This window comes from Macaca fascicularis, chromosome 3 (assembly GCF_037993035.2).
Source record: "Macaca fascicularis isolate 582-1 chromosome 3, T2T-MFA8v1.1".
Taxonomy (NCBI): Eukaryota; Metazoa; Chordata; class Mammalia; order Primates; family Cercopithecidae; genus Macaca; species Macaca fascicularis.
This window is the reverse complement of record NC_088377.1, coordinates 52,825,418-52,896,761: the sequence shown is the minus strand read 5'-3', so window position 1 is coordinate 52,896,761 and position 71,344 is coordinate 52,825,418. Positions and strand designations below refer to the sequence as shown.

The 71,344-nt window shown below is 50.0% G+C and overlaps 1 long non-coding RNA gene across 1 annotated transcript; it reads right to left on the bottom strand.

Annotated features, from left to right (window-relative positions):
• Window positions 1-23,173: 23,173 nt before the first annotated feature.
• On the bottom strand, window positions 23,174-25,395 carry LOC135969875 (uncharacterized). Its single transcript, XR_010585237.1, has 3 exons — window positions 25,182-25,395; window positions 23,857-24,015; window positions 23,174-23,540 (listed from the first exon to the last, which is right to left on the bottom strand). It is a non-coding gene; the product is annotated as an uncharacterized lncRNA (long non-coding RNA).
• Between the last annotated feature and the right edge of the window lie 45,949 nt (window positions 25,396-71,344).

The window sequence follows — 71,344 nt, the reverse complement described above, 5'->3', positions numbered from 1 at the left end:
CCTCCCACCTCAGCCTCCCGGGTAGCTGGGACCGAAGGTGTGTGCCACCATGCCTGACTAGTTTTGTATTTTTTTTTTTTGTAGAGGGGGAGTTTCACCATGTTAGCCAGGCTGGTCTCGAACTCCTGACCTCAAGCAATCTGTCTGACTCGGGCCCCAGGCGGGAAATGTTCAAGGAAACATGCAAATCCTTAAGCTTGGCCCACCGGAGTGGGCTGGAGTGTGCAGTTAATCCCTGAAGAGCAGGTCGTTGGCCAGGGCTGGGGGATAGGGGGCGGGTCGTTGGCCAGGGCTGGGGGATAGGGGGCGGGTCGTTGGCCAGGGCTGGGGGATAGGGGGCGGGTCGTTGGTCAGGGCTGGGGGATAGGGGGCGGGTCGTTGGTCAGGGCTGGGGGATAGGGGGCGGGTCGTTGGTCAGGGCTGGGGGATAGGGGGCGGGTCGTTGGTCAGGGCTGGGGGATAGGGGACGGGTCGTTGGTCAGGGCTGGGGGATAGGGGGCAGGTACCACCTGCCACCCCCTCTGCAGGCTCTGTTGCTGGCAAATCTAGGACTGGCTGGTTGGTGGGTGCACGATGTCAGCCACCTCGTGCATTGGGCTCAGTGATACCCAGACTTGCTGCCTAGGTGGGAGGCATTTCTGAGGGACAGTGGGGCAGTGGGGGGAAAGGCTGGCAGCTGCTCGGTCCTTAACACTCTCTCCGTTGCCACCACTGGGTCCACAAGGAAGCCCACCACTGCTGAGACTCAGAGCCTTGAGAGAGCCCATTGTATGGAGAGGAAGCCTGAGGCTCAGAGGACTGTGCTTGTGGCACCTCATCTGTCTCCCAGGGTGTCTCCCTGTCAAAGACAGTGCTTGGTCAACAGGGCTGGGGGCTGGGTGGCGGGTGACCTCTCTTCCTTGCAAATTCTTTCCCTCTAGATCCCAGCCCCAGCGATGTTCCCCTAGGTTTCCCAGGCAGGTGGCACAGGGAGTGGCTTTGCAGAGGCCAGGCCCCACTGGAATGAGGACATGACTGGCATGGGTGGCCCTCGGCCCGGCAGCCGCCCAAGTATGCAAACGGCCGTGTGGACGGCTGTTCTCACCGCGTTCCCAGAGCACGCACCAAGGAAAACATAGAATGTTTCTTGGATGACACAGTCTCCATCCAAAGTCGTGCATTCCAGTGGGAAGGCAGCGAGGAGGGGGTCACAGCTGTCTGCGGCGGTGGGGGCTTGCCGCGGCACGCACAGTCCTGCCTTGTGGCTGCTGGGCCTTGGTGGCAGAGGCGATTGACGTCAGAAGGCTGTGTGCGTCTGCCCAGCCCCTGGGCAGAGGGTCTCCAGCTCGGCTCTGGTGGGGGTCCCTGAACTCCTTGGGCTCTCTCTCCTCCCCTCCCCCTGTAGAGGGGCGTCTGCTCCCTGACTCCCCCTGGGTAGAATGTGGTTCCCACATCCCTGTCCAGTCAAAATCCAACCCGTGCTCAGGACTTGCTTGCTTCTAGGGACCCCAGACTGGGTCACGTGCTCCCACCTGCTCCCAGTCCCCTATTCTCCCTCCAGGGTGACACTGGCCACATTCTGCCACCATCTGCAGTGGAGTCTGGGTCACACACACAATCACAGGGGTCTGCATTGGGTACAGCGCCGCGTGGCTGTGCTATGGGCCTGCAGCTGTGTTCCCGTCCACACAGGCAGTCTGCGGCCACCCGGCTTATGACACAGCCCATGCCCTGGTTCTGTCTCCTGCCGGGGTGCTCAGCTTGTACGTCTATCTCCCTGCTGCCCGGGGACAACTGGTATGACCCTGCCCATGTGTGTCCTTAGTCCTGGGCAGGCAGCGGTGCATTCTGGCTCCTTGCACGCAACTGCCAGTCCACTGACTGAGAGCGTGCCTTGCCAGTTGTCCTGCCTGGGCACCAGCTGGTATGACCCCGGAGTGGGTATGTCCTCAACCTACTCTGGACAAAAGGCCGCTTTAGGAAGTCAAACAGCTTGCTCTCCCACTGTTTGCTGTAGGGCGTGGGTAGATATGTCTCCCCACCTCCAGCCTCAGTTTCCTCCTCTGTCAGTGGGCCCGGTCACTCCCTTCACACGGCCGCTGTGACCAGGAGGAAGCGTCATTGCCGGCTGGCCCAGGGCTGAGTTAGCGGGGACGGCAGACAGTGTGTGTGTGGAGGGGAGGATTAGGTTGGATGTTGGATCTTTTTCCTCTTGGCGTAGGGCCTCTTCACAAAAGGTGGGAGACTCTAGCTTTGAACTTGGAGATTCTTTTTTTTTTTCAGACAGGGTCCTGCTCTGTCGCCCAGGCTGGAGTGCAGTGGTGCAATCATAGCTCATTGTAGCCTTGACTTCTGGGGCTCAACTGATCCTCCCACCTCAGCCTCTCATGTAGCTGGGACCACAGACACACACCACCACACCTGGCTAATGTTTTAAACTTTTTTTTGTAGACATGGGGTCTTACTTTGTTGCCCAGGATGGTCTTGAACTCCTGGACTCAAGTGATCCTCCTGTCTCTGCCTTCTGAAGTGCTGGGATTACAGGCATGAGCCACCACGCCCAGCCATGAACTTGGAGATTCTGAGTCCTCAACAGACCAAGGTGGAGGTCAGGGACCTGCAGAGGGCATTCCTGAGGCCTTCGCCCTGGAGACCCCCCATCAAGAGAGTAGTAGGCTTGCAAGAATGCTGAGTACTGACTGAGAGGACTGGATTGGGGTGGGGGTGCTGCAGGAGCTGAGGGCAGTTCCTACCTTAGTTTAGAGAGGCAGGAATGACTGGAGGAGGGCACCTGTGAGATGGGTTTTGAAGGTTGCATAGGAGTTCACCAGCAGACCAGAGCAGAGAAGGATATTAGAGCCAAGGCATCATGTCTGCAAAGGCCCAGATGTGGCAAGAAGTGTGGGCACACTCAGGAAAGTACAGGAGGTCAGGATGGCTGAGCCTAAGGAGGGCCATGATGAACTGCAAAGAAGGAGAGGCTGGCAGGGTCTGATCATGAGGGGCTCACATCCAGGCTAAGGGACTTGGGTGTCATCCTGAAGGCAGCAGGGACCCAGCAGCAAAGTGACACAATCAGGTCTGGAAGATGGAAGCGGTGGTCTAGGTGAGAGGTGGGGTGGCGTGGTCTGGTGTAGTGACGATGGCCCCTGAAGGACCCAGGGAAAATTCTGAGACTAGGTTTGCCTTGAGTGAGGATGCAGAGTTGGGCACGGTTGAAATGATTACGTGAAACAACGGGTCCAGGCTGGCTGGAGGGGGAGCGAGGCCTGGTCTTGGGAGGCCATGGGGCTTCCTTCCATCTGAGATGTGTGCTTCGCCCTTCCCCGGTCTGGGTGTCTCTGGCTGGTACGGGAGAGCTGGGGTGCCCGCTCCCAGCTGTTTACATCGCTTGCATACCTCTGGGCTCTTATCTCTGAGGGTCTGTCGTGCATGCCCACCTTGCCAAGTGGTCCCATCCCTGCTTGCCTCATAAATCAGGCTGGCCTCTCCCCAGCTCCTCTGGCTCCTACCCCACCCTCCTGGCACTGCCCACCTTTGCCCCGCCTGGAGGCATAGAGGGGCCCTGAGGTTAGCCTGGGGCCTGCCCAGAAGCTCCTGGCTCTGCAGAACAGGTGCCCTGGGTGATCCAGGCCCTAGAAGTGTTCTCAAAGGTCCCCAAAGGTGGCTCCAGGGGTCACCTTCCACCTGGTCCTAGAGGGGTGGTTGAGTCCGCTGTTCCCTACTGGAGCCTGACCCGGAGTGAGGTGGGAGTGGGCAGATCATGGTCCCACATCTCAGGGGGCCCAGAAACCAGTTCACATCCTCTGAGGATCTCTCGTAGAAGCCCTGTGCCTGCACTCCACTGTGGCCCAGAGCCACTGTCGCTGCTCTATTGGGACTCATGTGTGTCTGTAAAATAGGTGCGTTCACTTATTCATTCAACAAACATTTACTGTGTGCCAGGCCCAGGCATGGAGATGAGCCAAGTAGACCCTTGGCCCTGAGTCCACAGTCTGGAGTGGGTGATAGACAAACGAAAAGCAGTGGCCCAAAGTGTCTCATGGCCCAGGACAGGTGGCAAAAGGTACTGCAGGGGGACTGAGGTGGGGCAGTCAGAGAGAACAGGAATGGTTTATAGAGTGCTGGTGGCTAGTGGCTGGGTAGGATGAGTTCTCCAGGTGGAGGCAGTGTGGGGGACAAGGGCTCAAGGGGGTGACAGTTTGGGGACCTGCCCCTATTTTCTCTGATAGAGTGAGGGCTGGGGATGGGACAGCAGACCCTGGGAACCAGACCAAGACTTCATCCTGAGGCACTGGGGAGCCATGGAGGGTTGGAGGCAGGGAGCATCGCAGATCTGCATGTGAGCAGGTGCTCTCTGCTTGCCGAATGGAGAATGAGCTGAGGCAGGTGGGGAGTTCTATTAGGGGGCTGTGGGATCCTGGTAGGGGGGCAACAGAGGGCTCAGAGGAAGCTCAAATCAGAGGAGATATCCAAGGTTGGCTTTGGCCCTAAAGCCTCACCACTGCCTTGACACCTGCTGGCCCAGTGTGGAGGAGAGGCTGGCACGTCCCTGGGAGACATTCGTCATTTGGGCCATCTGGCCACGGCTCCCTGACATCTCCCCACGGAAGGACACATCCAGGGCCCTGTGCCAGCCCAGACCCTGTGGGCCCATGTGTGGGGGTATGAGAGGTCAAATGAGGCACCAGCCCTGCCTGGGCAATCAAGGAAGGTTTCCTGGAGGAAAAGCATTTTCAGCCGAGTCTTTGAAGACAAAGAGAACTGTGCTAGTTTAAAGGGGGGCAGGGAGCACTGCAGTCAGCTGGCCCCAATCCCAAAAGTACAAAGACGAGAAACAGCAGGCGAGGCTTGGGGTGGGAGCTCGGGAGGGGAGAGTGGAAAGAACCGAGGCCAGGGGGGCCCAGACCCTGCTGAATGGAGGAGTAGGGGTGTCTTTGTGGAGGTCTTTGGGAGCCATGGGAGGTTTAAAGCAGAGAGTGACATGGACAGATTTGCATCCTGGAATGACCCTGGGGGCATCACCTCTTACATAAGAAACAGAACCTGGCACAGGCACCAGCAGTCCTAGAGAAGGAGCTGCCGGGGTCTAGGAGGGATGGTGACAGAGGGCGGGTGTCACTCAATCTGGGCCTTAGAGAAGAAGAAGGTTGTCTGGACAGTGGAATGTGGCCCACATCTGTGTCCCTGGGCCTGGTACAGACCCAGGGCTTGTGAAGGGAGCACGTGGGTTGATTGTCCCACGGACGCCATCCTGTCTTAGAGAGAGGTGCCGACGGTTTCGGGGTCTGAAGCTGCATGTCCATCCACAGGAGCTCTCCCGCATCAAGCCTTTCCAATAGGGCTGCAGACTGAAGAGGCTCCTTGTCCTGCCTGCAAGGCAGCTGTTTGCTCCCAGCACCTGCTCTTAGCTTGCTTTTCCATGGCACGTTCCTGGAAGGACGAGGGAGGGTCCAGGGAAACTTGGACCCGTCCCTGTGGTCTCTCATTCCCCATTGCCCAAGGCATAGATCTGGGAGCTCAACAGAAGTCCCAGAGGCCATCTCCACCATCTCCTTGGTGGATCACAGCTGCACAGAGCTAGAGATGCTTGTTTCCTTGCAAAGCCTTCCCCTAGAATTTTCCCCTTCCTTTCTTCCTTCCTCCTTCCTGCCTGCCTGCCTGCCTGCCTGCCTTCTTCCTTCCTTCCTTCCCGCCTGCCTGCCTGCCTGCCTTCCTTCTTCCTCCTTCCTTCCTTCCTGCCTGCCTGCCTGCCTGCCTTCTTCCTTCCTTCCTTTCTTCCTTCCTCCTTCCTTCTTTCCTTCCTGCCTGCCTTCTTCCTTCCTTCCTTCCTTTCTTCCTTCCTTCTTCCTTCCTCCTTCCTTCCTTCCTGCCTGCCTGACTGCCTTCTTCCTTCCTTCCTTCCTTCCTTCTTCCTTCCTTCCTTCCTTCTTCCTTCCTTCCTTCCTTCCTTCCTGCCTGCCTTCCTGCCTTCCTTCCTCCCTCCCTCCCTTCCTTCTTTCCTTCCTTCCTCCTTTCCTTCCTCCCTTCCTTCCTTCTTCTCTTTCTTTCTCTCTATCTCTCTCTGTCTCCTCTCCTCTCCCCTTCCCTTCTCTCTCTCTCTCTCTTTTTTTTTTTTTTTTTTTGACGGGGTCTCACTCTGTTGCCAGGCTGGAGTGCAGTGGTGCGATCACAGCTCACTGCAGCCTCAACCTCCTGGACTCAAGCAATCCTCCCACCTCAGCCTCCCAAGTAGCTGGGAATACAGGCACGTGACATCAAGCTTGGTTATTTTTTTCTGTGGTTTTTGGAGAGACAGGGTCTTGCTATGTTGCCCAGGGTGGTGTCGATCTCCTGGCCTCAAGCAATCCTCCTACCTCAGCCTCCCAAAGTGCTAGGATTACAGGCATGAGCCACCATGCCTGGCCTCCCCTAGGATTTTCTTCCCGGTGGTGGACTCCTGAGAACTCGGCGGGAGAGGGGCAGAGTTGTGGGAATGCACAGGCTGTAGCCTGCATAAAATAAAATAATATAAAATAAAATAAATCATGCAACAGCTTTGATGGATCTGAAACATAAGGGTAGATAATCTAGGATTCTATTTACATCAAATCAAAAAATGGCAAAAAGGAATCTATGGTGAAGTCAGAGCTGTGGTTGTTCTCAGGGGGAGATTGGGGACTGGGAGGGGAATAAGGGAAATGGGGGTCAGAGGCGCTGGTATGTTGATCTGAGTGCTGTCAACAGCAATGTGTGCAGTTTGTGAAGATTTCCATTTGATTTGATGCAAATTCACATATGGTGTGTGCATGTCTCTACATAAATAATATCTTAGGTCAGGTGTGGTGGCTCACGCCTGTAACCTCCAATACTTTGGGAGGCTTAGGCAGGCAAATCACTTGAGGTCAGGAGTTCGAGACCATCCTGGCCAACATGGTGAAACCCCGTCTCTACTAAAAGTACAAAAATTAGCTGGGCATGGTGGCGGGCTTCTGTAATCCCAGCTACTTGGGAGACTGAGGCAGGAGAATCACTTGAACCCAGGAGGTGGAAGTTGCAGAGAGCTGAGATTGTGCCATTGCACTCTAGCCTGGGCAACAGAGTGAGACTCCACCTCAACAATCAAATAAAATAATAAAATAATTGTAAATAAATAAAATCTTGATTTAAAAGTTCAGGCCAGGCACTGTGGGTCACACGTGTAATCCTAGCACTTTGGGAGGCCGAGGCAGATAGATTGCTTGAGCCCAGGAGTTTGAGGAAATGAGACCCTGTCTCTACAAAAAATACAAAAATTAGCCACACATGCTGGAACGCACTTGTAGTCCCAGCTACTTGGGAGGCTGAGGTGGGAGGATGGCTTGAACCTGGGAAGCAGAGGCTGCAGTGAGCTGAGATCGCACCACTGCACTCCAGCCCGGGAGACAGAGCAAGGGCCTGTCTCAAAAAATAATAATACTAATACTAAAAAAAAAATTAAAGTTAATTAAAAGTTCAGACGTCAGTTGGAGTATTTTATTCTATGTGATATCATATCTGTGTATGTACATGTATGGATGTGTGTGTATGTATGTAGATGGATGGATGTGTGTGTATACACACATATACACATGTATGTATGAATCTATTAATCATCTGTCTCTATACTTTGGCGACAGTTGGGCCAGTACTCTTTCTCCATGAACATTTGGGTTTTCTGTTGGGAAGTGAGGTGGAGGGAGATATTGACCATGGAGTAGGTCCCCCTGTCCCCTGCTAACCCAGGACAGAAACCCCACAGACCAGGCACCCAGGGAAGGGGAAGGGCTCCAGGGTATACCTTTAACTACAGAGACACACAGCAACACTAGCCAGAGGGGTCAACTATGTCCTCATTCCCAGTCCCTGCAGACTGGTGGATGGAGGCGGACCAGACAGCAAGCCCCCAGGACTGCCTATATACACCCCCAAACAAACATTTGTTGACCGACTGACTGCCCACGCACAAGCTGCTGCCTAGCACTGCCCAGGGACCCCCGACGACAGGCTGGAGGACACACAGACTTGTCCCAGTTACCAGGAACCTTCTGGAAAAAGTGCCATCAGCACAGTCAGCCCAGACTCAGAGACTAAGTACAGGGGATAGACGGCTGGACACTTACACGCACATGTCACATGCAGAGACATCTGCAGGCACACATGTGGGCCCACGCACAGGCTTGCACCCAGGTGGCAGACATCGGCAGAACCAGCAAGCCCTAGGACCCAGACCCAAAGGACTCAGCCCTCCTGGGATGAAGGCGTGGGACTGGCGCTGGTGTTGAGTCACCCTCTGTCGGATGACCAAAGTGGTAAGACACAGATGCCCAAAGAGCTCTGGGGACACCCCAGTGGGCACAGACACCCCCTTGCTTGTTCTCTCAGTGGCTTTCCTGTCTGGCCGTGTGTTTTGGCCTGAAGGGGATTGGCCTCAAAGGGCCATTGGAGAAATAAAAGAAGATTCTAGAAGGGGTAGAGGGTGCGTACCGTCTCAGATCAGAGATCCTAATCTGGGCCCTCTCTCCCCTAGAAATAAGATTCTGGAAGGGGTTGGGAGTGAGGACAGCCTCAGATCGGAGATTCTAATCTGGGGCCCTCTCTCCCCTGGAAAGAAGATTCTGGAAGGGGTTGGGGATTGGGGGCCCTCTCTCCCCTGGCCTGGTGCTCCTGTCCCTGTTCCCCCGAACTGGTCACACCGTGATGACACGAACCCCTCACCACCCCCAGCCCTGGGGCCTGGCCCGGATCCCTTAAGGGTCTGCTTTGCCACCCACCCTCACCTCCAAAGTGCAGTGACAGCTTTGCCAGCGACCTCTGACCTCTCCCTGACCCTCCGCTGCCTCCTACCTCCCACCCTCATCCCATCCCTGGCCCTGACCTCATGTCTGCGGGGCCATGGGCGAGGGTGAGATAAGGCAGCCATTGCAGGCTGTGCTCCCTCCTGGGTACCGACGGGAAGGGCGGGCCAGGCCGCCAGCCTCGGAAGAGAGTGGCCCATGACTCACCAGGTGGGCAGCGCCCAGGCCGGCGTCCGGGAGGAAACGCCACTTCCTCTGGGTGAGGCAGGAGGCTGGCGGGGGAAGCTTTCTGGTTTGTGCATTTTCTGAGGTTTTGTTTCAGGAGTCCTTAACTTCTATGTCAAAAGATCTACCACAATTTATTCTAGCAACTTCAGAGTCTTACTTTTTTGTTTGTTTTTGTTTTTAGAGACAGGTTCTCCATCTGTGGCCCAGACTGGAGTGCAGTGGTGTGACCTAGCTCACTGCAGCCTTGAACTCCTGGGCTCAAGCAATCCTCCCACCTCAGTCTCCCGAGTAGCTAGGACTATAGGCACGAGCCACCACAGCCAGCTAATTGTTTATTTTTGTAGAGACGAGGTCTTGCTATGTATTTCCAGTACCTTGGGAGGTTGAGGTGGGAAGATCGCTTGAGACCAGGAATTCAGGACCAGCCTGGGCAACATATTGAGACCCTATCTCTACAAAAACATTTTTAAATAGATGAGCCGGGTGTGGTGGCAGGCACCTGTAGTCCCAGCTACTCAGGAGGCTGACGCAGGAGGATTGCTTGAGCCCGGGAGTTCAAGGATGCAGTGAGCTAGGATCACACCACTGCACTCCAACCTGGGAGACAGAGCAAGACCTTGTCTCAAAAGAACAAAACAAGTAAGAAAACCAGACTCAGAGAGGAAAGAGTAAGAAAGAAATACAATCCATGGCCCATTTCCACTTGGGTAAATCAACACCTCTCCAAAACAGTGATACACATATTATGAAATGGAGGTAAAATTTGCCTAACAGAAAATTAACCATGAACCACTTGTAAAGGGTACAATTCAGTGGCATTTAGCACACTCACCTCTATCTAGTTCTGAGGCATGTGTGTCACCCCAAAAGGAAGCCCTGTCCCCATTACTAGTTATGAGTGATCCTCGTTTTACAAGAACACACATGAATGAATGGACATACCTTGAATGCATTGGAAAGGTTGCCTGTGGGTGTGGGTGGTGGGTTAGGACTGATGGGAATAAAAGGGACTGGATAAATAAAACCTCTGTACTCCAGGGCCAAAAAGAGATTTAAAAACTAAAAGAGGCTGGGTGCAGTGGCTCACGCCTATAATCCCAGCACTTTGGGAGGCCAGGCGAGTTTGAGACCAGCCTGGCCAACATGGTGAAACCCCATCTCTTCTAAAAATACAAAAATTAGCCAGATGTAGTGGCGGGCGACTGTCATCCCGGCTTCTAGGGAGGTGGAGGCAGGAGAATCGCTTGAACCAGGGAAGCGGAGGTTGCAGTGAGCCATTGCACTCCAGCCTGGACAACAGAGTAAGACCCTGTCTTGGGGAAAACAAGCAAAACAAAATAAACAAAACAACAACAACAAAACAGAAGCTGGAGGTTCTGATTCCCTTGACCCCATGCATTTAGGGAGTAGAGACCCTGGAAGGACCCTGGAGCCCAGGAGGCTGCCCCTCGTCTACTACCCAGCCTCCTGGTACAGGGCAGAGAACAGACTGGAGTTGGTGCTTGGACTGGGGCCTGGGGAGGCGCCCAGCAGAGGGAGCGAGGCGATGATCGGGAGGCTGTTGGTGTGAGGCAGTGAGGAGGGGGCAGACAGAACAGGGCTTGAGGACTCTCTTGGGGGGTGTATGGCGTGGTGCTGTCTGGGTGGCTGCCAGGGAAGGGGGCAAGGACCTGAGAGGTGTCAGGCCCCACTTTCTCGTGGTCCCCAGGCTTGGGGCAGGGCAGGGCTTCCTTTTCCAAGCAAGAAACCCAGACATGTGGCTTGCCAGAGGCCGTTTTGTTTTTTGGATTTGAGAATTTATTTATATGAAAAGTCTTACCAAGGTATAAACATTCTGGGCCTTTGCACATGCTTTGGCCTCAGCTGGAATGTTCCTTCCAAGCAAGCCCCCTCTCCCACTGAGTGTCCGCCTGATGAACTCCGGCCCCTCTCAGGGTGCAACTCCCTTCAGAAAGCTTTCTCAAACCAGCGTCCTCCCCTGCAGCCCCAGGGCGGCCGCTCTCTCCTCGGGGACCCACAGCCCTTCCAGCCCCCTGGTCTCACGTGACAGTCACCTCCATTTTGCCATCAGTCTTTCCTCCGTGCCCCACTTAGCAGTGAAGCCTCCTCTGCCTTGGTTTCCCCTTTCTGCAGGGGCCCGGGACACAGCGGAACTCAGCATGGGTCGGACAGATCGGTGACACGTGAATGTTCAGTTACACCTGCGGGGCTGGGGGCTGCGGCCAAGGCTATCTTCCCAGCATCGGGTCATCTGGTTTGAGTCTGGGTGGTCGTCTCCAGGCCCCCTCCTCACCTTCCCTCTGCTACCGCAGGCAGCATCCCCAGTCTCTCTGCTGCCAGAGACCTAGGTGCCCAGGTCTGCGAGGGGCTTGCTCTCTGGACAGCCAAGACCCCAGAACCAAGACGGCAGAGGGGAGATGAGACGAAGCAGGCTCAGGGGGCTTGGTGACAGGGCCCAGGCTGATATGTGTTGTGTTCATGTCAACTGCCCTGGGTTGGCCAGAGAGGTGGAGTCACCATGGAGATCCTGCCCCCCACCCCCTGAGGCCGAGCTGCTGAGCTTGGGTCTGAGAGAAGGAGCAACTTCCAAACCCTCCAGGAACCCCAGGGACGCCCCCCTGATAGCATCGCAGGCCCTGTCTCCAAGGGGAACTCTGTTCCCAGACCAGAGGCCTGCCCGGGCCACGCTGCGAGACCTTGTTTAAGCCCCAGTTTGGGAACTTGAGGGAGAGAAGGGATTTCTTTTTCTTTCTTTCTTTTTTTTTTCTTTTTTAATGCATGTACTTTGGTTTTCCGTGCAACCAACTCCTAAAGCCACGACTCCACTCCCCCCTTGGCAGGGATGCCCGCCTCGTGCTGTTGACCTTGGCAGTGGGTCTGCGGGGACTGGAGCTCTCACACCATAAATTCCTGTCTTCTAGGAATTCAGCCTGGGAAAGAAAAGAAACACGGAGGAGAATATTTGATTAACATTTTTCCAACGTGACCACATCACAGGGGCGTGTGGCCGGAATTCTCACCCTGGACTGGGTGGGGCGGGACTCGGCTCGTGGCCCGGCTGCTGGGGAGGGTGGGCCTGGGTTTTGGGGGGCCCTGCTGGCCTGAAGGAAGAGTGGGGTCTGAGCTGGCATTTCCCGTTGGGATCAGGGTTGGGGAGGTTCCTGGGCAGAAGCCGGGCCGAGTCGGCCACCCAAAGGGTGAGCAGCTCAAGGAGCTTATCTTCAACCTCAGGGCCGCCAGGGATTGGACCCTGAGCTCAGGATGAACCTCAGAGGTGGGGGGCTCTGGCCTTGCCTTCTGGCTCCTGACTCTGGGCAGAACCCTCTCTGATCCCAGACTGAGTCTTTTATTTATTTAGTTTTTTGCGATGGAGTCTTGCTCTGTCACCCAGGCTGGAGTGCAGTGGCGCCATCTCAGCTCACTGCAACCTCCACCTCCCAGTTTCAAGCAATTCTCCTGCCTCAGCCTCTCGAGCAGCTGGGATTACAGGTGCCAGCCACCTTGCCTGGCTAATTTTTGTATTTTTAGTAGAGACAGAGTTTCACCATGTTTGTCAGGCTGGTCTCAAACTCCTGACCTCAAGTGATCCTCCTGCCTCAGCTTCCCAAAGTGCTTGGGAAAACCCTGTAAAGGCGTGAGCCACCATGCCTGGCCTACGTCTTAGCTCCAACTCCAGACTGAGACCTGGCTCCAGGTCTACCGTGTCCTCTGAGCCCGGCCCACGATGACTTGTGGCCCAGACCCCAGCTGGTTTTGGGCTTCCCTTTGTTTGAGCTCTTGCACAGCAATCCTGCATTCCCCCTTCACTGTCTGAGAACTTTTTTTTTTTGAGACAGAGTCTCGTGCTATCACCCAGGCTGGAGTGCAATGGTGTGAACTCGGCTTACTGCAACCTCCGCCTCCCGAGTTCAAGAGACGATTCTCCCACCTCAGCCTCCCGAGTAGCAGGGATTACAAGCGTGCACCACCACACCCGCCTAATTTTTGTTGCATTTTTAGTAGAGATAGGGTTTCACCATGTTGGCCAGGCTGGTCTCGAGCTTCTGACCTCAAGTGATCCACCCTCCTGAGGCTCCCAAAGTGCTGGGATTACAGGCGTGAGCCACCGTACCCGGCGCTGTCCCAGAACTTCTGACCCTTCGTCCTCAGCCTCAGGCTAGCTCTAGGGGACTGTCCTTGCCCTTGTGTCTCCAAATGTCCAAGCCTGTGGCCATCTCCCTGTGGACCAAAGGGTGATCCCACCCACATCGATTCCCCTTCCTTCCCCTCCACCTGCTCAGACGTCTCAGCCCACGCACCGCCTTTAGGGTTCCAGTCACACCTCCGTTTATTGGCCCCTTCTCGTTGGCATTTAAGCATTCCTTGAACAAAATAAAAGAAACCCCACCTTGAACCCCACTCCCACCTCTGGCTGCCCCCATCTCTCACCTCTCTGTCACAGCCAAACTCTTCAAAGAGCTGTCTGCACATATGTTTCTACTTCTCACCTGCTGCTCACTCCTTGGCTGGCTCCTGCCTGGCTCTGTCCCCCACCCGCCACCCAAACACTCTCACCCAGGTCAGCACTGACTTCCCTGCAGCCCAACCTGATAGCACTGTTGTGTTTGGTATTTATTTATTTCGAGACAGGGTCTTGCTCTGTTGCCCAGACTGGAGTGCAGTGGCGTGATCCTAGCTCACTGCAGCCTCCAACTCCTGGGCTCAAGTGATCCTCCTGCCTCAGCCTCCTGAGTAGCTGGGGCCGCAGGTGTATGCCACTATGACTGGCTAATTTTTTTTTTTTTTTTTTTACTTTTTGTAGGGATGGGAGTCTTGCTGTGTTGCCCAGGCTGGTCTTGAACTCCTGGGGTCAAGCAATCCTTTTGCCTTCGCCTCCCAAAATGCTTGAATGACAGGCATGAGCCACCACGTCTAGCCCAGCTTGATGTATAGAAATGCAAATCTTTGCTGGGAGCAGTGGCTCATGTCTGTAATCCCAACAGTTTGGGAGGCTGAGGCAGGAGGATTGCTTGAGCCCAGGAGTTCAAACCTGGGCAAGATAGTGAGACCCTGTCCCTAAGAAAAGTTAAAAAAAAAAAATTAGCCAGACATGGTGATGCACACCTGTAGTCCCACCTACTTGGGAAGCTGAGGTGGGAGGATCACTTGAGCCTGGGAGGCGGAGGTTGCAGAGCCCAGAAGTTTGAGGCTGCAGTGAGCTGTGATGGCACCACTGCACTCCAGCCTGGGTGACAGAGTGAGACCCTGTCTCAAAAAAAGAAAAAAGAAACCAAATCTTATCATGCCACTTGCCTAAAACCAGTAACTTCCCGCCAGCTGTAGGATAACAGAAAACCCCTTTCATGCCCCAAGGGCCCTGTGATATCTGGCTCCAGACTACTGCGCCCATCTCACCCCAACTCTCTTTCTCCAGCTCTGCTCCAGCTATCTTCACCCCCCACCCCTGGCCTGAAGCCACTTTGTTCCCCTCTGAGCCAAGACTTGGCGTCCCTCTCCCTGAAGCCCTCTCTTCCTCATCTCTCTTCTCTTGCGACTGGCTGGCTGATGTCCGCATAGCTACTGTCTTCACTCAGACATCACTCCCACCAGGAAGCTTCTGTTATCTCCAAGTCTGGCCTGGGCTCTCCCACATCTCATACGTTGTGATTTCCTGGCTCTCTGACTTCTAGTTTGGAAGCCCCCCAGGGGCAGAGGCTGGGTTCGTGTGCCCACCGGTGGTTTTCCTGTTCCAGGGATAGGGTGGCCACTCAAAAAACATTTCTGGAATGAATAAAGAATGGGCTTGTCTATGAAAGGTCCTCCAGTGGACCATGAGCTCCAGGTGGCTGGGTCCCCGGCTTATGTTTCTTTGTTTTCCTAAGGACTGGGGAAGCCCAGGTACACAGAAGGACACTGGGGATTGGCTAAACCAATGAATGAATGAAAACAGGGGCTGGGGGGCGGTGAAGAGGGGAGGAGAGGGGCTGCGGGTGTTCCCCTCTCCTAGAAGTTCTTGGACCATGGAGCTGTGAGCAGGGAGGCATGGGAACCAAGGAGACCCAAGTGTTTCTCCTTTTCTGAGATGGGGGAGTTACTGAGGTCAGGAGTTAGAGACCAGCCTGGCCAACATGACAAAACCCCATCTCTACTAAAAATACAAAAATTAGCCAGGTGTGGTAGTGCACATCTGAAATCCCAGATACTCGGGAGGCTGAGGCAGGAGAATCCCTTGAACCTGGGAGGCGGAGGCTGCAGTGAGCCAAGATCGTGCCACTGCACTCCAGCCTGGGCAACAGAGCGAGACTCCATCTCAAAAAAAGAAAAAAGAAAAAAGAAAAAAAGATGGCGAGGATATTGGGTCACTGATGGGAAAACAGGGCAGACAAACTAGCCTGGGGCTGTCTGGGAAGAGGAAGAGTGGGTTGCGGGTGTGGGGATACCCTATGGGCAGGGAAAAGGTTCACAGCAATCATGGCACAGAGAGGTGCCTCTCCTTTGACAAAGAGAATCTGAGGCCCAGAGAGGGTTGGCAGCTTGCCCAGGCACACACAGTGGCCGGGGTTAGAGCTGGGCACTGGAACCAGGACCCCGACTTTGAGACATGGGCTCAGCATACCCAGGAGACTGTACCACTCTTGGCTTTAACCTTCATTTCCTGTGCCCACATTGTGGTACCTGGTGAGACCACCTGGCTGTCTACACCTCCTGACTTTTTCAGAGCCTCTTTTCTCCTCCGCAACCTGCTTATAATACCCACCCATCAGCCCTCCTGAGCCAGCTTAGTCATGGGCCTCAAATTCCCTGGAACCCACTGACTTCTCCCCGCTCACCTCAACCAGGCCCTGCCACTCTCATTATGCACTTGACCCTTGACCCCTCTGTAGTGCAAGCTTTGTACTAAAGTGCAAGCTTCCCTTTCTCTGAGTTTTGCAGGCTATCCTTCTAGTTCCTCCTGTTTGGGATTCATTCCCACCCTATCTGCCAAAATCATTTACACGCTGATGCAGGGTGGGGAATAGGGGGCAGCCAAGGGTTGGAGGAAAGTTGAGACAGGGTCTCACTCTGTTGCCCAGGCTGGAGTGCAGTGGGGCGATCATGGCTCACTGCAACTTCAACTTTCTGGGCTCAAGTGATCCTCCTCCCTCAGCTTCCTGAGTAGCTGAGACTACAGGTGCACGCAACCAAGCCCAGATAATTTTAATTTTTTTTGTAGAGACGGGGTCTTGCTATGTTTCCCAGGCTAATCTTGAACTCCTGGCCTCCAGCCATCCTCCTGCCTCAGCCTCAAAGCCCTGGGATTATAGGCATGAGTCACTGTGCCCAGCTGGAAATATTTTTTCTTAGGACATCACCAAATGATCCTACATTTCATTTAAAAGAAAACACCAATGACAACTGTTTTAGAATTCCAGGACAAGAGGAGAAATGAAATGAAGTAAGACCTTGCAAATATTGATATTAAGAACAGTGTTTATTGTACACCTACAAGTGTGGCAGGCACCAAGCCAAGTGCTTCACAGAGATTATCAACCTGTGCTCACTATAGCCCTAGATGAGGTTGTTGCTGGGGGAGTCTCCACCACTACCTCTACCTCATATGTCAAAGGACTTTTGCTAAAGGAACATTCCTGTCTTTGCTTTCCATCCTTGTTTCTCCTCTCTCAGTATTTTCTGCTGTGCTCCATAGTAATTTTCTGGGCATGGGGTTTATCTGAGAAAGTGTGTGTGTAGTGAAGACCTAGGGGATCTGGTACTACCTATGACTAGGGTGCTTGAGTCTATCTAAAGCAGGGGTGAATGTCAGAATGCCCACTGAGGCTTTGTCTTTTATCTTGTTTTTTCCATCATTATCTCTTTCATTTCCTTTTCCTGTCTTATTGCATTGGCTAGGAACTCTAGTGCAATGCTAAATACAAGTTGTGACAGTGGATAGCAATCACCTCTACTCAATAATAAGGCTGATGTTTTATCAGCCATCTGATGTCTATATCTAATTCTCAGTTTGCTCTGAATGTGTGAGGGAGATAATACAGGCCTGTGTATTAGTTTGTTCTTGCTATAAAGAAATGCCTGAAACTGGGTGATTATAAAGAAAAGAGGTTTAACTGGCTCACGGTTCCACAGGCTGTACAGGAAGCATGGCTGGGGAGGCCTCAGGAAACTTACAATCATGGCAGAAGGGTGAAGGGAAAGCAGGCATGTCTTCACATGGCTATAGCAAGGGGAAGAGAGAGAGAGGGAGGTGCTACACATTTTAAACCACCAGACATCACAATAACTCACTATCACGAGAACAGCACCAAAGGGGAAATTCCCCCATAATGATCCAATCACCTCCCACCCAGCCTCACCTCCAACTTTAGGGATTATAATTTGACATGAGATTTGGGTGGGGGCAGAGAACTAAACCATTTCAATCTCCCAGAAGTCCATTTTACAGATAAGGAACTGTGAAGTAACTCGCCCAAGGTCACACATTTATTAAGTGGCAAAGCTTTTATGTGGATCTCTGCCAGTTTGACTTCAAAGCCCATAATCTTAACTACTGTGCTATAAAGTCTTCCATAAAACGTAGTCTAAGGGAACAATCATTTAATAGCATGATGCTGGAGTAAGATCAGGGATACGCACCGTTCGAATAGGTTACAAAGCAGCAATTATGTGTAAGAACCAATGCTACATAAAAATGCAATCCATGATAACACAAGCATTACACAATGATGGGAAATGGAGCAGGCATTTGACTGGGAGCAAATAAGCTAACACTTTATATCTAACACTAAAATGACCTCCAGACAGATTATAAAGTTAAAACTTATATAAATAAGTAATAAAATTCTAGACTAGCTAGTAGGAAATAAATCGAATTCTTTTTTAGCCTCTGGAAAAGCGTTCATAACTTTTCCTTAACTTCCTTAACGTTCCTTAAATTTTCTAAGGAGTTTTATAAATGTTCTAGCAAAAGAAGAAATCATACGGAAAAAGATGAACCTGTTTGACCATGTGTTGAGTGGTGTTGTGGGATGGCGAGGGGGGTCCCCAGGAGTGCCCCTACTGAGGATGTGGCAGGAGTGACCGACCGTGTAGGAGGAAGCCACGGCAACCAGCAGTGTCCATCATTTTTGAAGGCCGAGAAATGACACCAACATACTTTCGTGATTGCCACGTTGCACTCTCTGGAATTCCCCCACCCCGGCAGCCTTTGGATGCTCACACAAGTCACACCCTTAGGAACACTTACACCCTTGATCGTGCACAAGACCATACACCCTTGGAGTTCCACAAATGCACTTTCCCTCGGCTTCATGCACCCATCGGTCTCCCACAGAAGTGCTCCTTTGGGGCCAGGCATGGTGACTCACGCCTGTAATCCCAGCACTTTGGGAGGCCAAGGTGGGCAAATCACTTGAGGTCAGAAGTTCGAGACCAGCCTGGCCAACATAGTGAAACCCCATTTTTACTAAAAAATATACAAAAATTATCTGGGCATGGTGGCTCACGCCTGTAATCTCAGCACTTTGGGAGGCCAAGGTGGGCAGATCATTTGAGGTCAGGCGTTCAAGACCAGCCTGGCCAACATGGTGAAACCCCGTCTCTACTAAAAGATACAAAAATCAGCCAGGCATAGTGCCTGTAATCCCAGCTACTCAGGAGACGGAGGCAGGAGAATAGCTTGAACCCAGGAGGCGGAGGTTGCAGTGAGCTGGGATCGTGTCACTGCACTCCAGTCTGGGCAACAGAGCAAGACTCCATCTCAAAGAAAAAAAAAAAAGTCATCGCTTATAAGGTGCATCAGTTGTAAGGTTTCCTATGCCCTCTGCAGAGGAGGTACCACTCCCGCAGGGGTGAGTGCACCCACACGGCAGCCACGCCAAGTGCCTGCCCTTCTCCCTCGGCCCTCGCTTCTCTCTTCCTGTCCGGTAACCTACACACAACGCCCTGTCCAGCTGCACACCCACAACAGGGCAGAGACTTCTGAAGGGCGGCCAGTGTTGGGAGACGATTCTACCCGCCGCTGGTGCCCCTGATACCCGGCGGGCTGCATGTCCCCAAACCAGATGACTGGGCTGCTCCCTCACCCAGGGTCCCCTGTGACCAGGGACAAAGCTTCAAGCCAGGTTCAGGCCTTCTCTGGGCTTCAAATGCACTGGCCCTTCCAGGGACTTCCCCTGCAAGACTGTGATCTCATGGGCCCTTTCCCCAGCTGGGACTGGACAAGGAGCCAGCCCTCGGGCACCGGCCTCGTTGCCGCCCACCTCGAAGTCTTCGTGGAGGGCAGAACATGTTTTTAAAACACAAAAAACTCATCCTGTCTGAACCGAACATTTTTCTCTGCTTGTTGAACAACACCATTTACATTCCTGGGCCAGTCGGCGGCCAAGATATTTATAGCCCTGCCCTGGCACTCCATCTTGCCTAATTGGCGTGGCCTGACGGGGGCCCTATCCGTCCTGGTAAGTGGGCCTCTCACCAGCCTCCAGCGGGCCCTCTGCCAGCCCAGACGTTCCCAGGCCTGGGTTGGGGAGGTGGCCCTCACCCCGTCTGCTGCCCAGGCCCCTCTCCAGGGGGCTTGGTCATGCCAGGGAAGCCCCCAAGAGCAAACAACTGGCCCAGGCCACCTGGACCGTCCAGCCCAAGGGTGGCTGGGGATCACTGACAGCATCTGCCCAGACATTCCCAGGCATCCACGCTGCCCTCAGCCTCCCTGTCACCCACACTCCATCCCCCGAGCTTACAGAGGAAGCCCTGTCACTCCGCTGCCTGATGACCTCATGGTCCCCTGTCCCACAGGATGGAGCCTCAGCTCCTTTGTGGGCTCTGGAAGGACCATCACTGTTTGTGCAGTGACAGCCCTGCCACTTCTCACTCTCTGTCCCAGTCATGAGGAGGGACATGATGCTTCCTAACAAGGGAAGCCGGGCTCCAGGCCTTTTTTTTTTTTTTTTTTTTGAGTCTGAGTCTCTCTCTGTGGCCCAGACTGGAGCACAGTGGTATGATCTCGACTCACTGCAATCTCTGCCTCCTGGGTTTAAGTGATTCTCCTGTCTTAGTCTCCCAAGTAGCTGGGACTACAGGCATGCACCACTAATGCCCAGCTAATTTTTGTACTTTTAGTGGAGATGGGGTTTCACCATGTTGGCCATGCTAGTCTTGAACTCCTGACCTCAAGCGATCCCCCCCGCCTTAGCCTCCCAAAGTGCTGGGATTACAGGTGTGAGCCACCATGTCCGGCCAGCCAACCCATCTTCTGAGGCTCAGTTTCCACATCTGAAAAATGGGAAGCTATAATACTCCCTGCCTCATAGGGTGGTCGAGTTAGATCTAGTAGGAGAAGCACTACATAAGTGCTAGCTGCTTGAAAAATTTTTTTCATTTAGAGACAGGGTTTAATGCTGTTATTATTATATTACGTCATTACGCTCTCAAGCTGTCCTATCAGTTGCAAATTCATTCAACAGATGTGAGTGGCTCTCAGGGGCGCAGCAGTGAGTGAGACTCATAAGGCTCCTGCCCTCATGGGTCTTACAGTTTTTGGTGGCAGAGACAAAAGGTGAACATGCCTTTATAAATTAAGGTAAATTCCCATGAAGGAGACACACAAGGGGCTCTGAGGGAAAAGACTTGGGGAAACCTAGTTTGGGTTGCTGAAGAAAGTAAGCTCTGGCCAGGTGTGGTGGCTCACACCTGTAATCCCAGCACTTTGGGAGGCCAAGGCGAGTGGACCACTTGAGCTCAGGAATTCGAGGCCAGCCTGGCCAACCTGGTGAAACCCCGTCTCTACCAAAAATACAAAAATTACCTGGGTGTGGTGGTGGGCGCCTGTAATCCCAGCTACTCGGGAGGCTGAGGCAGGAGAATCGCTGGAACCCGGGAGGCAGAGGTTGCGGTGAGCCAAGGTCGTGCCACCGCACTCTATCTAGCCTGGGCGACAGAGCGAGACTCTGTCTCAAAAAAAAAAAAGAAAAAAGAAAGTAAGTAAGCTCCAAGCTGAGACCTAAAGTATGAGAAGGGACCAGTGGGGAAAGAATCACAGAAAAGAGCATCCAGGCAGAGGGAACAGCGTATGCAAACACACAGATTCCAGGGGAAAAGAATTGGGGGAGAGTGAAACTGGGGGAGGTGAGGCCACACCAGGTCATGGTGAACCTCCGAGCCATTTGGATATTGTTGATTTTGGTGCAAATGCAATAGGAAGCCCTTGGGGAAAGGGGTGGTTTAAGCAAGAGAATGTCGATGGGGCCTGATTTACATTGTCTGCAGATTATTCTGGCTGGAGGGGGTGGAGAGGAGGCAGGGAGGCAGAGAGGAGGCTGTGCTGGCCTCCAGGGCCGAGTTCGTGGTGGCTTGACACAGGGGTGGCAGCGAGAACAGAGGGAAGTAGATTTGGGATTTATTTTGGAGGTAGAATTGATGAGTCTTGGCGGTGGCCGGGGTGTGGGTGGTGAGGGCGGGACCATCCGAAGATGCCTCCCAGTTTTCTGGCTGGAGCCATCAGGCAGACGATGGTGCCACTTCCCGAGATGGGGAAGTCACAGGGAGGGGCAGGCTGGGGAAGAAACCAAGAGTTGACTTTTGGACGCATTATGTTTGAGCTGCTATTTGTCCTGCCTGGCTAGTGACTGACAGAGCTCCGTGGGCCTCAGAGTTACAGAAGTCGCCCCTGTTCCCCTGTGGTCCCTGCTCACATGTGGCCCCATGAGGTGTTTCAAAGCAATGAAATTGTTCGAGCATCCTCTAGCCCCCTTTCTTGGGGCCAGCACCATCTTCCCAGGAGTAGAACTGACTCACTCCAACCACTTCATTCTTTTTTCTTTTTTTTTTGTTTTGAGACAGAATTTGGCTCTTGTTGCCCAGGCTGGAGTGCAGTGGCACAATCTCGGCTCACCACAACCTCTGCCTCCTGGGTTTAAGCGATTTTCCTGCCTCAGCCTCCCGAGTAGCTGGGATTACAGGCATACACCACCACCACGCCTGGCTAATTTTGTATTTTTAGTAGAGACGGGGTTTCTCCATGTTGGTCAGGCTGGTCTCGAACGCCCAACCTCAGGTGATCCGCCCGCCTTGGCCTCCCAAAGTGCTGGGATTACAGGCGTGAGCCTGGCCCCAACCACTTCATCGTGAAACAATGAAGGACCTCAGCCTTGTTCACAGGCTCAGTGGGAAGGTGTCTCTGTTGGGATCCCCTGACTGCTGTGAACTCCAGGCCTTGGGCCTGTCCCCCTTTCCTGTCCCCCTACTTCAGCCCCCACCTCCTGGATCTGCTCTGCAGAACTCTATCAGTGTTTTAGAGACAGGGTCTCTGTTACCCGGGCTGGAGTGCAATGGTGGGATCACAGCTCCCTGAATCCTCGAACTTCTGGGCTCAAGCCATCCTCCAACCTCAGCCTCCTAAGTAGCTGGGATCACAGGCATATGCCACCATGCCTGGCTTTTAAATTTTTATAGACACGGGGTCTTGCTATGTTGCCCAGGCTGGTCTTGAACTGGCCTCAAGCAATCCTCCCACCTCAGCCTCCCGACGTGCTGGGATTACAGGCACATGCCATCATGCCCAGCTAATTTTTAAATTTTTTTTTTTTTTTTTTTTTTGAGACGGAGTCTCGCTCTGTTGCCCAGGCTGGAGTGCAGTGGCCGGATCTCAGCTCACTGCAAGCTCTGCCTCCTGGGTTCACGCCATTCTCCTGCCTCAGCCTCCCGAGTAGCTGGGACTCCAGGCGCCCGCCACCTCGCCCGGCTAGTTTTTTGTAATTTTTTTTAGTAGAGACGGGGTTTCACCGTGTTAGCCAGGATGGTCTCAATCTCCTGACCTCGTGATCCGCCCGTCTCGGCCTCCCAAAGTGCTGGGATTACAGGCTTGAGCCACTGCGCCCGGCCTAATTTTTAAATTTTTATAGAGAGGGAGTCTTGCTATGTTGCCCAGGCTGGTCTCCAACTCCTGGCCTCCAGCAATCCTCCAGCCCCAGCCTCCCAAAGTGCTGGGATTACAGGTGTGAGCCACCACACTTAGCCCTGCAGGACTCTTTAGAACCACATAGACTCCAGTTTGAACCCCGCCTCTGCCATCCATATCTACCAGTTATGTGAGTGTTCTCCGTCAGTGGAATGGGGTAAAGAACAGTGTTCCCTCAGGGGTGTGGTAAGCATTCATTGAGATAATGCTTATAAAGGTTTCATGCCAAAGCTACTGAAAGGCAAGTGTGAAATTTGTTGTTTTTATTATTTAGTATTGCCTGATCTCCCACCCAAGCCCACCGTAAAGGTGTGATTATGATATCCACAAGCCAGAGGCCCCCACCACCTTCTTGTCTTTTTCTGCCTCACCCCGACCCATCCCACAGCAACCTTACAAGGCTCTGATGGTGGGATTCCAGGCATCATCAACCAATGGGAAGGGAGGGGGCACTGAGTCACCCCATATTGGCACGTGGCAGCCTCTGGGGGCTGTGGGCAGGGCTGGCCTCATCTGGTGACTGGGGAGGGAACTGGCAGAAGGCCGGGGAAGGGGGACAATGGGCCTTTGTCTTTGCCGAGGTTTCTCCGTCCAAGATGCTCCAGCCCCTAGACAAACATGACCTCATTCCTCCTCCAGGCTCCAGGACCCAGGGCAGAGGCAGGCTTGGAGTTGGACGCACCCACCCCATTTCACAGACTGGAAAACCAAGTCGCACAAGGAAAGAAGACAAGAGGACACCGAGGCTCCAGCCCTAGAACCCAGCCAGAAGTCATGCCCTCCTGGGTTGCTGAGCCCAGGGAGGGGACTCACAAGAGGACCTTCTAGGCAGCAAAGGTCTAGCTATTCCGCAAGCTCCTGGGACAGGCAGGTTGCACTTGGATCTGCTACTAACAGCTGTGTGGCTCTAAGCAGCTTACTCACCTTCTCTGGGCCCTGGTTTCTGGATCAGAAAGAGATGCAGGCCTGGCAGCCTCTTTCTTGCAAGGTTATGGTGCCCTTGGAGATCGCTGCTAAGAATTCAGACAGGCCTGCTTCAAGCCATAGCACCTGCGCTCACTGCTCTGCCTTTAATGGGGTGATCTTCTGGGGAAGACAGTGGGGATTAAGGCCCATCCCACACAAGCCTCCAGGGTCCACACACATCCCTCTCTTGCCAGCGGCTCTGCAGTGACAAGGCCTGGTAGGAGTCTGGCATATCTTTCTGGTAGCTTCCTAAGTGACATTCTCCCACACTGGCCCTGCTGGGCTTTCACCCCCTGCCCACAGCAGCCCTCACTTCCTATGCCGATACCCCCTCCCCAGAGGGTCTTCTCCAACCTGGTCTCCATCACCCCAACCATCTGGGTACACCCCTGCACCCGAAACCTCAGCAATTCAAGTTGCAAGATGCCAGCGGGAGGGACTCCCAGCCATTCTCTCAGTCTCATCTCTAAGATGGGATAGTGGGGCTGGGCACAGTGGCTCACAGCTGTAATCCCAACACTTTGGGAGGCCAAGGCAGAAGGATGACTGGAGGCCAGGAGTTCGAGATCAGCCTGGGCAATATAGCCAGACCCTATCTCTACAAAAAAAGTTTAAAAATTAGCCGGGCATGGTGGTGTATGGTCCCGGCTACTTGGTAGCCTGAGGCAGGAAGATTACTTGAGTCCAGGAGTTCAAGGCTGCAGTGAGCTATGTTTGCACCACTGTACTCCAGCCTGGGTGACAGAGCAAGACCCTGTCTCTAATAATAAATAGAAAAAATGGGGCCGAGTGCAGTGGCTCATGCCTGTAATCCCAGCATTTTGGGAGGCTGAGGCGGGTGGATCACCTGAGGTCAGAAGTTCGAGACCAGCCTGCCCAACATGGCAAAACCGCGTCTCTACTAAAAATACAAAAAATTAGCCAAGTGTGGTGGCGGGCACCTGTAATCCCAGCTACTCGGGAGGCTGAGGCAGGAGAATCGCTTGAACCCAGGAGGTGGAGGTTGCAGTGAGCCGAGATTGCGCCATTGCACTCCAGCCTAGGCGACAGAGCAAAACTCCATCTCAAAAAAAAAAAATAAATCAACAAAGAAATAAATAATAAATAAGTAAAATGAGATAATGGTAATTCTTGGGGACGTGGGAGCATTGGGTGAGAGAGGAGACTCCAGGGACCTGCACAGGACTGGACACAGAGTAGATGCTTATGAAATGACAGGCGTATTAATACCAACTATTCGTCCTTCTCAAAAGTCATTCAGAACAACCTCCCAAGTCATTTACAGAAAGTAAAACCAGAGAGGGTTAGCTCTCAGCTGTCGTCACACAGCCTGTCAGTGTCAGGGCACGGTGCAGACCCGGCCCCCAGGTGCTGCCCTGGGGGTTCTCAGGCCGGGCCCTGGTTCTCAGCTCAGGGACCAGGTGAGGGAGGAGGGCGAGTGAGGCTGGAGACCGACCCAGGCTCTGGCCTTTCCCTTGGCCCCGTCTTCCACCGCGGCTGCATTCCCAGTGAGATAAACAAGGGATCAGTGGGAACAAAATGGATGAAGTAACGGGGAAGATATGAGCGGCCGCGCCCAGCCCCCAGCCCGCCCCACCCGCCTGCCCGCCAACAGGGACGGCTTCAGGAGAGGCATGGCCGGCCCCTGAGTCTTAGCCTGTGCCAGGCACTAAGGGTGCTCAGTGCTGGCCAAGCCCTGCCTGATCCCCGGGCTCAGGTGGCAAACCCCCCGTGGTGCCCTTGGACCCTCCCTGGGCCCTGTCCCTACGCCCCACCCTCCCTAAGCTGGGATTATTTCAAATCCCCTCCACCAGACTTTTGGAGGAGACAATTGCACGCTCCCAAGTGCAAATTCAGAGCCCCAGGGCTGTCTGGAGCGGACATAGGATTTGCCACCCTGGCTCAGCTGGCCTGGGGTTCAGCCTGACGCAGCCTGTCCGTGTCTCTGGGGCACCCGCAGTGCCTTGCTGCCTGGGGCCAGCTCCCTGCCACGGTGGAGGGGCTGTGTGTGCCCAAGGCCTCCCCAATCCTGGTGCCAGCTTCCTGCCCCTGCAAATTTCTGCCCATCCTGACCTCTCCAAGGAGCCTGGAACTCAGGAGGGGCGTCTCCAGGGCCAGATGGGAGGCTGGCACTGCTGCCAAAGCCTGGACACCCACCCAGCCGGACACCACCCCGGGTACCTTCCCCTGCTGAGACATAGACAAAGAGCGAGTGTGTTGGCTGGACAGGGCTCCACCCGCCGGCTGTGAGCAGCCAGGACCTGCAGCCTTGGGCCAGGGACCCCAGAGGCTCAACATCCGCCTCTGCTTGCCTCAGAAGGAGGCAAGAAATGAGTTCTCCGCCTGCCAGTAAACATCACTGGAGCGCCCACCGGTGCCCTAAGCTGGGAGCCTGGCAGGGATGGGATGTGCGGTGGGCATCCCAGGGCCTGCTTGGCTCACTCCAGCCTCAGTGGCCCTCAGTTAACAGTCCCCAAACTGCCCCAGGCCCTGACCAGGCTAAGAGGAGGCTGTCTCTCTCCCCTCTCAGGGTTTTTGCAATCAACAGGGCTGGAGTGGTGGAGTCCCAGACCCCGGAATCTGCATTCTGGGACTCCTCGGGTGATATGAAGGCAGGTGTTCTCCGAGCACACCGGAGAGACTCCACTCTGGACGCTTCCCCATTTCCCCGTCCCCTCCCCGGCTTCAGAGGGCCCTGTCCCTACCTGCAGAGGGAGGCTCCTTCATCCCAGCTTCCCCAGTACTCAGGTCCCCACTTTGCCGGCTGACTTTCTGTCCCCCCACGCCCAAGGCATCCTCTGTTATGACCACGGAGACCCACATTGGTTTCCCCAGCACACAACCACCTTCCCTCTTCGCGAGCTGGTTCCTCGGTCGGAAACGCTTGTTTAGTGGTCTCCTTTCTACCCAAAATATTCCCACTCAGCCTCGCAGGCCACCTCCTATGTCGCCTCCAAGAAGCCTTCCTTGATCTCCGCCCAGTCCGTGCGGTCCCTCTGTTCTAACATATCTTCTACTAGCGCTCATCACACCGGAGTAAAATCGCCTCTCCTCTGGCTAGGAGCTTGTCAAGAACTGAGGCTGTGTGTGAACCTCCCACACTGAGCCAGCCAAGGGCTGCTGGCTGAGCAGGACAGGCCACGGGACAAGGCCACCCCCTAAGCTACGACAACACACTTGCCCAGACTCAGACGTCTCAGGGGACGTCACGTGTGGAGCGTGGGGGAAAGGGACTGACATTTGCTGAAGTCCTATGATGTCCTATGTTCTCTTGTCCCCTTTCTTCAAAGGAGAAGACCGAGTCCTAGGGAAAGGAACTGACTCGCCCAGGGTCACTCAGCTCAGAGGTGGTGAGGTTGGCCTGGGAACCCCTGTGATCATTCTTCAAACCTCGTTGCTCCCATGCGACCAAAGTCTCCAGCTCACCCCGTCCCCTACCCAGCAGGACACACACTGCATGAAATTAAGAATAATTCTAGGCCGGGTGCGGTGGCTCATGCCTGTAATCCCAGCACTTTGGGATGCCGAGGCGGGCGGATCACCTGAGGTCAGGAGTTCGAGACCAGCCTGACCAACATGGAGAAACCTCATCTCTACTAAAAATACAAAATTAGCTGGGCATGGTGGCGCATGCCTGTAATCCCAGCTACTTGGGAGGCCGAGGCAGGAGAATTGCTTGAACCCAGGAGGCAGAGGTTGTGGTGAGCCGAGATGGCACCATTGCACTCCAGCCTGGGCAACAAGGGTGAAACTCTGTCTCAAAAAAAAAAAAATTCTAGGCCGGGTGCGGTGGCTCACGCCTGTCATCCCAGCACTTTGGGAGGCCAAGGTGAGAGGATCGCTTGAGTCCAGGAGTTTGAGACCAGTTTGGGCAATATAGCGAGACCCCATCTCTACGAAAAAAAAAAATTACAAAAATTAGCCAGGCATGGTGGTGTGCACATGTAGTCTCAGCTACTACGGAGGCTGAGGTGGGAGGATTGCTTGAGCCCAGGAGGTCGAGACGGCAGCGAGCCGAGATTGCACACTGCACTCCAGCCTGGGTGACACAGTGAGATTCTAGTTAAAAAAAAGAAGAAGAAGATTTCTGAGAACAATGACTTGCCCAGAGCTGAGGTCCAGAGCCAGAGGCCTGACTCTAGAGAGTGAACCGAGAAGCTGAGACATACACGGTCCCTGCGTGTGTGGCGTACAGTGGACGCACGTGGCGAGACTCGTCAGCTCATGAGCGCAGGACCCCTCCCCCTCTGGCCTGGGAGCCATCTGCCCTGGGGGCCACGGGCTCCTGAGGCTGCTCCCCCGAGACTCACCAGGCAGGATCTGGATCGCAGAGTTGACACTAAACACATCCTCCCAGCAGGCTTGGGAGGCACCCCCGAAGAGGCCAGTGCTGTTTTGAACAGAACGGGGATGAGGTGACCCCTGACTCCCTGCCAGAAAGCCACTTAGCGGCAGCCGCTGGCGCACCGGAGACATCCAATCAGTCAGCACGGGCTGCGTGATGGGCCGGTGTCCAGCCATGGCTGCGAGGGGAGCCACCAGAGGGGAGCCAGATGGGCCCAAGGCCCTAGCTCAGGGGGAGGCGGGGGCTGCGGTGGCCATCTGTAGGGAGCCACTCTCTCTCTCTTTTTTTAAATTTAAATTTAAGAGACAGGGTCTCACTCTGTCATCCAGGCTGGAGTGCAGTGGCGCAATCACAGCTCACTGCAGCCCCAACCTCCTGGGCTCAAGGAGTTTGAGGCTAATCCTCCCACCTCAGCTTCCTGAGTAGCTGGGACTACAGGTGCACTCCACCACACCTGACTAATTTAAAAAAAAAAAAAAAAAAACTTTTTGTAGAAATGGGGTCTTGCTATATCGCCCAGGCTGGTCTTGAACTCCTGATCTCAAGTAATCTCCCGGCCTTGACCTCCCAAAGTGCTGGGACTACAGGTGTGAGCCACCATGCCCTGCCCAAAGTAAAGTTATTTTAAGAATTGTCTGTGTTCACTGTTTACACTTTTCACTTACTACTTTCCTCCTTCATCCCCTCCAACCTGGCTTCTGTCACCCCTATTCCACCGAAACTCCTCAGCTCAAGTTCACCGATGCCCTTTCTGTGGATCAATCTTGTGAATCCTTTTCACTCCTTATTTTACTCAAAATTGCTCAGCATTTCATGTTTTTTTTTTCTTTTTGAGACGAAGTCTCACTCTGTCACCCAGGCTGGAGTGCAGTAGCACAATCTCGGCTCACTGCAACCTCCACCTCCCGTGTTCAATGAATTCTCCCATCTCATCCTCCCGAGTAGCTGGGACTACAGTGCATGCCACCACACCTGGCTAATTTTTGTATTTTTAGTAGAGACGGGGTTTTACCATGTTGCCCAGGTTGGTTTCGAACTCCTGACCTCAGGTGATCCACTTGCCTTGGCCTCACAAAGTGCTGGGATTACAGGCATGAGCCACCATGCCCGGCCATTCACACTAGTTTTAAAATTTTTTTTTTTGAGACGGGGTCTCACTCTGTCGCCAGGCTGGAGTGCAGTGGCGCAATCTTGGCTCACTGCAACCTCCACCTCCCAGGTTCAAGCAACTCTCCTAACTTAGCCTCCTGAGTAGCTAAGACTACAGGTGCGTGCCACCATGCCCTGCTAATTTTTATATTTTTAATACAAGACGGGGTTTCACCGTGTTGGCCAGGCTGGTCTCGATCTCTTGACCTCACATTCACACTAGTTTTAACTCCTCACTTCGGGAATCCATTTTCTCTTTTCCTCTGTGACCTGCATTTTGATTTTCCTCCCCTCTTTTTCGGCTACTCCTTCCCCAGCTACTCCCATCTCTCGCTACTCTCCCTTTTCCAGCCCTTAAAGTTGGGGCTCTTCAAGGCTCCGTCCTGGGTCCTCCTCTCTTCTCACTCCCCACACCCTTCTCTAGGGTGCAGTTCACCTTGTTCCCTTTCTTCAGTTACCAGATATGGTCAATATCAGTTGGGCTACAGGCTGGAATCTCCTGGGGAGCTCTGGAAAAATTCCAGTACCAGGCAGAATCCTCGGCCATTCTATCGGTCTAGGGTTGGAACCCAGGCATCTTTTTTTTTTTTTTTTTTTTTTTTCAGACGGAGTCTCGCTCTGCTGCCCAGGCTGTAGTGCAGTGGCCGGATCTCAGCTCACTGCAAGCTCCACCTCCCGGGTTCACTCCATTCTCCTACCTCAGCCTCCCGAGTAGCTGGGACTACAGGCGCCGCCACTACGCCCGGCTAATTTTTTTGTGTTTTTAGTAGATACGTGGTTTCACTGTGTTAGCCAGGATGGTCTCGATCTCCTGACCTCGTGATCCACCCGCTTCGGCCTCCCAAAGTGCTGGGATTACAGGCGTGAGCCACCGCGCCCGGCCGGCATCATTATTTTTAAAACCTTTCCAGCTCTCATTTTAATCTGCAGTCAAAGTTGAGAACCACGAAAAGAGATGCTGCTAACTCCCAAATCCTTCACACCTATCCCCAAAGGACCCCTGATGAGCTTTGCTGGCACTATAGATTAGCTTGCAGTTTCCAGAATCTTACATATGCTTTTATTGCCTGGCTTTTTTCATTCATGATGAGGATTTTGAGACGCATCCATGTTGCAGCACGCATCAATAGTTTCATTCTTTTTTTTTAAATTGCTGTTGCGTTTCATTACATGGTTATAGCTGGATTTGTTTATCCTTTTACCCATTGATGGATATTTGGTTTGTTTTTAGTTTTTGGCTTTTGCAAATAACACTGCTATGACTATTCATGTATAATGTGTGCATAGATGTCTTCATGTTGCTTGGGAAATACCTACGGGTGGAGTGGCTGGGTCTTATGGTAGGTGTATGATTAGCATTTTAGAAACTGCCAAAAGGTTTTCAAAAGTGGCTGTGTTTTCTTCCACACCCCCCGGTCACGAAGGAGAGTTCCAGGTTTTGCCCATTTTAAAATTGGGTTGTTTGTCTTCCTAGCATTGAGTTGTCTAAATACAACTGAAAAAAATATTTCAGTCCGTGGTGCATATCTTTATCATTTTTTCCTTCCTTCCTTTCTTCCTTCCTTCCTCCCTCCCTCCCTTCTTTCTTTACTTCCCTCCTCCCTTCTTTCCTTCCTTTCTCCCTCCCTCCTTTGTTCCTTCCTTTCTTCCTTCCTTCCTCCCTTTTTTTCTTCCTTCCTCCCTTCTTTTCTTCCTCCCTTCTTTCCTTCCTTTCTCCCTCCCTCCTTTGTTCCTTCCTTTCTTCCTTCCTTCCTCCCTTTTTTTCTTCCTTCCTCCCTTCTTTTCTTCCTTCCTTCCTCCCTTCTTTCCTTCCTTCCTTCCTCCCTCCCTCCCTTCCCTCCCTTCGTCCCTTTCTTCCTTCCTTTCTTCCTTCCTTTACTCCCTCTCTCCTTTGTTCCTTCCTTCCTCCCTCCCCTCCCTTCCTCCCTCCCTCTTCCTTCCTTTCTTCCTTCCTTCACTCCCTCCCCCCCTTTGTTCCTTCCTTCCTTCCTACTTTCCTTCCTTCCTTCCTTCTTCCTTTTCTTTTTCTTTCTCTCTCTCTCTTTCTTTCAATAGGGTCTCACACTGTTACCTAGGCTGGAGTACAGTGCTGCAATCACAGCTCACTGCAGCCTCGAACTCCTGGTTTCAAGGTATCCTCCTGCCTTAGCCTCCCAAGTAGTTGGGACAACAGGCGGACTCTACTGTGCCTAGCTAATTTAAAAAAAAATTTTTTTTTTTCTAGAGACAGGGTCTCACTAACTTGCCCAGGCTGGTCTCAAACTCCTGGCCTCAAGCGATCCTCCCACCTTGGCCTCCCAAAGTGCTGGGATTACAGGTGTGAGCCACTGCGCCCGGCCTTCATAATTTTCTAAATAGTATCTTTGAAGAGCTAAAGTTTTTTGTTTGGGTGAAGTTCAATTTATTTATTTATTTTTATTTTTTGTATTCTTTGCGCTTTTGGTATTGTATTTCCAAAGTATTTACCAAGCCCAAGGTAACTAAAATTGTTTTTTCCCCTGAGTTTTCTTCTAGAAATGTTTTATCATTTTAGCTTTTACAAATAGTTACATGACCTATTTAGAATTAATTTTGGTGTATGGTGTGTGGTAGGGGAAAGCTTCTTCCTCGGTCGGCTTTCCTCATTGAAGAATGGTTTGCTATGACTTGGATCTTTTTTTTTTTTTTTTTTTTTTTGAGACAGGGTCTTGCTCTGTTGCCCAGGCTGGAGTGCAGTGGGCGACCTCGGCTCACTGAAACCTCTACCTCCTGGGTTCAAGCATTTATCATGCCTCAGTCTCCCAAGTAGCTAGGATTACAGGCATGAACCACCATGCCTGGCTATTTTTTATATTTTCAGTAGAGACAGACTTTCACCATGTTGAACAGGCTGGTCTCGAACTCCTGACCTCAAGTGATCCACCAGCTTTGGCCTCCCAAAGGGCTGGGATTACAGGCTGAGCCACCGTGCCCTGCCTACAACTCGAATCTTATCGTGTCACTCCCCTGCTTACACTGCTGTCCCAGGCAAACCTCAGCCCCTCTAGCCCAGCTTTGTAGATGACAGCTGGCCAAAGTCCGTGTCTCCAGCTTTCATCTCCCTGTTCTGTGGACACTAAAACCCATTTGCCAAACATATCAAATGTCTCTCTCGCCTGAGGGATTTGCTTATGCTGCTGGTTCTGTCTGGAAGTACCATGCATCATCCATCTCTCTGTCATTACAACCTTTTTTTTTTTTTTTTTTTTTTTTTTTTTTTTTTTTTTTTGAGACAGCGTCTCACTCTGCTGCCCAGGCTTGAGTGCAGTGGCGCAGTATCTCGGCTCACTGCAACCTCTGCCTCCCGGGTCCAAGCGATCCTCTTGTCTCAGCCTCCTGAGTAGCTGGGATTACAGGCAGTCACTACCACACCCAGCTAATTTTTGTATTTTTAGTAGAGATGAGGTTTCACCATGTTGGCCAGGCTGGTCTCGAACTCCCGACCTCAGGTGATCTGCCCGCCTCGGCCTCCCAAAGTCCTGGGATTACTACAGGTGAGCCGCCACACCCACCATACAACCTTTTGGGGTTTGTTATAGGTCCTTCAGGGGTTAACTTAGAAGCTGTCCCCTCATCCCACCCCAAGAGCCTTGGATAGGGCCGACAGCTCCTCCAAGCCCCAAAGTCCTGCTGAACACTACTGAACACTGGATTTATTTATTTATTCATTTATTTAATTCGGAGGCAAAGTCTTGCTCTGTCGCCCAGGCTGGAGTGCAGTGGCATGATCCTGGCTCACCACAACCTCTGCCACCTTGGGTTCAAGTGATTCTCCTGCCTCAGCCTCCCGAGTAGCTGGGACTATAGGCAAGCACTACCACATCCAGCTAATTTTTTGTATTTTTAGTAGAGATGGGGTCTCACCATGTTGCCCAGGCTGGTCTCAAACTCCTGAGCTCAAGCAATCCGTCCGCCTCGGCGTCCCAAGGAGCTGGGATTACAGGCGTGTGCCACGGTGCCCCTGAACACAGGACTTAGAATGCTCTAGCATTGCCTGCCTGCTTCTGCCTCTTGACTGTGGGCTCCCTCCAGGCAAAGGCAGGTGTTCCTTCATTCTGAATGTGTCAACATATTTAACCACTTGTACCACCCTTCCAGGCCACACCAGCTAATAACCAGCCCCGCCACTTGGTGGCAGCATGCGGCATGACACAGATGAGGCTGGGGCCTGGCTGTGGAGTAAACGACCCTGGACATGACACCTTTGCGCGCCTTGCCCTGCATCAACGGTATGGCTGTTTCCCTTGGGAGCTCTTAGTGGGAGGAGGAGCTAAGGCTGGGAAGGGAAGCAGAAGCTGAGGTTTTGGCAATACAGATTCAGGAAGCTGGGGAAAAATGAGCCCAGAAGCTCAGGATGGGTGGGGTGCAGGGCCTGAGTTGGGACACAGAGGGGTAGCCCCAGGTCAGGGTTTGTGCCCCCATAAGGAGCTCCCACATGAGGCGCCGCGACCTCTCAGCAGCTGTAGGTCTTTTGCACCATCTTCCCAACGCTGTTTAGGCAAGGGGTGAATCTGAGGCCACCCAAAGCCTCCAGCCGCACTCCCAAACAGCCGCCTACCACGGGGGACCCAGGAGACCAAGTCAATAACCTAAAATCATAAAATCTCGAAGGCGTTGAGCATTTGGAAGGAGGAGCAGACGCAGCAAATGGGGCCTTTTCCCAGGCAGCTCGTGTGGAACAAGAGAAACAGATTTACGAGCGTCTGGTTGAAGCCAGGTTGTGGGGCGGGGTGGGGGTGGGGGGTTTGGTGGAGACGCAGACGTTTCTAGTGCACAGGAAGGATGATAAACGGGAATGAGCTGCGCGGGCTCCATGGCTGTGATTTAAGATGCGTGAAATGCGGGCTCTCTCTTTCGTGTGCTTTGTTATCGATTTGGAAGAACACGAATGTATGTATCAGTGTTTCATGGGCTCTCCCAAGACCTGCAAACTCCGGTCCTCCTTTCTCTGAAAGGCAGGCAATCTGAGAGCGATGTTGGACATGGGTGTGTACCGGGGAGCACGGGCTGGATGCCCATCCTTGGCCCTGAACTTAGACTCCCAGATGTAGCCACATGGCCTGGACCTCCCCCGACCCCGCGGCACAGCGGCTTGAGAAAGGCCTGCCTCTGAGTCACAGGCAAGGCTCTCACACTGTCTGTGGACTCTGGACTGAGACCCACGGGCTTGAAGGGGAAAGGACACCCAGTTTACAGTCATGTTCATGCACACGCACACACCTGCACATGCATGCCTGCACATGTACACCTGCACACACATGCCAGCACACACATGGTTGCAAATGTACACCTGCATACGCATGCCTGCACACACTTGCACACGCATGCCTGCACATACATGCCTGCAAACGCACACCTGCACACACATGCCTGCACACACACGACTGCACGCAAACTCTTCCTGGCACCAGATCTTGCCACAGGGAGGAACAAGGAGCCGGCTTCCCTAGAACCATCCCTCCCTCCAGCCTGTCTCTTGAGGATCAGTTGATTTGTGGGATCAGGGTCTTCTGACCCATTGGGAAGCCTCCCTGCCTGTCTCTAGCTTCCAGCACAGTCCAGGAGATCCGCGGGGTTGATGTCAGCTCCTCACACACCCTCAGCTGGTATGGGACAGGTAGAAGTTTCTCAGGGTCTGGAGCAGCCAGGTGAGGGGAACAGGGAGAGAGGATTATCCAGCCTGATCACCCCAGGCTCTGAAGGTCTCTCGGGGGAGCCCCTGCTGGCTCAGGTCTGTGGAAATGGGTTAGAAAGGGTCACAAAACCCCGGAGATGGGTGCCCCGTGTCCGCATCCTGGGCGCCATGTCCTTGGGGCAACACTTTTCCCTTTTCAGCCACAACTGTCCCACCTGTCATTTCTTCAGCCAGTCCCAGTGGGCCCGGGGCTGTTCTCCAGTGTGCAGATTCCAGGGCCTGGTGCAAGGGGAGATGCCCTGGGGGGCCACAGAGGCTGCAGCTCTCAGCAGGGCTGGGGGTACCCTGGGAATTCAGCCCCCGCCTGCACAGGGAGGAGTCCTGGGCAGGTGGCCCTGTGAATCGATGTCTTCCAGGAGTTTGCAAACCTTCTGGCCCCGCTTTCAGGAGCCCCAGGAGGTAGTCATCTGACCGCCATGGCCAGTCTTTAGAACTCCAGTCTCGAGGGGCAGACGTGGGCTTAGAAGTGTTCTGCAGCTCTGCCTGGCTGTCAGCACACCATAAAGAATGAGTAAGCGCCGCAGAGCCCTGCCATCTTGCACCCGCACTGGAGGGGTGGAGGCGTCCTCCCGCACAGAGTTCCCGCGCTCCCTCCCCTTGACCCTAGAGTTAGAATCCCCTCCAACTGTGGTCTCTTCTCTATACCTCAACCAGGGGACCAGTGCAGGCCCCTCAGCCCAGGACTGCTCAGCAGCCACAGGAAAACTCCAGTCCCAAATTTCTAGAGCTGTGCTACCCTCCTTTTCCATCAAACCATCCAGGGCCAACGTGCGACCTTGGATCACCCTCCCTGGCTAGGACTACCTAGCCCCTCTGTAGCCTCAGGCTGTCTGAGAACTGCCTTTGACTCTGTTTCCTAGAGATGGTCCTGAGGGGCAGCCCTGGGTCTCTTGATTCTTTCTGGGAACATCAGGGCGAGTGCCACCCCTCTGCATTTGCTATAGAAAGTTCTAGGCCTCCTGAGGACTTTTCCATCCAGCTCCATAAAGCAGGGTTCTATTTTTATTTTCCTTGAGACAGGATCTTGTTCTGTCGCCCAGGCTGGAGTGCAGCGGTACAATCTCGGCTCACTGCAGCCTCCACCTCCCGGGTTCAAGCGATTCTCCTGCCTCAGTCTCCCAAGTAGCTGGGATTACAGGCACGTGCCACTATGCCTCGCTAAGTTTTGTATTTGTAGTAGAGACAGGGTTTCATTATGTTGGCCAGGCTGGTCTCGAACTCCTGAGCTCAGGTGATCTGCCTGTCTCAGCCTCCCAAAGTGTTGGGACTACAGGCGTGAGCCGCTACGCCTGGCCCTAAAGCAGGTTTTTAACTAGAAGATTCACGGAGGGACTTCGGGGAACTTACTGAATTTTCCATGTGTCTGTACAGGTGCATTTTTGTTTTTTGTCTGGGAAGAGCCCTGAAGATCAGTAACCATAGCCGAAGGAGGAAGGGACAGACAGGCCCTAGAACTGCAGCCAGGGCCTGGCACAGCCTTTCCATGTCCAAAGCTGTGTTGTAAGGCCGGGTTCAATGCAGCTTCCCTTTCACCCCAGGGGAAACTGAGACCCAGCAAGATGGGGACTTGGCTCAGGGCATACACCCGTGCAGGGCAGAGCCGGCCGGGAAGTCCAGCCTGGGCTGCAGTTCTCAGGAGGGCTGGCGGTACCCTGAGAATTCAGCCCCTTCCTGCATAGGAGGCAGAACACTTCCCACCTGTGTCCTTAGATGTCCTGGGAAGGTCTCATCGGCAGGTTCGGGGGTGGAACCAGCCTCCTGTAAACCCTAATATGCACAGGTACACACACACATGCACACGTGCACATAGACATATACACACATGCACACGTCTGCTCATATGCACACGTCCATATAGACATATACACACATGCATACAGACATATACACACGCACACATATACACATATGCACACGTGCATGCACACACATGCACACGCTCCCTCTCAGCGTGCAGCAGAAAGAGTGCAGTTTCCCCAGCCAGCTCGCCCACCAAGCCTTCACTCAGTCCTCTGTGGGTGTCTGGCTTCCCACCCCCGCTGCAGCAAAAGGCTCCATGAAATGATGAATGAGAAGCCGGGGGCAGGGAGAGAGGCCTCAGCAGGATGGCATGGAAGCCGCCTCCAGACTGGGGCGTCACCCGGAAAAAAAATCACAAGGCTGTAAACACAGGCAAACAATAGGGGAGATGGGCCCTGGGGCTTCATAAAGAGCGTGTGGCCGGGACAGAGCTCAGGGCCCGCTTGGCTTAGGGGTGGCTGAGGGGACGGCAAACCGGGGGCTGCTCCGGGCTTGGCTGGGACGGACGTCTCAGGCCACGGCTGGCCCGTCCAGCTCAGAGTTGGCTGGGAGGCCTGGCCTCCATGCAATAAACAACACAGGAGATAAATCGAAAATGTGTCTGGAACTGGTAGGAGCGGGGAGAGGTGGGCGGGGGTCACTGGGAGGCCTGTCTCCTTCCTTGGCCACTGCCTCCTCTGAGAGGAGGGCCCAGAGCTCTGGTGGGGGCGCTCAATCTTGGAGCCCACAGGCCTGCGGGGGGTTGGAGGTGGTGGGCCCAGAGACAAGATGTCTTGAACATGTAGAATCAGAGAGGGCCTTTGAGGAGAATTTCCACCTGGAAAATTCCAGGGGTGTGTGAAGGCTCTGTGTGGAGTTGAAGTGCTGGAGGGCAGAGGTGGGGGCCTCAGACCAGGGCAGGCGGGCCTGGGGGAGCCCACAGACCCTTCTGAACATGCCTCTGGGCCTGGGGACACATTCTTAGCCAGGACAGCCATGTTCCAAACCATAGGGCCTGGAGGCAGCAAGAAAGTTAAATTCTATACTTTTTTGTTGTTTTTTGAGACAGAATCTCACTCTGTTGCCCAGGTTGGAGTGCCGTAGCGCGATCTCTGCACACTGCAACCTCCGCCTCCCAGGTTCAAGCAGTTCTCCCACCTCAGCCTCCCGAGTAGCTGCTCTCCTCCTTACTTCGCCTCTGGGTCACCCTGACTCAGTCTCAGAATGTCCTCCCTCCCCAGGCAGCCTCACACACACAATGCTATCTGCACTGCCCCAACTTCTCGGCCTCTACCCCTGGTGCACACTTGTTCTTGCACCAGAACGCTGGACTTTTCTCTTTGCAGGTACAGGCCCTGAATAGCCCCCATCATCTCTCCTGCCAACGTGTCCTCCCAAGAACCCCTTTGGTTGCCTGGGCCAGAAGCCAGGGAGCTGAAGTTGACTCCCACATCCTCATGCCCTCTATTGCACCCAAGAAATTCTTCCTCCCCACCTGTTCCCCCACTAGGCCAGCACCCCGGGAAGTCCAGGCCTTAAAGCAGTTACCTCGTCACAGGTCCCGTGGCCTGCCCACCAGGCCACCGCAGCCAGGAGGATCAGTGGGAAACACTGGGTTGCCCCCATCAGATGCCAATAACCCACACCTCTCTTTGCCTCCCAGGTCGCCTCAGCTGCCCCCAGACCCTGTGGTTTGGGACATGGCTACATTGCCTAAGAGTGTGTTTAATCTTTAAGAAATGCCTCAAAAATATGGAATTTGGGCCGGTGTGGTGGCTCACGCCTATAATCCCAACACTGGGAGGCTGAGGTGGGTGGATCACCTGAGGTCAGGAGTTCGAGACCAGCCTGGCCAACATGGTGAAACCCCATCTCTACTAAAATTATAAAAATTTAGCAGGGTGTGGTGGTGCACGCCTGTAATCCCAAGCTACTTAGGTAGGAGAATCGCTTGAACCCGGGAGGAGTAGGTTGCAGTGAGCCAAGATCGAGCCACTGCACTCCAGCCTGGGCGACAGAGCGAGACTCTGTCTCAAAAAAAAAAAAAAAAGTATAGAATTTTACTTTCTTGCTCCTTCCCTGTCTTCCACAATCTTAGGGACCAAGGCTCAGGCTCCTGGCATCACAGACCCACCTGGCCTCTAGCTCCTCCTCCGCTACTCTCTCTCCTCCACCCCTGGACTTCCCACCCATAGAGCACCCGGTGGGGCCTTGAATTCACCATGTTTTCCCCAACACCGGGAACTTTGCATGCTAATTCTTTCCAGAATGTTCTTGCACTCCCTTCCCTAGTCTGAGCAGGAGACGTAGACTGGCCCCAAAAAGTCAGTCAGTCAAGCCTGGGATAGCCAAGAGATAGCAACACTCTATCTCTACAAAAAAGAAAAGAGAGGAAAAATAAAACTGGCCAGGTGTGGTGGTGTGTGCTGTAATCCTGGCACTTTGGGAGACAGAGGCAGGAGGATTGCTTGAGGCCAAGCATTTGAGACCAGCCTGGGCAACATAGTGAGACCCTGTCTCTACAAAAAAATATTTTAAAAATTAGCCAGGCGTGGTGGTGGTGCCAGCTATGTAGGAGGGTGAGACAGGAGAATCGCTTGAGCCTAGGAGTTGGAGGATGCAATGAGCTATGATTGTGCTACTGCCCTCCAGCCTGGGGCACAGAGCGAGGTTCTATCTCTTAAAGAAAAAAAAAAAAAAGTCAGAATGGGAAAGGCACCCTCTTGCTCTGGGAAGGGGTCTGAGTGAGGAGACACAGCTCTGGCCTGGAAAGTCTAGTCTAGTGGGGAGGTGGTGGTGTGGGACACAAGGCCCTTCCCTGAGAAGCCCTAGTCAAGTGTGGCAGTTGGGGACGGGGACCCTCAGAGCCTGGGGAGAGATGTGGTCCCACTCCTCAGGCCCCACTCATCAGGCCTCCCTGGGAGGGTCAGCAGGCGTAGGTCTGGCTTCAGGCACCTTAGCTCCTGGAGGGCTGACTGGCATAGGCACGAGCCTGCATCCACCCACAGGAAGCTCGTACCCGGGCAGTGCCAGAGGGATGCCAGGCATAGGGCCAGGATCAAGGACAGGGTTGGCCTTGCCAGCAGCTTCAGGGCCAGGGCTGGGTGCGCCTGGTTCTGGTCCCTGCAGGGCTGCCAAGGAGGGCAGAGGGCGAGGGCCTGTGGCAGCTTGTGGGCAGGAGGGCACCCCCTGTACCCTGAACTCAGGCAGCCATTTCTCTCAGGGCAGGGACTTCCAGGACCACCCTACTACCCTTGCATTCCCACAGGGGCACATTGGGGGGGCTTCTACAGGCTGGAAGGTCCCCAATCCCTGTTTGAGGATGGCCCCAAGTGTTCCACGTTGAACTAGAAGCTCTGGAAGAAGAATGGGCTGCAAAGCGACCCACTGTGTGCCTTCTCAGCCTAAATCATCGCTTCCACTACCCTGGCGGGGAATGGCGTCACCCAGCTTCATAGTTGAGGAAATGGAGGCTCAGAGAGGGTGAGCGTCTTGCCCAGAATACACAGCTAAGAGATAGTAGAGCTTAAATTCCAGCCCACGTCATCCTATGCTCTAGGCTGCCCCAGAGCAGGCCTCCCTGGGGGCAGGAGCCAGGTTGCCTCCATGAGACACCGATAACCCGTGCCTCTCCTCGCCTCCCAGGTCCCATCAGCTGCCCCCAGACTCTGTGGTTTGGGGCATGGCTGTCCTGCCTGACAATGCGTCTAATCTTCAAAAAATACCTCAACAGTATGGAGTGGAGGAATGAATGAATGTGTCCCCAGGGCCCTGTTAGACCAGTGTTGGATCCTGGGGCCACAGAAAAAAGAAAACCAGGCTGATGCCTGCCTCTAGGAGGGCTTTTGTTTGTTTGTTTTTTGTTTTTCGTTTTGAGATGGAGTCTCACTCTGTCGCCGAGGCTGGAGTGCAATGGCACAATCTCAGCTCACTGCAACCTCCGCCTCCCAGGTTCAAGTGATTCTCCTGCCTCAGCCTCCTGAGTAGCTGGGATTACAGGCGTGAGCCACCATGCCTGACTAATTTTTTATATTTTTGGTAGAGATGGGGTTTCACCATGTTGGCCAGGCTGGTCTCGAACTCCTGACCTCAAGTGATCTGCCCGCCTCATCCTCCCAAAGTGCTGGGATTATAGGCGTGAACCACTGTGCCTGGCCTAGGAGGGTTTTTTTTGGTTTTGTTTTGCTTTTTGAGATGGAGTCTCACTCTGTAGCCCAGGCTGAAGTGCGGTGGCGCCATCTTGGCTCACTGCAGCCTCCACCTCCTGGGTTGAAGCGATTCTCCTGCCTCAGCCTCCCGAGGAGCTGGGATTACAGGAAGGCACCACCTTGCCCAGCTAATTTTTGTATTTTTAGTAGAGACGGGGTTTCACCATGTTGGCCAGGCTGGTGGTCTTGAACTCCTGACCACGTGAGCAGCCCACATCAGCCTCCCAAAGTGCTGGGATTACAGGTATGAACCACTGCGCCTGGCCTAGGAGGTTTTATATTGGTGAAGACAGGCTAAGACCCAAATTGGTCCCCCTAGTGTAACAGTCAATGTGTCACACCAGTGTCATATGGGTGCCCCGTGTGTGCACAGCAGCCTAAGTGGGGCAGCCTCAAGGGGGTGGTCAACTCCCCCAGGCTGTGAGGAGGCAGGGAGGCAATGTGGAGGCTTCACGGAGACCAGGATGTTTTAGCCAAATCTTGAGAGAAGGCTGTTCCAGGCCTGGGCTGCAGGAGCACTGATGAACAGCCAAGACTTTCCAGGAGTCACCTTACCTGGAAGGCAGGTGAAGTGCATGCGGAGAGGGACCCAGAGAGCACCAATGCCTTAGGGGCCAGGACTCTGGGAACCTTGACTACATGGCTAAGGAGCTGGAAGTTTCTCTACAGTACACAGGAAGCTGGGGAAGGGCGTCAGGCTCAGGGGACACGGTCATATGGTAGGACTTGCCACTTTCGCAAGCTCACCCTGACTGCCGAGGGGAGTCTGGCAGAGGCTGGTGCAATGATCCCAGTAAGGGATGGAGAGGTCTGTGCTTAAACACTGCCACATGGCTGCAGAGCGAGAGCGAGAGAGAGAGGGAGAGAGAGAGAGAACAAGAGAGAGAGAGAACGAGAGAGAGAGAGAGAGAGAGAGAACGAGAGAGAGAACGAGAGAGAGAGAGAGAGAGAGAGAGAGAGAGAGAGAGAGAGAGCACAGGCTGTCCGGAAAACTGAACGAAATTTCATGATGGAGTGGAACTGAAAGTCGAGGGGGTGGTTATAGAGGGCTGCCTGGACTCTGGGGAGACCGTCAATTTCACCTGCTGAGATGAGACACCCAGAGGTTCGGGGGAGGCTTGCAGACGACGAGTGACTGAGGACACCCAGTGGGAGATATTCGGGTATGTGGACCTCCACTTGCCTCCTCTCACCTGGAAAATCTCCCCTAAAACACCCACTTACTGCCAGCCCTCAGCTCCCCTCTCCTACCTTAGATCTCATCTGCTTCTCTTCACCTCTTGGTGGGCAGTGGGCAGCAGGGGAGCCAAGCCCAGATGCCAGGCCTGAGCCCAACCCCAGCCCCAGAGGCAGCCCCAGAGGCCTCACTCTCCCTGCTCAATGAGGCTCTGTGTCTAGACGCCAGCTGCCTGCTCAGCCCCGTGGCTGGCTGTGGCTGGCATGGGCCCAGGGCTCACTTATGGACAGTGCTCCAGGTACCCAGGCCCACTGGCTTGGGAGTTGTGCCTGGACCATGGGGAGAGAAGGCAGTGGCCTGGGGAACCAGGCGTTCTGGCCACCCGCAGTGCAGCAGGCATCAGGCCCTGGCAGAAGCAGGCTGGGCTGGGGGTGGCAGGCAGCCCTCGCCCGCAGGCGGTTGGCTGGCTGAGCAGCTGCTCGTCTTGTTTTCCATCTCCTCCCCAGATCACCATCCAGCTTTCCCCATGGGTCCTGGGGGGAGTGGATGGGAACGGGGGCTTCCATGCACGTCTCAGGGGTGTCAAATGAACCTTGAATCCTCTCAGCTCTGCTTTCACTGTGCACCTTGGGCAGTTGCCAAACCTGAGCCTCAGTTTCTCCACTATGACATAAAGTGTCTGGGGCAGCTCTAGATGAAGGTGAGGCAGGCATGACTATGGCACAGGAGTGTGGCTCTCCTGGCAGAACTGCTGCCAAGAATCCTGATGTTAGACGGAGTCTCGCTCTCTGTCGCCCAGACTGGAGTGTAGTGGCACGACCTCGGCTCACTGCAACCTCTGCCTTGAGGTTCAAGTGATTCTCCTGTCTCAGCCTCCCAAGTAGCTGGGATTACAGGTGTGCGCCACCATGCTTGGCTAATTTTTGTGTTTTTAGTAGAGACAGGGTTTCACCATGTTGGCCAGGCTGGTCTCAAACTCCTGACCTCAAGTGATCCACCTGCCTCGACCTCCCAAAGGGCTGGGATTACAGGCGTGAGCCACTATGCCCAGCCTTGACTGTCATGTCTAAAGGCTTCATCTGGCAAAAGACTCCTGGACCCCTGGACCCAAAACAACAAGGACAGGAAGGGAAGAAAGCCCGGGACTCAGGCTTGTCCTGGAATACCAATCTCCACAGACATTGGACCATTTTGCTGATGATGCAAAAGACAGCATCAGCTCAGGGTGGCAGGAAGGAGAAAAGCCTAGGTGTCAGCTCTGGCTGTGTCCTTGCCCTGCTCTTCTCTGGCTTTGACTCTCCTTTGAATGATGTGGATGTGCGGGTGGGCTCCGAGGACCCTCTTAGTGCTTGGCTTTAAGGATCCAAGATCCTTCTTCTACTTTTTAGAAAGAGTCTTGCTCTGTCGCCCAGGCTGGAGTGCAGTGGTGCAATCATAGCTCACTGCAGTCTCAAACTCCTGGGCTCAAGCCATCTTCCCACCTCAGCCTCCTGAGTAGTGGGAACTACAGGCGTGTGCCACTATACCCAGGTAATTTTTTTTTTTTTTTGAGAGACAGGGTTTCACCATGTTGCCCAGGCTGGTCTCGACTCCTAGTGCTCAAGTGATCCACCTGCCTTGACCTCCCAAAGTGCTGAGATTACAGGTGTGAGCTGTCACACACAGCCTCCAAGATCCTCCTTATTTACTGGCCAGGCGTTCATGCTCTTAGAGCCCCCACCCCACACGGTGCTTTCTCAGGTCTCCAACACTTACCTGATCAGATAGCTTCTCCTGCGACCCCCTTCTTCCTCTTCTCTGGTTTTCCAAGGCCTCCTGGTTCCCTGACACCCACCTCAGCCCAGCCCTTCCCAGCATTCTTGCCGTTGAACTCCCCAATGACATTCTGCCAAGTCCTGCTTCCAGGCCTGGAGTTGCTCACTCCCTCCCAGTCCCGCTCTGCTGCCGTAAGCCTAACGTCCCCCTTACCTGGCCCGGCTATGGGCTCCAGGGCAGGGGCTGGGCATCAGCGTCCCTGTGTGCCCCCTTGAAGTCGGACACACAGTCCCAAAGCAGCAGGAGGTTAGAAAAGGAACCAGGAGGCCCACGGCCAGGCCCCGAATCCCTGCACTGTCATTTCAGACTGGATGACCTCAGTCAATTCTCCCCCTGACTCCACGCCAACCCTGCCAGTTCTGTGCGTCCCTCTGAAAAGTGGGGCTACACCACCCCTGCCTGCCTGCTCACAAGTGAGAACTGATACCAAATATTGGGCCTGGCATGGTGGCTCACACCTGTAATCCCAGCACTTTGGGAGGCTAAGGCAGGAGGATCACTTGAGGTCAGGAGTTCGAGGCCAGCCTGGCCAACCTGGTGAAACCCCGTCTCTACCAAAAATACAAAAATTACCTGGGTGTGGTGGTGGGCACCTGTAATCCCAGCTACTCGGGAGGCTGAGGCAGAAGAATCACTTGAACCGGGAGGCAGAAGTTGTGGTGAGCCGAGATTATGCCACTGCACTCCAGCCTAGGTGACAGAGTGAGACCCTGCCTCCGAAAAAAAAAAAAAGAGAGAGAAATGAAAAGAAAGCAAGTGCTATACGTGAATGAGCTCAGGTAATCTGCATAGATTCCACCCCTTAACTTAAGCCCAGCAGGCTGACACTGCAGTGAGCTATGATTGCAACACGGCACTCCAGCCTGGGTGACAGAGGAAGACTCTAAAGATAATAATAATAACCTACTTTTTAAGATGCCCTTATGTGGTAGTTTATGTGGTGGAGTGTATTGTTTATCCTCTGTTGACAGATGAGGAAGCTGGCGCTCGGCAGAAACAGTAAGTGATTTCCTCAGGGTCTCAGGGCTGCTGAGAGGTGGGGGCTGGAAATGCCCCCAAGTGGTCTGAAACGGAAACCCTGCTGGGAAGTCCTCTTTCACAGGACAGGAGCCTGTGGACATGCCTTGCACCCTGTTGCACCCTCTGTGGACGTGAGGAAGTGCTGCTCTTTTCATCTTAGAGATGAGAAAGGGAGGCCTGGAGAGGAGGCAGTGACTTTTGGAGGCCACCCTGAGTCTACGGCACAGTTGAAGCACTGACTTCTGCTTTCAGCTCCTCCCTACTCCTGGAATTTCCTGATTTCTTTTTTTTTTTTTTTTTTTGAGATGGAGTCTCGCTCTGTCGCCCAGGCTGGAGTGCAGTGGCCTGATCTCAGCTCACTGCAAGCTCCGCCTCCCGGGTTCACGCCATTCTCCTGCCTCAGCCTCCCGAGTAGCTGGGACTACAGGCGCCCGCCACCTCGCCCGGCTAGTTTTTTGTAGTTTTAGTAGAGACGGGGTTTCACTGTGTTCACCAGGATGGTCTCGATCTCCTGACCTCGTGATCCACCCATCTCGGCCTCCCAAAGTGCTGGGATTACAGGCTTGAGCCACCGCGCCCGGCCGGTGGAATTTCCTGATTTCTTTGAGATCTGAAGTAAGGGGGACAAGGCTCCTGGGCCCCCATGAGCCAGGTGGCCCTGATGGTGAGCCACCCACGGATCTGTAGGCATTGGCAGCAGGTGCCAAGCCAGTCAGCACAGACCTCCACCATCTGCTATCATTGCCATGCAAGAAAAGAGTCCCAGCTCACAGGCAGACATGAGCCACAAGGCAGGCAGGACCTGCAGCCTGGCCACACCCATCATCCAGGGTCACCTCTCTGTCTAGACCCATGCCTGGTTATTAAGCATTTAGTGATGGCAGGAGACCCACCTGGAGGCTGGGTGGGTGAGGGTGGCAGTGATGATGATGGAGTTGGTGAAGATAATGGAAATGAGGATGAAGGTAAGGACAGATGTGAAGGTGAAGGTGGAAGTAAGGATGGAAGTGAAGGTGGAGGTGAGGATAGAGATGAGGATGAAGGTGAGGATAAAGGTGAGGGTGGAGGTGAGAATGAAGGTGAGGATGGAGGGCAGGAGAAAGGGGAAGGCAGAAGTGAAGATGGAGAGAAGAATGGAATGGAGGACAGAGATGAGGATGGAGGTGAAAGAGTGACAGTGAGTGAGAATAGAGTGAGAATGGAGGGGAAAATGGAGGTGAGGAAAGGAGAATGGAGGGGAGGAGGGAGGTGAAGATGAAGCTGAGGATGGTGGTAAAGGTGGAGGTGAGGATGGAGGTGTGGATGGAAGTGAAGTAGAGGTGAGCATGGAGGTGAGTGTGGAGATGAAAGTGGAACTGAAGGTGGAGGTGAGGATAGAGGTGTAGGTGAAGGTGGTCTTAAAGATGGAAGTGAAGGTGGAGGTGAGGATGGAGGTGAAGGTGGATGTGAAGGTGGAGGTGAGGATAGAGGTGAAGGTGGAGGTGAGGATGGAGGTAAGGGTGGATGTAAAGGTGGAGGTGAGGGTGGAGGTGAAGGTGGATGTGAGTGTGGAGGTGAGGATGGAGGTGAGGGTGGAGGTGAGGATGGAGGTGAGGGTGGAGGTGAGGATGGAGGTGAGGGTGAGGTGAAAGTGGAGGCGAAGGTGGAGGTGAGGATGGAGGTGAGGGTGGACATGAAGGTAGAGGTGATGGTAGAGGTGAGGATGAAGGTGAAAAGGTGAAGATGGAGGCAAGGATGAAGGTGAAGATGAAGGTGAGGGCAGATGTGAGGATAGAGGTGAGGATGGAGGTGAGGATGGATATGAAGGTGGAGGTGAGGAGACAGGTGTAGGTGGAGGTGAAGGTGTTCTTGAGGATGGAAGTGAAGGTGCAGGTGAGGATGGAGGTGATGATGGAGATGAAGGTGGAGGTGAGGGTGCAGGTAAGGATGGAGGTGAGGATGGATATGAAGGTGGAGGTGAGGAGACAGGTGTAGGTGGAGGTGAAGGTGTTCTTGAGGATGGAAGTGAAGGTGCAGGTGAGGATGTAGGTGATGATGGAGATGAAGGTGGAGGTGAGGGTGCAGGTAAGGATGGAGGTGAGGATGGAAGTGAAGGTGGAGGTGAGGATGGAGGTGAGGGTGGAGGTGAAGTTGGAGGTGAGGATGGAGGTGAAGGTGGAGGTGAGGGTGGAGGCGAGGGTGGAGGTGAGGGTGGAGGTGAAGATGGAGGTGAGGGTGGAGGTGAGGATGGAGGTGAGGGTGGAGGTGCAGATGGAGGTGAGGGTGGAGGTGAGGACGGAGGTGAGGATTGAGGTGATGGTCGAGGTGAGGATGGGTGAGGGTGGAGGTGAGGATGGAGGTGAAGGTGGATGTGAGGGTGGAGGTGAAGGTGGAGGTGAGGGTGGAGGTGAGGATGGAGGTGAGGGTGGAGGTGAGGATGGAGGTGAGGGTGGAGGTGAGGGTGGAGGTCAGGATGGAGGTGAGGGTGGAGGTGAAGGTGGAGGTGAGGATGGAGGTGAGGGTGCAGGTGAAGGTGAAGGTGAAGGTGAGGACAGAGGGGAGGATGGATGTGAGGGTGGAGGTGAGGAGGGAGGTGAAGGTGGAGGTGAGGATGGAGGTGAGAGTGGAGGTGAAGGTGGAGGTGAAGGTGGAGATGAAGATGAAGGTGAGGGTGGAGGTGAGGGTGGAGGTGAGAGTGGAGGTGAAGGTGGTGAGGACAGAGGGGATGATGGAGGTGAGGATGGAGGTGAAGGTGGAGGTGAGGGTGGAGGTGAAGGTGAAGGTGAGGAGAGGGGAGGATGGAGGTGAGGGTGGAGGTGAAGTTGGAGATGAGGATGGAGGTGAGGGTGGAGGTGAGGGTGGAGGTGAAGGTGGAGGTGAGGATGGAGGTGAGGGTGGAGGTGAGAGTGGAGGTGAAGGTGGAGGTGAGAGTGGAGGTGAAGGTGGTGAGGACAGAGGGGATGATGGAGGTGAGGATGGAGGTGAAGGTGGAGGTGAGGATACAGCTGAAAGTGGAGGTGAGGATAGAGCTGAAATTCGAGGTGAGGATGGAGGTGAAAATGAGGTTGGGGATAGAAGTGGAGGTAAGAACGGAGGTGAGGATGGAGGTTAGCACAGAGGTGAGAATGGAGGTGACGGTGGAAGAAATGATAAAGATGGTGAAGACACTGGCTGTGGCAATAGTGGGATGGGGATGCCATTGTGGGTCATGAGAAGAGCTCTTGACCGAGGTCCCTCCATGAACCTCGAAGCTCACCCGCCACAGGGTGGATCCCTTCATTTCAGTCCCAGCAGGCTCCCCCAACCAGTTAGGATCCCTGAAGAGCACCTGTCTCTCCACAAGACAATAGGCAGCAAGGGGACTCAGTGGCCCCCAAGTCTTAGCTAATGTGAGTAAAGCACAGGCAGGAGATGGGATAGGAGTTTCCAAGCCAGTGCTTGGTGACAGGCCCTCCCATTCAGAAATGAAGCAAGGCCCTGGCCACAGCCGGGAAGGATTGCAAGGGCGTTCCTGAGCAGACAAAAGGGAGCCCTGAGCCGCTGGGGGTGATGAGGAAGGGAGGCAGGGCTGGGCAGAGGGTCTGCAAAGAATTAGACTGGAAAGGTGGAAGAGGGACATTGGGCCTAGTGGTTTGGCTTGGAGAGAGCTGTTAGGAGAGGGGACGATGAGGTTGGTGGCGACACCTGAGGCAAGGATGTTTGGGGGTCTTGTTGGCAGCACGGTAGCAGAAGGCTCTCAGGCAGCCGCTGAGAATCCCACCACCTCTGGCTCGCAAACACCTCCCCTATTGTCAACATGAACACAGACCTGTCAGGCCCTCCATGATCAATGCTTGGATCCATTATCCATGGGCAGCCTGCCACTCATGGTTCCCCGGGCGTGCCGACTTCTGGCCACCGCCAGGACCCCAGCAAGGGGCTGGCCTGGAGAAGCCTGGCTGGGAGCATGGGCCGGCCTTCCCGACTTGCTGCCCAGGCTGTGGGCCTTGCCAGGTGTCAGACTCAATTTCCTGACCCTTCCTGCTCAGAGAACCAAACATGTCATCTCTCCACCCAAGCTGGGTCCACCCAGGTCACTGGCTTGGCAGGAGGAAGACTCCTGGGGGTCCAGACCAACTGACCAGGCAGGCAGGGTAGGGGCAGAAGACTGAAAAGTCATGGGTCCAATCTGTCACCCATGGGACAAATTGCCAAAGGGAAGGCAATGCCAGGGGATGGGGTGGCCAGGGAGGCCGCGGGAGGTACTGGAGGGAGCCCCAGGCCCAGAGTTCTCCCATTCAATCCCCTGACTTGCCCTGTCCCATGGGCAAGAATCAGGACCAGCTCCACTGGCAAATCAAGTAGTTGAGTAACTGGATTTTTGAGGTCCACCCCACCTTCCATTAGTCAGCAGAGATCCCTCCTACGGTCAACCCCATATCCTTACACAATTTTGCACTTATTGCTTTTATTAAAAGAATAGCTTTATTGTGATAAAATTCACACACCATACAATTCACCCATTTAAAGTGTACAATTCAGTTAGTGGTTTTTAGTATATTCACAGGGTTGTGCAATCATTTCCACAGTCTATTTTATTTTATTATTATTTTTTGAGATGGAGTCTTGCTGCGACACCCAGGCTGGAGGGCAATGGTGCTATCTCAGCTCACTGCAACCTCCGCTTCCTGGGTTCAAGCGATTCTCCCGCCTCAGTCTCCCAAGTAGCTGAGACTACAGGCGCCTGCTACCATGCCCGGCTAATTTTTGTATTTGTAGAAGAGACGGGGCCGGGCGCAGTGGCTCACGCCTGTAATCCCAGCACTTTGGGAGGCCAAGGGGGGCAGATCACGAGGTCAGGAGATCGAGACCATCCTGGCTAACACGGTGAAACCCCGTCTCCACAAAAAAATACAAAAAATTAGTCGGGCATGATGGTGGGCGCCTGTAGTCCCAGCTACTCGGGAGGCTGAGGCAGGAGAATGGCGTGAACCTGGGAGGCGGAGCTTACAGTGAGCCGAGATGGCGCCACTGCACTCCAGCCTGGGCGACAGAGCAAGACTCCGTCTCAAAAAAAAAAAAAAAAAAAAAAAAAGAAGAGAGGGTTTTCACTATATTGGCCAGCCTGGTCTTGAGCTCCTGACCTCAAGTGATATGCCCACCTCGGCCTCCCAAACTGCTGGAATTACAGGCATGAGCCACCACACCTGGCCTCACAGTCTATGTTAGAACATTACATTATCCTGATAAGAAAACCTGTGCTTTTTGGACTGGGTGCAGTGGCTCATGCCTATAATCCCAGCACTTTGGGAGGCTGAGGTGGGGGGATTACTTGAGCCCAATAGGAGTTTGAGACCAGCCTGGGCAATATGCAAGACCCCATCTCTATAAAAAAAATTTAAAAATTAGCCAGGAGTGGTGGTACACACCTGTAGTCTCAGCTACTTGGAGGCTGAGGTGGGAGGGTCGCTTGAGCCCAGGAGTTGAAGGCTGCAGTGAGCTACGACGGCACTACTGCACTCCAGCCTGCACAACAGAGCAAGACCCTGTCCCTCGTAAAAAAAAAAAAAAAAAAAAAAAAAAAAAAAAGGCTTAAATCTCTCCTAATCTCTGGGTGGCCTCCTGGTCTTTGAGCCTGGAGTGAAGCTGAACCTATAGGTGAGAGAATAAGAGGCCCCAGCTATAGGGAGAGAGGATTGCAGAGCTGGAGGCAGGTGGCCCAACTACCACCCAGCAGATATGAATAAGCATCCACTGACTAGGCACTCTCACAGTCATTGGACAGCTCTGGGTCCCAGCTGTGGGCAAAGCCTGGGTTGGGTGCTTTGGGATTCTGGCTCTGTGCCTGGCATCCCTTTTGGCCCTGTCTGAGTAGCAGCTTCCTGCAGACAGATGTGGCCTTGTGCCCTGTGCTGGCAGGCCCTCTCGAGAGCTGAAGGTGCCTTAGGACCCAAGCCCATGACTGCTGACCTCCACTGATCAAGGGAGGCCTGATGAATGGGGGCTTTTCTAAGTGGGACCACATCTCTCCTCAGGCCACAGTTCCCAAGAAAGGGTCACAGCTTCCCCCGTCTGGGGCTTCTCAGGGAAGGGGCCATGCCCCCCTCAGATTAGACTTTCCGAAGCATGTTTGTACCTCCCTCATCAGACTTACTTTTCGGGCGAGCTCCCTGTGTCTTCCCTCTGACATTTTGCAAAGCATGCCTGTGTCTCTCCCCTCAGGGTAAGGCCATGTCCTTTCTGTCATACCAGTTTCCTAGGAGTTCCACTCACTGTGTGGCCTTCTATCTGAGCCACTCTTTCCTCATCCGTAAAGTAGGGAGAATCATATTTGCCTCATAAAATTGCCATGGATGGAACAAGAACAGCATAACATCATAATATTCACCATCCAATCAAAACTTACTATAGCCATATTATGGAATGTTATTGGCGATAAAAAGAAACAAGAACTGATATATGCCACAACATGGATGGACTTTGAACACATGATACTAAGTCACAAAGAATCACAGATTGTCTTATTCCATTTATATGAATAGACAAATCTCTAAAGACAAAAAGTAGGTTGGTGGTTGCCTAGGGCTGAGGGTGGGGCAGAATGGAGGGATTGGGGGATGAGGGCTTCTTTTAGGGATAAGGAAAATACTGTAAAATTGATTGTGATGATGGATGTACAATTCTGTGAATATATTAAAAGTCATTAAAGTATACATGTTAAATTAGTGAATTGTATGGTAAAGTAAACTGTATTTTGATAAAGCTGTAAAAGGCTGTACAGACATGTGAGGAAGCAGGAAAATATGACTTGAATTTTTAAAAAATTCAATGAAACAGACCCAGAAGTGATCAAATTAGTTTGCAAGACTTTAAATTGGCTATAAAAATATGTTCAGGATTTTAAAGGGAAAACAAATATAATGACGAGAGAAATAGAAGATTTAAAAGAGAACCAATGGAACTTCTGGAGATGAAAACATAATGTCTAAGATAAAAAAACATATGGGATGAGCTTAACAGCAGATTTGACACTACAAAGACAAGATCAACGAAGCTGAACCTATCCAAACTATAGCACTGAGGGAAAAAAGCAAGCCAAAAAAATTTTAACAGAGCCTTGGTGACCCATAGGACAATATTAATCCATCCAACACACATATAATTGGAGTACCAGAGGCAGAAGAAATAATTGCAGAATTTTTTTCAAATTGCAAATTTGATAAAAACCATAAACCCAGATCCGATAAACTCAAACAGCTCTAAGAAGAATAAATATTAATTCAAAGAAAACCACACCGCAACATATCACAATCAAGTTGCTGAATACCAAAAATAAAGAGAAAAATCTTAAAAGCAGCCAGAGGGGGAAATGACACATTATTATGTAGAAGGAACAAAGGTAATAATGACTGCTGACTTATCGTCAGAAAATGAAAGCTAGAGGACAATAACATGACATCTTTAGAGTGCTGGGGTTGGGGAGGAAGCTGTTAACCTAGAATACTTTATTCAGTTAAAATAGTCTCCCCTAAATGAAGAGAAAATAAAGGTTTTTCTTTTTTCTTTTTTTTTTTTTTGAGACGGAGTCTCGCTCTGTTGCCCAGGCTGGAGTGCAGTGGCACGATCTCAGCTCACGGGCTTTCACTGTGTTAGCCAGGATGGTCTTGATCTCCTGACCTCGTGATCCGCCCACCTTGGCCTTCCAAAGTGCTGGGATTACAGGCATGAGCAAAAAATAAAGGTATTTTTTAAAGAAACAAACGGTGAGAAAATTTATTGCCCAGCAGAAATTGCACTACAAAAGATTATAAAATTAAAATTTCTCGCTAAAGGAAAAAGATACATGTAAACATGAGATACAAGACAATGAAAAACACTAGGAATGGCAAATATGTAGCCTAATGTAACAGTTATTTTCTCATATTTTCATTTCTTTAAAAGATAATTGGCTGGGCACAGTGGCTCACTCCTGTAGTCCCGGCACTTTGGGAGGCCAAGGCGGGTAGATCACCTGAGGTTGAGAGTTTGAGACCAGCCTGACCAACAAGGAGAAACCTCATCTCTACTAAAAATACAAAGTTAACTGGGCGTGGTGACACATGCCTGTAATCCCAGCTACTCGGAAGGCTGAGGCAGGAGAATCACTTGAACCGGGAGGCGGAGGTTGTGGTGAGCCAAGATTGCGCCATTGCATTCCAGCCTGGGCAATAAAAGTGAAACTCTGTCTCAAAAAAAAAAAAAAAAAAAAAAAGGGAATTGTTTAAAAAAAATATAGCAGTGTATTGGGGGTTTTGGGGGTTTATAACTTCATAGATGTGAAATGCATGACTACAATAGCATAAAGGATGGAAGGGTGAAATCAAAGTATGCTGTTGTAAGGTTCTTGTATTATTCATGAAGTGTTAAACGCAATTTAAGGGTAGATTGTGAAAAGTTAAAGATTCAAATTATAAACTCTAGGATAGTCACACACACAAAGAAATAGCTTATAGGTAAAAGGTAACAAAAATGGCAAACAAAAACCAAAACAAACAAAAAACTTCAATCTCAAGGAAGGTAGGAGGCCGGGCACAGTGGCTCACATCTGTAATCCTAGCCCTTTGGGAGGCCGAGGCTGGTGGATTGCCTGAGCTCAGGAGTTCGAGATCAGCCTGGGCAACATGGTGAAACCCCTTCTCTACTAAAATACAAAAAAAATTAGCTGGGTGTGGTAGCGGGCACCTGTAGTACCAGCTATTTGGGAGGTTAAGGCAGGAGAATCGCTTGAACCTGGGAGGTGGAGGTTGCAGTGAGCAGAGATCGCGCCACTGCACTCCAGCCTGGATGACAGAGCAAACTCTATCTCTACCAAAAAAAAAAAATTGCTGGGCATGGTGGCAGGCGCCTGTAATCACAGCTACTGGGGAGACTGAGACATGAGAATCACTTGAACCCGGGAGGTGGAAGCTGCAGTGAGCCAAGATCACGCCACTGAACTCCAGCCTGAGCGACAGAGACAGACTTTGTTTAAAAAAAAAAAAAAAAAAAAAAAAAAAGAAGGTAAGAAAATAAGCAAAGAGGAAAGAAATAAACAAATAGTGAGATGGTAGAGTTAAACCCAAACATATCACTTCGCATCTAGCCACATGGAACGACGGGAACTGGATTGATCCTTCCATCTTAAAAACTAGAAAACCAAACAAAATACATGAAACAGCAGTTGTCTGACATGAACCACAGGCAGTGGCTGAGATGTGATCCCCAAGAGAAGAGAAATAAAGTGAATTCTAAGATCTGGAAAATTTGCAAATATTTGGAAATTATCATACTTCTAAATAACCCATGGGTCAAAGAAGAAATCACATGGGAAACTAGAACATACACTGAATTACATAGAAATGAAAAAACAACCTGTTAATATTTGAGGGGCAGCCTTAAGCAATGCTTTGAGGGCAATTTATAGCTGTAATTGTTATACACAAGAAGAAAGCTCTAAAATAAATGAGTGACGGTTCTACCTTTGTGTGTGTGTGTGTGTCTGTGTGTGTGTTTGTGTGTGTGTCTGTGTGTGTGTGACGGTCTCGCTCTGCTGCCCAGGCTGGAGTGCAGTGGTACGACCAGAGTTCACTGCAGCCTCGACCTCCCAGGCTCAATCAATCCTCTTACCTCAGCCTCCCAAGTAGCTGGGAGTACAGGCCTATGCCACAGCACCCAGCTAATTTTTAATTAATTTATTATTTTTTTGGTAGAGACAAGGTCTTGTTATATTGCCAGGGCTAGTCTCAAACTCCTAGGCTCAAGTAATCCTCCTACTTTGACCTCCCAAAGTGCTAGGGTTACAGGCATGAGCCACTGCACCCAGCCAAGGGTCTACCTTACATGCTAGAAAATGAAAGAGCAAATTAAACCTGATGTAGAAAAATATGAACATAAAGAGCAGAAATCAATCGAATAGAAATCCCAGCACTTTGGGAGGCCGAGGCGGGCGGATCACAAGGTCAGGAGATCGAGACCACGGTGAAACCCCGTCTCTACTAAAAATACAAAAAATTAGCCGGGCGTGGTGGCGGGTGCCTGTAGTCCCAGCTACTCAGGAGGCTGAGGCAGGAGAATGGCGTAAACCCAGGAGGCGGAGCTTGCAGTGAGCCGAGATCGCGCCACTGCACTCCAGCCTGGGCGACAGAGCGAGACTCCGTCTCAAAAAAAAAAAAAAAAAAAAAAAAAAAAAAAAGAAAATGAACCAATAATGAAGAAAATCACTGATACCAAAAGCAGTTTCTTTGAAAAGTTCAATTGTTGAAGTATTCATTATCTATTGCTATGTAGCAACACAACCACCACAAACATAGTGGCTTTAAACAACATATATTTTTTTTCTCATAGTTTCTGGGGGCCAGGAGTCCAGTCACAGCTTAGCTAGGTCCTCTGCTTCTAGCTCACTAAGTTGCAATCAAGGTGTCTCATCTGAGGCCAACTGGTGAAGAATCTATTTCCAACTCATGTGGTGGTTGACAGAATTCAGTTTCTTGCAGGCTGCTGGACTGAGAACTTCAGTTTCCACCTGGCTGTCAGCCAGAGGCCACCCCCATCTCCTTGCCACATGGCAGCTTACTTCCTCAAAACCATTAGGTGTAGGGTGGGGAGAAGAGTGTCCTAGCAAGATGGATTATTATCTTACATAATGTAATCACAAACACGTCATCATGTACATGCCTCACCTGTGTTATATTCTATGATTTAGAAGCGAGTCACAAGTCACATCCACACTCAAGGGGACCACACAAAGGTGTGATGGCAGGAGGTGGGATTCATAGGGCTAGTCTCTCACCACCACTGATAAGACTCAAGCTATATTCTTCAAACCAAAAATGGAGAATACTGCATTATCAATATTAGTAAGGAAAGAAGAGACATTACTAAAGCTTCTGTGTACATTAAAGAGATAGTAAGGGAATATTATGAACAATAGCATGCCAGTACATTTGATACTTCAAGTAGCAAGGACAAATTCTTTGAAGACACAAATGGCCAAAACTGGCTCAAGAATAAATAGAAGTTTAGAAGGAAAATATAGCACTGTAAATTCCTATATTAAAAATGAAACAAGATCTCAAATCAATAACCTAAACTTCCACCCTAAGAAACAAGAAAAAGAGGAACAAAGTTAAACTCAAAGCAAATACAAAGAAAGAAATAATATAGATTAAGGGGAAGTAAATGAAATAGAGACAGAAAAGCAACAGAGAAAGCTAATGAAACCAAAAAGTTGGTTCTTCGAAAAGATCAACAAAATTAACAAATCTTTAGACTTGCCAAGAAAAAAACAGAAAAAAATTCAAATTACTAAAATTGAGAATGGAAGAAGGGACATTATCTTTTTTTTTTTTTTTGAGACGGAGTCTGTCTCTGTTGCCCAGGCTGGAGTGCAGTGGTGCGATCTCAGCTCACTGAAACCTTCACCCCCTGAGTTCAAGTGATTTTCTTGCCTCAGCCTCCCAAGTAGCTGGGATTACAGGTGCACATCACCACAGGTGCACATCATCACTAACAAATTTTGTATTTTTAGTAAAGATGGGGTTCGCCATGTTGGCCAGGCTGGTCTCAAACTTCTGATCTCAGGTGATCCGCCTGAGATCACCAAGGCCGCCTGCCTTGGCCTCCCAAAGTGCTGGGATTACAGGTGTCAGCCACTGTGCCCAGCCAGGACATTACTAGTAACCTTACAGAAGGATAGAGAATTATAAGGGAATACTATGAACAATTGTACCTCAGGGACAAATTCTTACAAAGGCTCAAGCTACTAGAACAGACTCAAAAAGAAATTAAAAAATCTCAAAATATCTATAACAAGAGATTGAATAATTAAAACAAAACAAACCAAAGCAAAACAAAAACAAAAGAACTCCTTGCAAAGAAAAACCCAGGACCAGATGGCTTCACTGATGATTTCTGCCAAACATTTAAAGAAGAATTAATATCAATCCTTCAAAAATCCTTCCAAAAATAGGGGGGGAAGTTTTCCAGCTCATTCTGAGGTCCTGACACCAAAACCACACAAAGACAAAACAAGAAAAGAAAACTATAGACCAATAATTCTTACAAATAACGACAAAAAAAATCTCAGCAAAATACTAGAAAATGAATTCACTAACATACAAAAAGGATTATATACCAATGATCAAGCAGGATTTGTGCCAGGAATGTAAGTTTGCCTCAATATACAAAAATCAACCCAGTTAATACACCCTATTAATGGAATAAAAGGCAAAACCATAGCATTGTCTCAATAGATGTAGAAAAAGCATTGTCAAAATCCAACACCCTTTTATGATAAAAACCATCTCCAAACTAGGAATAGAAGGATAATTTCCCAACCTGACAAAGGACATCCATAAAAACCCACCTAACATCATACATAGGGATGAAAGATAGAAAGCTTTCTTCCTAAGATCTAAAACAAGACAAGGATGTCCTCTGTCAACACTTACATTCCACATTGCACCACATGTTCTAGCCAGGGCAATTGGGCAAGAGAAAGAAATAAAGGCATCCAGATTGGAAAGGATTAAGTATAACTGCCTCTATTTGCAGAGGATGTGGCCTTGTATAGAGAAAATCCTAAGGATTACACAAACACACAGACATGTACACACATACACACACACACAACTATTAGAACTAATGAGTTCAGCAAGGTTGTAGAATACAAGATAAATATACAAAACTCTGTTATATTTTTTGGAAATGAACAATCCAAAAAATTAGATTAAGAAAACAATTCCATTTATAATAACATAAAAATAAAATACTTAGGAATAAATCTAACAAAACAAGTGCAAGACATACTCTGAAAACCACAAAACAGGGTTGAAAGAAATTAAAGAAGACCTGGCTGGGGGCAGTGGCTCACGCCTGCAATCTCAGCCCTTTGGAAGGCCGAGGAGGGTGGATTACCTGAGGTCAGGAGTTTGAGACCAGCCTGGCCAACATGGTGAAACCCCGTCTCTACTATAAATATGAAAATTAGCCAGGCATAGTGGCACTTGACTCTAATCCCAGCTACCAGGGAGGCTGAGGCGGAGAATCACTTGAACCCAGGAGGCGGAGGTTGCAGTGAGCCAAGATTGTGCCATTGCACTCCAGCCTGGGTGACAGAGTGAGACTCCATCTCAAAAGAAAAAAAAAAGAAATAGCAATTAAAGAAGACCTAAATAGATGGAAAGACATCCTGTGTTTATGGATTGGAAGACTTAATATTGTTAAAATGCCAATAATCCCTAAAATGATCTATGGATTCAATGTAATCCTTATCAAAATCTCAGCTGCCTCTGTTGTAGAAATTGACATGGTGATTCTAAAATTCATATGGAAATGCAAGGGACTCAGAATTACAAAAACAATCTTGAAAAAGAAGAAAAAAATTGGAAGACTCACACTTCTTGACTTTAAAACTTACTATAAAGCTGTAATAATGAAAACGTCATGGTAGTGACTTAAGAATCTACATTGGATTAATAGAATATAATTGAGGCTCTAGAAATAAGCCCACACATTCACAGTCAATTGATTTTTGACAAGAATGTTAGTCTTTTCAACAAATGGTGTGAGACAACTATATATCCACATGCAAAAGAATGAATTTGAGCCCCTACCTCATACCATATACAAAACTTAACTCAAAATAGATCATAGACCCAAATATAAGAGCTAAAGTGACAAAACTCTTAGAAGAAAAGGTAAGCATAAATCTTTGTGACCTTGAGTTAGTTTCTTAGATATAACACCTAAAGCACAAGTAATGAATTAAAAAATTCATAAATTAGAGTTCACCAAAATTTAAAACTTTGTATTTCTTTATCTTTTTTTGTAAGAACAGGTTTTTGTTTTTGTTTTTGTTTTGAGATGGAGTCTTGCTCTGTTACCCAGGCTGGGGTGCAATGGCACAATCTTGGCTCACTGCAACCTCCGCCTCCCAGGTTCAAGTGATTCTCCTGCCTCAGCCTCCCAAGCAGCTGGGATTACAGGCACACACCACCACGCTAGGCTAATTTTTGTATTTTTAGTAAAGATGAGGTTTCACCGTGTTGACCAAGCTAGTCTGGAACTCCTGACCTCATGACCCGTCCACCTTGGCCTCCCAAAGTGGTGGGATTACAGGCATGAGCCACTGCGCCTGGCCCCTGAGACAGTGTCCTATTCTGTCGCCCAGGATGAAGTGCAGTGAAACAATCATGGCTCCCTGCAACCTTGAACTCTTGGGCTCAAGTGATCTGCCTAGACATCATCAGGCATATAGGCATGTGCTACCATGCCCAGCTAATTTTTTTGATTTTTTGTAAAAATGGGGGAGTCTCATTATATTGTCCAGGCTGGTCTTGAACTACTGACCTCAAAGTGATCCTCCCACCTCGGTCTACTAAAGCACTGGGATTACAGGCATAAGCCACCCCACCTGGCCAAAAACTTTCTGTTTCAAAGCACCAAGAAAATGAAAAGACAAATCACCTAATTTTGTGTTTTGTGTTTTTAGTAGAGATGGGGTTTTACCATGTTGCCAGGCTGGTCTCAAACTGCCGAGCTCAAGCAATCCGCCTGCCTTGGCCTCCCTAAGTGCTAGGATTACAGGCATGAGCCACTGCACCCAACCTAAATTAAGGATCTTGAGGTGGAGAGATTATCCTGGATTATCTGGATAGGTCCCATTGCAAAGTTTCTCATAAGAGGGCAGGCAAGAGGGTCAGAGTCAGAAAAAATAGATGTGATAATGGAAGCAGAGATTGATACAATGAGAGCAAGAGCCAGAGCAAAGGGGGTGGGATTTAGGCTGGGCTTGGTGGTTCACACCTGTAATCCCAGCACTTTGGGAGGCCAAGGCGGGTGGATCACGAGGTCAGGAGATCGAGACCATCCTGGCTAACACAGTGAAACCCCATCTCTACTAAAAATACAAAAAAATTACCCGGGCCGGGCGCGGTGGCTCAAGCCTGTAATCCCAGCACTTTGGGAGGCTGAGACGGGCGGATCACGAGGTCAGGAGATCGAGACCATCCTGGCTAACACGGTGAAACCCCATCTCTACTAAAAAATACAAAAAAAAAAAAAAAAAAAACTAGCCGGGCGAGGTGGCGGGCGCCTGTAGTCCTGGCTACTCGGGAGGCTGAGGCAGGAGAATGGCGGGAACCCGGGAGGCGGAGCTTGCAGTGAGCTGAGATCCGGCCACTGCACGCCAGCCTGGGCGACAGAGGGAGACTCCGTCTCAAAAAAAAAAAAAAAAAAAAAAAAAAAATTACCCGGGCGTGGTGGTGGATGCCTGTAGTCCCAGCTACTCCAGAGGCTGAGGCAGGAGAATGGCCTGAACCCGGGAGGCAGAGCTTGCAGTGAGCCGTGATCACGCCACTGCACTCCAGAATGGGTGACAGAGCGAGACTCCATCTCAAAAAAAAAAAAAAAAAAAAAAAGCAAAGGGGGTGGGATTTGAAGACGCTGCACTGTTCAATTTGATGATGGAGGAAGAGGCCATGAGCCAAGGAACTCAGGCAGCACCTAGAAGTGGAGAAAGGCAAACGTCTCCCCCAAGAGCCTCCAGAAGGAACCTGAACCTGTGACATCTTGATTTCAGACAGACTGACTTTAGACTTCTGACTTCCAGGACTGTATGGTAATAAATTTGTATTAAGTCACTACATGGCAATGTTAGAGTAGCAATAAGACACTAATATACATGTCTATTATTAAATTTATTCCTAGATATTTTTATTTTTAAACACTATTATTAACGGCCTTCTTTTGGCCAGGCGCAGTGGCTCACGCCTGTAATCCCAGCACTTTGGGAGGCCGAGGCCAGCGGATCACTTGAGCTCGGGAGTTCAAGAGCAGCCTGGCCAACCTGGTGAAACCTCATCCCTACTAAATATACAAAAATTAGCCATGCGTGATGACACATGCTTATAATCCTAGCTACTCGGGAGGCTGAGGGAGGAGAATAAGTTGAACCCAGGAAGTGAAGGTTGCAGTGAGCTGAGATTGTGCCACTGCACTCCAGCCTGGGAGACAAATAATAATAATAATAATAATAATAATAATGATTTTCTTTTTAAAATTTCAGTTCCCATTGTTTGAGCTAGCATATGGAAATTCAATTGACACTTTGTTCTGCTAACTTATTAGCTCTAGTAGCTTATTTCCTATTTCCTAGGATTTTCTACATAGATGATCACGTTGTCTACAATAAGGACAGTGTTACTTCCTCCTTTCCGATGGGTATGCCTTTTATTTTTTCTTATTTTATTATTGCACAAGCTGGAACTTCCAGTACCACACTAAATGCAAATGGTGAGAGTGGACATGCTTGCCTTGTTTCTAATCTTAGGAAGAAATCATTCATACTTTACCCATTAAGATACTAGCTTTAAGTTTTTGTAGCTGTATTTTTTGTGGTTGAGACAGTCCCCTTTTATATTTAGTTTGCTGAATTCTTTTTTTTTTTTTTTTTTTAATTATCAATGGGGCGGGCACGGTGACTCATGCCTATAATCCTAGCACTTTGGGAGGCTGCGGTGAGTGGATCACTTAAGGTCAGGAGTTCGAGACCAGCCTGGCCAACAGGGCGAAACCCCATCTCTACTAAAAATACAAAAATTAGTTGGGCATGGTGGCGCATGCCTGTAGTCCTAGCTACTGGGGTGACTGAGGCACGAGAATTGTTTGAGCCTGGGAGTTGGAGGTTGCAGAGATCGTGCCATTGCTCTCCAGCCTGGGCAATGGAGCCAGACTCTCTCTCTCAAATAATAATAATAATAATAATAATAATAATAACAACAACAACAACAACAACAATAAATGGATTCTGAATGTTATCAAATGCTTCTTTTCTGCAACCATTGAGATGATCATGCCATTTTAAACCTTTCTTCTGTTAATATATTGCATTATATTGGCTTATTTTTGTTTTCTTTGTTAAAGCAACATTGTATTTCTGGAATACATTTCCTTGATTTTGATATTTTATCTCTTTTTTATTGGGTTTGATTTGCTAATCTTTCTAAAGCATTTTTGCATCTTTTTCCATGAAGACTGCTGGTCCATATCAGGGACCCGCAGACCTTGTTCTGTAAAGAGTCAGTAATATTTGAGGCTTTGCAGGTCATGTAACTTCTGCTATAACTATTACTCAACCCTACTACTGTAACAGGAAAACAGGAAGAGACAGTATGTAATTTAATAAATGTGGCTGTGTTTCAATAAAATTTTATTTACAGAAAACAGATCGTAGTCTGGTTTGGCCCCACAAGCCATGGTTTGCTGGCTCCTGGTCTATTTGTTAGGTGTTTGGTTTTGGTATCAGGGTTAACACCGGCCTGATAAAATTACTTGGGAAGTATTCTCTTTTATGTTTTCTAAAAGTTTTGGTGGGATTTGTATTACTCCCTCCGTAATTATTTGATAGGATAATCAAATAATTATCCTGGTCCCTCTGTAATTATTTGACTGGTAAAGTCAAGTCATCTGGATCTGAAATTTTTATCAGAAAGATTTACATAAAAAATTAAAATTTTGGCCAGGCATGGTGGCTCATGCCTGTACTACCAGCACTTTGGGAAGCCGAGGTGCTTGATGCCAGGAGTTTGAGACCAACTTAGGAACCACCACAACACCCCATCTCTACAAAATATATATAAAAATTAGTGGCTGGGCACGGTGGCTCACTCCTGTAATCCCAGCACTTTGGGAGGCTGAGGCGGGTGGATCACAAGGTCAGGAGATCGAGACCATCCTGGCTAACATGGTGAAACCCCGTCTCCACTAAAAATACAAAAAATTAGCCGGGCGTGGTGGTGGGTGCCTGTAGTCCCAGCTACTGGGGAGGCTGAGGCAGGAGAATGGCGTAAACCTGGAAGGTGGAGCTTGCAGTGAGCCGAGATTGCGCCACTGCACTCCTGGGCGACAGAGCGAGACTCCGTCTCTGGAAAAAAAAAAAAAAATTAGCTGGGCTTGGTGGCATGCGCCTGTGGTTCCCAACTAGTCAGGAGGCTAAGATGGTAAACCAGGTACAGACAGAAAGAGCTCTAAGAGAAGCTCTGTATTTGTGGTTCAGGGTCCCCTAGAGGTCAGGAAGAATGGAGACAGCCCCAGTTTGGTTTTTGTGACGTCGCTGGTTGGTTGGTTGGTTGGTTTTTGGTGTTAATTGCCGTTCCTTACTGTCCCAGCTTCCAGACAATCCCATGACACAGTGAGACAGGCAAAAGCAGTTGGGAAGCCACCAAATGCTCTGACAGGGAACACGTCTCTCAAGAGTCTGTGGTCCCAAGGGTGCTGGAGGGATTCCTGTTGCTGTCTTTCTCTCTATGCTCTTGCCACTTGGCCCTGAAGAAAGATGCAGTCATAAGAAGTATGTGGCAATGCAGATAAACTGAAGCCCTGGTTTTATAGAGGACTAGAGAGGGGCTCTTGGGAGCTGAAAAGTGTCACTGAAATCGATGAGAAGGGGGAGCTCAAAACTATAATTTAATAAACAAGTTATATAAACTCCTCAGCTCACCCCTGAGCTGTGTGTGTCTGCATTTGACCCTAAACAGCACAGGCTTTGAGAAAGAAATTACAGGACGGACCACTCCCCAGGTTCCAGACTGGCCACTGCGTGGTACATACTCAGGACATATCTGAATAGTACAGCAAAGTGTTTGGGAACTAAACTGACATTGTAACCACAGCTCACAGAATGCAGGTAGGAAGTTATAGCTGGAACCTAACCAAATCCATTGTCTTTTTTTTTTTTTAATTAAACTTCTCCACAGAATTTAAGCAAGACTCAGAACCACATAACAATATGTTCGATACATCCAAAACACAATTCAAAATTATCCAACATATAAAGAACTAGGAAAACCTAAACATCTTACATGGAAAAAGATAATTAACAGATATCAACCCCAAGATGGCACAGATGTTGGAATTATCAAACCAGGATTTTAAGGCAGCTATTTAACTATTTTTCTTATTTATTTATTTATTTATTTATTTATTTATTTATTTATTTTTTGAGACAGAGTTTTGCTCTGTCACCCAGGTTTGAGTGTGCGGTGGTGTGATCTTGGCTCACTGCAACCCCTGCCTCCTGGGTTCAAGCAATCCTCCCACCTCAGCCTCCTGAGTAGCTAGGATTACAGGCATGTACCACCATGTCTGGCTAATTTTTTTTTTTTTTTTTTTTTTTGTATTTTTAGTAGAGATGGGGTTTTACCATGTTGGCCAGGCTGACCTCGAACTCCTGACCTCAGGTGATCCACCCCCCTCAGCCTCCCAAAGTGCTGCAATTATAGGCGTGAGCCACCATGCCTGGCCTATTTAACTACTTTTCTAAGGGAGAATATTTTTTAAATGAATAGAAAGATAGAAACCCTCAACGGGAACATAGAAGATACAAAAAAGAACCAAATAGAAATTTTAGAACTGAAAATATACAATTATCAAGTTTTACAATTAACTCAATGAGTTCAGTAGCACAATGTGTATGACTGAAGAGCTGGTAGACTCAAAAACAGGTTTTAAAATGTTATTTGGTGGCTCACATTTGTAATCCCAGCACTTTGGGAGGCCAAGGTGGTAGATCACTTAGGCCCAGGAATTTGAGACCAGCCTGGCCAACATGGCGAAACCCCATCTCTGAAAAATACAAAAAAAAAATTAGATGGGTGTGGTGGTGCGCACCTGTAGTCTCAGGTCCTTGGGAGACTAAGATGGGAGGATCTCTTGAGCCTGGGGAGGTCAAGGCTGCGGTGAGCTGTGATCGCACCACTGCACTCCAGCCTGGTGACAGAATGAGATCCTGTCTCAAAAAAGAAAAAAACAATTATCCAACATGAACTACAGAGAGGAAACAGATTGGGAAGAACAACGGCAACAACAACAGCGAACAGTCTCAATAAAGTCAAAGAATGTGGTGCAAAAGGTGTTTGAAGAAATAATGGTTTCAAACTTCTGAAACCCAGAAAGAAAAAAAAGCTTACAGATTCAAGAAGCTTAGCGAACTCCAGTTAAGATCATCTCAAAGAAATCCATATCCAGACACATCATAATCACACTGCTGAAAACTAAAGACAAAGAAACCATCTTGAACACAGTCAGAAAAATGACACATCACGTAGACAGTAACAGTTATTTGAACGACTAGGGATTTATCATCTGAAACCATGAAGGCCAGAAGGAAATAACACACCCTGCGAAAACGCTGAAGGAAAAGAAAGGTCAACCAAGAATACTATATATCTAGTAAAAACATCCCTCAGGAATGAACGTAAAATACAGACATTTTGAGATTAAGAAAAACTAAGAGAATTCACTGACAGCAAAACTACACTAAAAGAAATGCTAAAGAAACTTCTTTATTCAAGGGAGGAATAACACCAGAGGGAGTCTTGAAACCTCAGAAAGAGCAACAGAAATGATAAATATCTGGACACATAAAATGCACTACTTTGCCCACTTAAGTTCTTTGAAATATGTATGACTTTTTTTTTTTTGAGACTGAGTCTCACTCCGTCACCCAGGCTAGAGTGCGGTGGTGCAATCTCGGCTCACTGCAGCCTCTGCCTCCTGGGTTCAAGCCATTCTCTTGCCTCAGCCTCCCAAATAGCTGGGATTGCAGGCACATGCCAACATACCCAGCTAATTTTTGTATTTCTAGTAGAGATGGGGTTTCACCATTTTGGCCAGGCTGGTCTTGAACTCCTGACCTCAGGTGATCCACAGCCTCAGCCCAAAGTGCTGGGATTACAGGTGTGAACCACCATGCCCAGCCTAAAATATGTATGATTATTGAAAGCAAAAAGTGTAATATTGTCTAATAAGTATTTTAAAAGTAAGCTTTATTTTTTGGAACAGTTTTAGATTCGAATGGAGTTTTCAATGTTTGTAGATGTAATACATCTGATAACTACAACATAGAAAGGATAAGGAAGAGGAACCTACATGATAGCCAGGTTCCTACATTTTACAAGTAGTAAAATATTTATTCTAAGCAGAAAGTAAAAAGTCTGGTGTACATTTTGTAATTTTTAGAGCCACCACTAAAAGAACACCATACAAAGAGATATAGTAAAATAATCGATTGATAAAATAAAATTGAAGACTAAGCAATATTCAAATAACCCCAAAGAAGGCAGGAAAGGAAACAGTGAGGAATAAAAAACGCAGAGAGCAGCCGGGTTCAGTGGCTGACGCCTGTAATCCCAGCACTTTGGGAGGCCAACGTGGGCGGATCACCTGAGGCCAGGAGTCTGAGACCAGCCTGGCCAACATGGTGAAACCCTGTCTCTACTAAAAATACAAAACTTAGTGGGGCATGGTGGGGGGTGCCTGTGGTCCCAGCCACTCAGGAGGGTAAGGCACGGAGATCATTTGAACCCAGGAGGCAGAGGTTGCGGTGAACCGAGATCGCACCACTGCACCCCAGTCTGGGCGATAGAGCAAGACCTTGTCTCCTGTCTCAAACAAACAAACAAAAACAAACAGAGAGAGCAAACAGAAAATAATGAATAAAATGACAGACCTAAATCCAAGTACATCAACAATAACAATGAATGTAAATGGTCTAATCACACCAACTAAAAGACAAAGATTGACAGAAGAGTTTTTTTTTAAGAAAGACATGACTATACATTTTGTTGTTGCTGTTTTATTTATTTATTTATTTATTTATTTATTTATTTATTTAAGACAGAGTCTTGCTCTTTCACCCAGGCTGGAGTGCAGAGGTGCCATCTTGGCTCACTGCAACCTCTGCTTCCCAGGTTCAAGTGATCTTCATGCTTCAGCCTCCTGAGTAGCTGGGACTACAGGCACATGCTACCACATCTGGCTAATTTTTTGCATTTTTGGTAGAGGCAGGGTTTCGTCATGTTGCCCAGGCTGGTCTCTAACTCTTGGCCTCAAGTGATCCGCTCACCTTGGCCTCCCAAAGTGCTGGGATTATAGGCATGAGCCACTGCACTTGGCCTGACTACACATTTTAATATAGGTAGGTTATAAGTTTAAAAATGGAAAAAGATATGTTATGTAAATGCTGGTCAAAGGAAAACTGAAGTGGTTATATTTACATAAGACAAAGTATACCTCAAAGCAAGGAAATTTACTATGGATTTAAGAGGGATGTTACATAATGGTAAAGACCCAAGGCAACACCATTTAAAATGTATACACATTTAAAAACAGAACCTCAAATATATAAAGCAAAACTGACAGAACTTGAGGAGAAAAAGACAAATTCACAATTATAGTTGGAAGTGCCAATGCTCTTCTTCAAGAATGGAGAGAACAGATAGAAAATCAGCTAGGATATAGAACTAAACACAATCATAAGCCAACTAACATTGATAAAACACTCCATCCACAACTGTATTCTTTTTGAAGGCACATAGCTAGGCATGATGGTACATGCCTGCAAGCCCAGCTATTCAGGAGGCTGAGGCACGAGGATCACTTGAACCCAGGAGTTGGAGACTGTAGTGCACTATGATTGTGCTGGGAATAGCCACTGCACTCCAGCTTGGGTAACATAGCCAAGAAAGCACATAGAACATTCACTAAGACAGACCATGTCCTTGGTCACAAAATAAACCCTAAAAAGTGTTTGTAATTTAAAATTACATAAAGTATGCTTTCTGGTGATAAGAGAATTTAACTAAAAGTCAATAATAGAACACTAAAAAATATTCAAATGCCTAGAAATAAACTACACACTTCTACATAATAATCCTGGGTGAAAGGGGAAGTCTCAAGGAAAGTAGAAAATATTTTAATTTGAATGAAAATGAAAATAGAACATGTCAAAATTTACAGCATGCAGCCAAATTAAAGGGGAATTTATGTAATTAAATGATTATATTAGAAAAGAAGAGGCTGGGCACAGAGACCCACACCTATAATCCCAACATGTTGGGAGGCCAAGGTGCGAGGATTGCTTGAGGCTAAGGGTTCAAGATTAGCCTAGGCAACATAACAAGATACTGTGTCTACAAAATTTTTAAAAAATTAGCCTGGTGTGGTGGCACATACCTGTAGTCCCAGCTACTCGGGAGGCTGAAGCAGGAGAATTACTTGAGTCGTGACTTTGAGGCTGCAGTGAGCTAGGATTCTGTCATGATACTCTAGCCTACGTGACAGAGTGAGACCCTGTCTCAGGAGAAGAAGAAAGAAGAAGGAAGGGGAGGAGATGGAGGAGGAGGAGAGGAGAAGGAGGAGAAAAAGAAAGAGAAGGAAAAAGAGAAAGAGAAGAAGGAGGAGAAGAAGAAGTGAAAAAGAAAGAGGAGGAAGGGGAGGAGGAGGAAGAAAGTTCTCAAATCAATAACTTAAACTTCTGTTTTAAGAAACTATAAAAAGAAGAGTAAAATAAACTCAAGGCAAGCACAAAGAAGGAAGTAACAAAGGTAAGAGCAGCAACCAATGAAATTGAAAACAATAGAGAAACCAATTAAACCAAAAGCTAATTCTTTGAAAAGATGTTTAAAATTCCTAAACCTCTAGCCAAAAAAAAAGAGAAAAAGAAAGGAAACGAGACATAAATTATCAGTATTGTGAATGAAATACATGATATCACTACAGATTTCACAAGTGTTAGATAGATAATAAGGGGATATTATGAGCAAGTCTATACTCATAAATTTGACAACTTAGATGAAATGAACCAATTTCTCAAAAACCACAAACTACCAGAACTCACACAAGGTAAAATAGATAATTTGAATAGTCCCATACTATTAAAGAAATTGAATTTGTTGTTAAAAAAAACCTTTCAAGAGGAAATCTCAAGGCCCAGAAAATTTCTCCAGATAATTTTTACTAAATATTTAAAAAAGAAAAAACAATAATTCTACACATTTTTTCCCCCAGAAAATAGGGGAGTGAATACTTCAAAAATTGTTGTATAAAGCCAACATTACTTTTACACCAAAACTGGACTATGCTAGTACAAAAACAGGTGCCTACACAGACCAATAGTCTGTATGAACATAGACAAAAGAAATCCTCAAAAAAAGTAGCAAATTGAATGCATCAATATATAAAACAGTAATAAATCACAACCAAGGCAGTTTCATATCAGCAATGCAAAGCTGGTTCAATATCTGAAATTAATCAATGCAGTGTTTCTTACTAACGGCTTATTAACAGAAGAAAAAACATCTAATCAAATCAATACATTGATCAATGTATCCATTTCTTAAAATAATACATCAATATGATCATATCAATATATCATACTATCATGTGCAGAAAAAGCATTTGAGAAGATTCAACATCCATGCTAAATAAAAACTCTTATCAAAGTAGGAATAAAAGGGAACTTCCTCAGCCTGATAAAGGACATCTCCAAAAATCCAGAGCTAAAGTCATACTGGTAAAACACTGAATGCTTTCCCCCAAGTTAAGGTACAAGGTAAGCATATTCATTCTCATTGCTCCTCTTCAACATTGTACTGGAAGACCAAAGTAGGGCAATAAGGCAAGAAAAGAAATAAAGAGCATACAAATAGAAGAGGAAGAATTAAAACTGTCCCTACTCACAGAACTTATGATTGTCACCATAGAATATCCCAAGGGCTGGGTGTAGTGATTCATACCTATAATCCCAGCACTTTGGGAAGCTGAGGCAGGAGGATCACTTCAGTCCAGGAGTTCAAGACCAGCCCTGTCAACATAGCAAGACCTCATCTCTACAAAATATAAAATAAAATTAGCCAAGCATGGTGGCATGCCTTTAGTCCCAGCTACTTGGGAGGCTAGGTTGGAGGATCACTTGAACCTGTGAAGTCAAGGCTGCAGTGAGCCGTGTTTGTACCATGGCACTCCAGCTTGGGTGACAGAGCAAGACCCTGTCTCGAAAAAGGAAGAAATGAAACAAAAAGAAAAGAAAGGAAGGAGGAGAGAAAGAGAGAAGGAAGGAAGGAAGGAAGGAAGGAAGGAAGGAAGGAAGGAAGGAAGGAAGGAAGGAAGGAAGGAAGGAAAAGGAAAGGAAAGGAAAGGAAAGGAAAGGAAAAGAAAAGAAAAAGAAAAGAGAAAAGAAAAGAAAAATCTCAAGAAATATTCAGAAGGAGGCTGGGTGCAGTGGCTTACGCCTATAGTCCCAGCGCTTGGGGAGGCCAAGGTGGGCGGATCCCTTGAGCCCAGGGGTTCAAGACCAACCTGGGTGACATGGTGAAACCCTGTCTCTACAAACAATACAAAAAATTGACTGGGTGAGGTGGTGCACACAAGTAATCTCAGCTACTCAGGAGGCTGAGGTGGAGGATTCCTTCAGCCCGGGAGGTCGAGGCTGCAGTGGGCTGTGATCACGACACTGCACTTCAGCCTGGGCAACAAAGTGAGAGCCAGTCTCAAGAAAAAGAAAAAAAGGAATCTAGAGAAAGAAAAATATATTATAACTATAAATAAGTTTGTAAAGTTTGCAACATAGAATTGTGTATTTATGTGCTAGCAACAAAAGATTAGAAACTGAAATTTTAAAAATGCCATTCACAAAACACCAAAACAATGAAATACGTATGTATAAAATCAACAAAACATGTGCAAGATATTTATGCTAGAAATGTCAAAATGCTTTTAAAAGAAATCTTGAAAGACCTAAATAAATGAAGAGGAATACCGTGTTCACAGATTAGAAGACTTAATATAGGTACATGTCACTGCACCCCAAACTGATCTGTAGATTTAACAAAACACAGATCAAAATCTGAGCAGGATTTTTGTAGATATATACAAGCTGGTTGTAAAACGTATATGTAAATGCAAAGGAATTAGAATAGCCAAAGTCAATTTGAGTAAGAATATAGTTGGAGTACTCACATTACCTGAATTTAAGACTTACTACAAGGCTATAGTAATTAAGACAGCGTAGTATTGGCAATGAGACACAGGTCAATGCAATAGAATGAAATAGAATACATCAATGCAAAAGAATAGAGTATAGAAATAGACACACAGAAATACAGCCCACAAGATTTTTGACAAAAGTGCAAAGACATTTCAATATAAGTATAATCTTTATAACAAATGGTTCTGGAACATTGCATCTTATTTGGCAAAAACAAATGACCTTCAACCTAACCTCACAGCTTATGCAAAAAAAAAAATTAGCTCAAAAAGATCACAGATCTAAAAGTAAGACTAAAACTTTTAGAAGAAAATAATTGTGACGTTAGTTAGGCAAAGAGTTCTTAGATACAATATCAAAACCACAATTTGCAAAATAAAAGATTGATTAATTGGACTTCATTAAAATGATAAACTTTTATTCTCTGAAAGATTACTAT